This window comes from Nicotiana tomentosiformis, chromosome 11 (assembly GCF_000390325.3).
Source record: "Nicotiana tomentosiformis chromosome 11, ASM39032v3, whole genome shotgun sequence".
NCBI lineage: Eukaryota > Viridiplantae > Streptophyta > Magnoliopsida > Solanales > Solanaceae > Nicotiana > Nicotiana tomentosiformis.
The window spans coordinates 15895573-15967661 of NC_090822.1; the positions used below are offsets into that span (position 1 = coordinate 15895573).

Here is a 72089-nt window from a genome sequence, read left to right on the forward strand (position 1 = left end):
TTGAAGTTAAAACAATGCAGAACAAAGGAGTAGAAACTCAGAAAATCGTATGGAAATGCTGAGAGGAAGGAGTGCAATGTATAGCCAAAGTTGAGCGTTTTCAGTTTGGTGTCTTTTTCTTCAACAGCTGCTGCACATATATGGCCATGGTGGGAAGAGCATTAGGCGGCTGCTATTGCAGCTGGTGGTCAATACACTGATTGGAGCATATCAGTTACAAATGCGAATAATCTTACATTAATATTTACTATTAAATCCGAAGCCGAGCCGAGCGAGCGATGACGACGACGGCGCGAGGCTTGCTTTCTTCTTAACTCTTTAAGAGCTACTAGAAGAGCAATTATATATATACCCACCGAAAATCTTTTCCTCTTCCAATATGGGACAATGTCTCATTGTCAAGAAGGAAAAACTTAAAATTTTACTCAAAAATTTTATTTTTCCCTTTATTTCCCATTCACCCTCATTTTAAGACTATTTCATCTTAAATAACAAAAACCTCAACAGAAGCTTCACATATGACAAAGTTGCTCAATTTTGATTAGTATATCGGCAAATTTGATCCTTTTTTCGTTTTGAATACATAAATTTATTTGTTGATGCTTGCTTTTTATTGAAAAATACAATTTTTCAGAGATGGAGTTTTTCAAAATTTGTGGAGAGTTACCTTAGATGGAATCTTCCATTGAAGAAGTACAATATGGTATCAAAACAAAGCTTTCTTCAGGATATGTCTTCTTGCAAAGCATTCTTATTACCTGAGAATTTCTATGGAAAAGTGGAAGAAGGAAGCATTATTCTTAAGCAAACACAGTGTTTCTCTTTCTACAAACAAGGATTGATTATTGATGGAGAAGTTCATGAGCTTATAAAAGCAGACCTTGTTATATTTGCTACTGGATATAAAGGTCAAGAGAAGCTGAAGAATATGTTTGCCTCAAAAAGTTTTCAAAACTACATAATGGGCTCACCCAAATCAATTGTTCCTCTTTACAGGTACACACTATTACTAATTTATTATACTATCAAATCAACAACAACAACTTTAGTGTAATCTTACTAGTGGGTTTGGGAGGGTAGTATATATCCAGACCTAACCCCTACATTGAAAAGATAAAAATGTTGTTTCCGATAGATCCTCCGCTCAAGAAAAGATACAAAAATGTACTACTATCAAACCACCCACTCAATTCTCGCAAGGAAAAAAGAAGTTGAAATGATCTAAATTTAACCTCTACTACTAGAAATATTGTAAAAATAATCTCATTTATATTTTCGGGTCATTGATATCTTCATCATAGAAAACCGTCTCGTATTTCCCCATAACATGTGAAATTCACTGCATCGAGATTTTAGCGGGGTTCAAAAATCCTTAATATTTGGAGCTCGATTAGGATCAAGGAAAATACGCAATAGTTCTTTAAAGTCAAGGAATCCACTATGTTAAGATTTTAACCGAGTTCCGTGCTGAAACTCCGTTAGGGTCAAGGAAAAGTAGGAGAAATTTGCTAAAGGCAAGAATATTAATGACCCGAAAATATAACGAAGGCTAATATTAAAAATATTTTTAACAGTAGAAGGGCAAATTTGGATATTTTCTCTAGAATAAGTTACATGTTTATGATATAAAAAAGGAGCAGCCCGACACAAAGCACTCCGCATTCATGCAAGGTTCGGGGGAGGGTCGTACCCAAGGGGTGTGATGAGACAGCTGACTGCTTTCACGACTTGAACCCGTGACTTATAGGTCACACGGAAATAACTTTACCGTTACTTAAAGGCTCCCCTTCATGTTTCTGATATGATTTGCCATGTTCTTTCTTTGCAAAATTTTGGGCAGGCACATAATACATCCAAGAATACCACAACTAGCAATAATAGGATACTCAGGAGGCATTACAAATCTTCACACATCTGAGATGAGGTGCCAATGGCTAGCACATTTTCTTGATCAAACTTTCAAGTTGCCAAGCATAAAAGAGATGGAAAAAGAGATTCAAATGTGGGAAATTTACATGAAAAAATATGCAGGGAAAGAGTATAAAAGAGCTTGCATTGCAGCTCTACATATTTGGTACAATGATCAATTGTGCAAAGACATTGGGTGCAACAATAGAAGAAAGAAGAGTTTCTATGATGAGTGGTTTCAACCATATGTGCAATCAGATTATGTTCGATTAAGTCCTACTAATTAATTAGTCCTATTTGGAGAATTTGAGAGTCTTTTATCTGTATAATGCACATTTGCACGTGCCTTCAATTTTATGGGGGTAAACCATATGTAGTTGATAAATATTGTTTGAACGGCGTTATTACCCAGTCTTGGTCTTTGAGATGTGATTTGTTTCAAATGATTCCTGTCCTATATATTATGAAATAGAAAAGTTTACAGCTTATTTCTTTTTACTTTGTGGGCTTACCTCGCCAAGCGAACCAGCTTAACAATTCATAACTCTCTTAAGGGCTGTTTGATTATAATTCCAATATAAAATGTCCCTTCGGGGATGGCTCAGTTGGTTTGGAGGGCGGTCACCCATACAGATGATCTGGGATCGATCCCCCCTCCATGTCTTCTAGGTTGAGTCTGTCGCACAGGCCTTGCCTAGTGCGGTTTACATTTTCTGTGTGGTTTGCAGGCTATTACGCAGTAGAGAGTTTACCCATTGCGCACAGAGTGCTCACCCGAAGGGCAGAGGCTGTGGCAGAAGTTGCAGCGGTTGGTTTTCCTGAGGTTCCAAAAAAGAAATCCAGTATAAAATTAAGGATTATATTTATTTATGTTTGACTATTAATATTTCATCTTTACTTGAGCTGAGGGTCTATCGGAAATAATTTCTTGACCTTCAAGATAGGGGTAAGGTCTGTGTACACACTATCATCTTCAGATCCCACTTGTAAAAGTATACTGGGTTTGTTGTCGTTATTGTTGTTTGAATATTGATATTAGTTAAAGTTGATATAAATTTAATATCAAAATCTTAATATTATATATTTATCTCGTAATTATAATCCTAAGATATTCTTGTTCCGAACCGAACAACCCCTTAGTCATCATCAAGCAACTCACAACTAACTTAAAGAAAGGCAGAATGGCTTAAATGACACATATACTTGTGCCACTTTATCATGGCTGTCCCAAAACTTAACAATTTGCCAATTGAACACTTACATTTCTTCAAACCGTGTATAATAAATGCTTATGACAGAAGGCTGGCAGTGCATGTAATACAATCTCCTCCACGTTGGATGCCACGTCAAAAAATAACAATGTGTAGATGTTATGTCACATAGCAGATTAAAAATAATTAAAATAAAAAAATAAAAAATAAAAATAAAATTCAAACATTAATCCTCTCCCTCATTGATTTCTCTCTCTCCCCTCACGTTCTTCCTCCTGCCCATCTCGCTTCTCTCTCTCTCATGTTCTTCCTCCTCTCCCCTTCCAATTCCTCCCTTTTTATATTATCGAAATAAAATTAAAATGAATAAAGAAAAGAAATCGAGTATTTCTTTTTTCCAGATCGAAAAGTGGGAGAAGAAGTTCGGTGGTCAATTTCTATGTATGAAGGTGTTAGGTGGCGGAGAAGAAGTTCGGTGGTCCATTTTTTGTCTAGCTCGAAAATGGGGGAATAATTCATTATTTTTCTTCTTTTTTATAAACTGATTTAGGAGAAAAGTCTTGCCTTGTTTGATTTTTGAAATTGGGGGTTAAATTTTCTCAAAAAGCTCTAATCCTTTTAAAGTATTAATTGGTGAAAGATGTATAATTTGTGCTTCAAAATCCTTTATGGGTTAATTTTGAGGTGTGATGATTTTTGAGGATTTTTTTGTTGACTTTTTTTTTTTGCTTTGTTGGTATTTTTGATAGTTTGATGGGTTTCACTTCTACAAAAAAGGTATATAATTGAATTTTAAAAGAGAACTAAATTATTGGCCAGAGGATTCTAAATTCATGATAAAGCTTCAGATTTGAGGGAAGAAACAAACAAAGAAGATAGGGGAGGGGAGAAAGAATTGGACAGAAAATATTGAAGAGAGAGAGAAAAAAGAATTGGATAGAAAATGTTGGAGAGAGAGAAAAAAGCAAAGAAGAAAATCACACTTTTGTTCAACAATGGAGGATGAACAAACGGGAAGAAGATGACAGCCAAAAAATGGCCGTTGGTGCCTTTTGAATAAGCCTCACTGTCACGACCCAAAATCTCACCCGTCGTGATGGCGCCTATCTCGATACTAGGCAAGCCGTTAATGTCACTTAACCATATTTTCTTTTAAGTTTGAAAATATAATATTTAAATACAATACAAAATCTTCCAAATACAAATACGAACACTCCCCAAAACCTGGTGTCACTGAGTACATAAGTATCTAATATGAGTACAAGTCCGGAAAATACGGTCTATAATAGTCTGAGATCAAATACAGTAAACAAGGAGATAAAGAAGGAGAGACAAGGTCTGCGGAACACGGCAGCTACCTCAAAATCTCCTGAAAATCAACTACGCAAAATGATCAACACCCGCTATGTTCAGAAATACATGGATCTGCATACGAAGTGCAGGGTGTAGTATGGGTACAACCAACTCAACAAGTAACAATAATAACTAAGGAACTGAAGATAATGACAAGCTACACAGTCATAATTCACTTTCAGTAGTTCCAGCAAAGAATAGACATACTTTCAAATCCGGCAGTTTAAGTCAAATCAATTTTATACAGTTTAATTTCAAGTAATCCGGATATAAATTCTTTCAGAGATTTCACAACAATGACAGATAGCAACCAAGTGCAACAACAAATGCCAAGCAAGTACAGCCTCTCAGGCAACAGTCACTCAGCTCATCATAACAACTCCACCACTCGGCTCTCAGCCCTCAGCACTCAGCACTCATACTCAATGGATACCCACTCTCACTGGGGGTGTGTACAGACTCCGGAGGGGCTCCTACAGCCCAAGCGCCATAATCTGCACGGACAACTCACGTGCTATAATATCCCGCACGGACAACTCATATGTCATAATATCCTTACCTCACCGACAGGCCCTCGGCCTTACTCAGTCCTCAACTTCTCAAGTCTCTCGGGCTCTCAGAAATCACAAAGATTAGCCCAAGTAAAGATAACATAGTATATCAACAAATATCCAGAAAGACTGAGGTATAATATGCAAGAAAAATCATGACTTAGTACAAGACATCAATTAGCAAATAATTCAACAAGTACGCGACCTCTACGGGTCCCAACAGTACTATAACATAGCCTAAGCATGATTTCTAAACATGATTTATAGTCAAATTTTTTCAACACATACAGATCATAAAGCTAACAATAAATTATTCAACTTTACAGTTTTTAGGGACGGACCAAGTCACAATCCCCTCGGTGCACGCTCACACGCCCGTCACCTAGCATGTGCGCCACCTTCAAAATAATCACATGATACCAAAATCCGGAGTTTCATACCCTCAGGACCAGATTTATAATTGTTACTTACCTCAACCCGTGTAATTATTTATTCTGCTATGCCCTTACCGTGAGAATTGATCTCCGAAAGCCTCGCATCTAGCCACAATTAATTCGAATCAGTCAATACAAATTATTATAATTAATTCCATAAGGAAATACTAATTTTTTTTAATAAAATCCGAAATTAACTCAAAAATTACCCGTAGGGCCCATGTATCGGAACCCGATAAAAGTTACAGAATATGAACGCCCATCCAACCACGAGTCTAACCATATAAATTTCACCAAAATACGACACCAACTCGACCCTCAAATCTTCAATTAAAATTTATGAAGATTTCTACCATTTTCAACCCAATCCTTACCCATTTGAACTTAACAATCTTTCCACAACCTTATTGGTATGTATATATGATACTCTACACCCAAGAATTATACTATTAATCACCCATCTTTACTCCAAATTCGAAATTGAAGAATTAGGGAAAGAAATTCTTACCTCTTTGAAGCCCTAGCAAGATCCTTGTGAAATTTTCAAACCTTGAACAAGAATTGATGGATAAATCACTAAGTATTCACTTTCTCTCTCTAAAATGCTCTCACCTCTCTCTAAAATAGCAGATTTTTGGCTAAAAAATGAGCTTCAAGAGCTATAAATCGAAGTTGGGTCGGGTAAAAAATTAGAAAAAATGGAAGCTCCGACGCAGTTGTGCGATCGCATAACAGGTATGCGGTCTGCATACCGGCCGCATAATTTGGCCTCCAAAGCTGGGCGTTACTGATCCGGTCTGCGGTTATTATGCGGCCCACATACTTGTTCTGCGGTCGCATAATGCACCGTAAAACAGATCTGCGGTCGCATAGTGCACCGCAGATTTTCCTCAATCTTGCCCCTCTCCTGATCCACTTTGCGACCATTATGCGGTCCGCAGAGTGATTCTGCGACCGCATAGTGGTCGCAGAAATGACCATTTTCTGACAAAATTTTTCTTTACACATCGGTGCATTGTTCAACCCAAAAAGTCCGAGTCGCGGTTCACAAGTTCGCCGCGAGAAATTTCTATAATCTTTGTACTGATTAATCTACCTCGGCACCACCAAACCTTAATTTCCTTAGCAAAATTTCTCCGGGGTCATTACACATAAGTTAACATCCGGTCAACCTTTCCAACTTAAATTCTAAACCTTGGAACTAAGCGCTCCAAATCATTTCAAAACCTCACCAAACCCAAACCAATTACCCCGGCAAGCCAAATAACAACTGTAATTCACAATTTGAGCAGTAAATGGAGGGGGAGGGAGGGGAGGGACAGGATTGTAATAGTCAAAATAACCGGCCGGGTCGTTACACTCACGCTCCTTAAAACGAGTATAGTACACGCACTTCAGTAAAAAATGCCACATAGAATGAGCAGGGTTTAAAATGCTCAGTTTTTAAGGGTAGAGGGATTTGATTGGCAAACTTGTAAGTACGAACACCGACATGACAAAACTGGACAAGTATAGAGGCCTCCGAAGCTACTGTGCCTAAAGAAAAACATAGAGGCATATCATGTTTTTTCATTTTAAAGTTGTCTCACATCAACAAGAATACATAATACTATAGCATCCGTAGAACAATATGTTGGGTTTGTTCACCAGCTAGTTAATCATAAGTCTTTAGGCTAAGTTCTCAGTCTCGTAGTTAGCCCCCATATATGTACACTACTATGTTTACCCTTAAAATAGTACAATTGAATTTATAACGTAGTTTATAGATACACAAATTAAATTGATCCGCGAATATAAAGTAATGAAGAGAAAAAGTAAAAAAATTGAGAGTAATTGAAGAAAATACGAGCATGAGACTTGAATTGTGATGGAAACAGATATATACAACGGAATCAAATAGCCAGGATCACTTGCATGTAATATAGACAACACATAATCACAGATTCTAATCACACATAAAATTGATACTTATCTCTTGAAGCGTGACCGCGATCGCGATCGCGAAAAGAGCCTTCAAGTAAGAGGAAAAATCTTTCACGAGATCATCCTCCAATTCCACAGTCTTCTGATGTGTGACCCGAACAATGCCTGAAATTAATGAAATTCGTGTGGGCAGCTTTCCTAGGAAAAACGTGTAGTAAAACCATAGCCTCCTTATGGAATAAGACCCCTTTATATAGCCACAAGTTTTAGGGTTTAAAACCTTTTCCTAAACCTAGTCTTCTTTTTTCACCAAGAAATATGATTTTATTTAATTCATAATTATTCGGGCACAACAGGGATCGCAATATTTAATTAACGAGGCTTCCTATTATGGACTTAATTTAAAATATCTGAATTAATACTACCATAATAAATTATGAATTATTTCACTAAAAATTCGTAACTGCACTCCTCAGTTCAATTTTAAAATTCTTCCATTAAACCTTATTTAACTCCCCATGTTAAGATTCAGATACTAATCAAATAAGTTAAATTACTGACAATTTAATTCATTGATTATTTTCTTTAGACTTTCGCTTAACTTATTTCATGTGACGGATACAAAATTTACTTGCAAGGTTTACACATAAAAACTTATAAGCTTTCATAAAGGTGTATCATCAATCTCTAGACCGAGACATGGATTCCATCAACTAACTATTACTTCACCAATGTATATCATCATTGTCCAATTTATCAGGCATATTGACCCACAAAAGAATCTCGACTTTTAATAAATCAAAACAATAAATAATATACATAACTAATAATAATTATATCAAGATTAAGAGTATAAGTACATTTAATGGCTATGAAATTTATTTTATTAAGTCAGTATATAATACTTATCTCTACTTGGTCCGTTCAATACATACAAAATATAATAACACAAGAAGTCGGAATTAAACCATTCCCATAATCAAGATAAATTATATTTACGCTTGTGCTACAATCATTCCTGATGGTTTGTCCAATTCCATCATTAGATTATGAACATGATCTTCATACTTATAAGAAATGATGATTTAATCTTTCATGTATAAGTTAAACTCTATACACTAAATCATTTACTATATAAGTAAATGACGCAGACTAATATACGATCTATTTAAACTTTATTAAAACTGAATAAATAATTATTCCATAATAAATAATATATCCAAACCAAACTCATGGTTAATAGTATATATCTCAACAAATTGAACTTCTCCAAAAGCAAGAACAATATCAAGAACAAGTGCTTAGCAAAATGATGTTAGCACAATAAGGAAGTAATATTAACCTTATTTCGTACAAGTATTTTCTCTCCTTCTGTGAGTACAAATTTCTCTATTTATAGCTAATTTAGGAGAGACAAGATCCCCAAATCAAGCTCCTCTTTAAAGTAAATAAAGACCCCTCCTGAAAGCTGCATAACTGTTGATTGTAATGCTAGGATTCTTCGTAACAGCTGCTCCTTTAATGTTGCCTTCTTCAATCGGAATCTCGCTTTCAAATTCTTCTCTCCAGTTTTGAAGTCTTCAGAACTCATACAATACTGATCACATACTTGGATTCGGTGTCAGCTATTTGCTGACTCAGTTATTACATGTCTTTACTGTCACATATTCACTTGACAAACATCCACCTGTCGGCTGTCATCTATTAATTCTACCTTATACATACTATTCTAGTAAGTAATTTAGAGGAATGAGTTTACTAATTCAGTAAGTGATACTAAATCCATAATCACTAGAACAAGCATAATTTTAAAAATTATGATGATCACAATGCAATACAACTTTCTCGAACTGCAAAAGTAGCTAAAACTCAAAGCTCATAGCACAAATTTATAACCCGATTCCTGACTTAAAAGCTCGTGTACCCAATATTATGAGAGGTCACCTTTGTTATCTCTTTCTGCAGCTTCAATTTCAAATGAAGTAGTCATCCAATTGCCTACTAAACCTTTTCAATCAAATCTCTCTCTATATTTTGGGAGAAATATAATGATAAAATGTATATGCACTTAATATTTATATCAATTCAAAAAATACATAACACATATCTTTACTTACTCTTACTACTAAATGCTAGTTAATTAGTATATATTTTTGCCTTATTTTAAACTTAATCGTAGTAAATTAGTATGATTTTAGAAAAAAATAGTAATATAATTTAATGTAACCATCGAGTATTGATAATTTATTATAGATTGTCAACTTTTACGCTGGATATCAACCTAGTATAATAATTCTCTTTTATTTGAATTTGGGACGACAATATAAATAAGCTCATACAGGCAGAGTTACGATGGCATGAGTTGACCAAATGGAGAAGGTGAGGATCATATAACATCTTAGTGGGCGTTTGGACATAAGAATTGTAAAGTTTCGAAAAAAGTGGAATTTTTTTCCAAGTGAAAATGGTGTTTGAAAATTAGAGTTGTGTTTGGACATGAATATAATTTTGGGTTATTTTTGAAGTTTTGTGACTGATATGAGTGAAAATTTTGAAAAAAAACTTTTTGTAGTTTTTTAAATTTTTGAAAAATTTTAAAATCTATTTTCAAGTGAAAATTTATGGTCAAACACTGATTTTCGAGAAAAATAAAATTTTTTCTAAAAAAAGTAAACTTTTTCTTACGTCCAAACGGGCTCTTAATTGTTTGGGGCGGAGTGGTAGGTATTGTTATATCGACTACACGTAAATTTTTACCAAATAAAATAGGGCATGGGACTGGACATGTGGACAGCGCCAAACATTCTGAATTATATAGAGGTTTATTTATAAGAACAGAAAACTAATTAAATCAAAGTGATGTGGCCAAGATTCATCCTCAAACAAAATACCTACTTCATAAAATATGAATCAAAATCATCAAAAATTTCCTCCCCTTCTTCTCTCCCTTGTGAAAACACCCATTTACATAGGCTTATTTGTATATCTCTGTACCCAAAGAAAGTCAAGTCGTAAGAAAAGACAAGGAAACCCTCACTGAATTTCATTAATGGCCACTGCTGCTGCTGTTTCCCCTTCATTTTCTTTAAATCATCATAGTTCTTTGGTTCCAAAATATCACGGGGTTTCTTTGAATTCAGGAATTCGTGTTCCTACAAGGGTTTCCTCTCGTGGGTTCAATTCAAGAATCAGAGCTAGCTCTGCTGTTGCTGTTGAACCGGTAATTGCAAAAGTCTGTGACTTTTTTTTACCGACATAAATGGTCACTCAACTCTTATTATTTTCATATGCTAAAATTACTTAACTGTTCAATTTTGATTAAGTTGTATGATCATAGACTGATGATGCACCATATGATTGTTGCTGCTCTATGTATGCTAATTGTGACCATATTTTAAATTAGGGAGCTAAGTTTTTATGATGAGTGTGTGAATGCAATTGGATGCTGAGTTTCCTTTTTTTTGGGGTGGTGGTTTCCCATTTGACCCCGACTAATTGGGATTTGCGCAGCGTAAGACCCATTAGAGGGGGAAGCGCTCCCTACCAGAATGTTGAGTTATGATAAATTGACACCTGGATACACAATTAAATTGAAACGTTTATCTTGTTATCTGGCTCAGATGCGAATCTAAGACTTTTAGAACATGGGTGCACCATTAAAGAAAAGAGAAAAAAATGTATTAAGTGAGAATTGATCCTCAAGCTAAATAACTTAGCTTTGAACCAAGTGCACCACTCAACCTTTTTGGAGCATGAGTGCCAATAGATAATAGTACACCAATTCTAGAGAATGTACATAAAATACCTAGTTTGATAAAGAGATCATGGGTTCACGTGCCCATATTTTAGGCCTAAATCCGCCCCTGATCTGGCTGAACTATTATTACATCAAGATAACTGGACATAGCTATATTTCTTAGCTCGTCCTCGCTGGTTGATACATAAACATCTTGATTAAATGGTTACAATCATGAGTTTTTTTTTGGCCGCATGATTTCCTTTTTCATTCTTTTAAAGTTTTAAACTTAATGTGGTTGAGTTATGCATTACCTTTTGTTTTCAGTTAATGTATAATCTATTCTCCCGTCTTGTTCAGGAATTGAGAACTCCAGCTCAAGATGCTACAGAAGCTGAATTGTTCTCTTGCCCAATTTGTTATGAACCACTTATGAGAAAAGGTCCTCCAGGTTTTAACTTGTAAGTTCAGATAGAAAATGCATAATAACATTGCTTCTATATGTGGCCTAGTTGTTGTTTGACTTTGGATTTAAAACTTGCAGACCTGCAATCTACCGATCAGGCTTCAAATGCAGAAAGTGTAACAAGTCATATTCGAGCAAAAATATCTACCTTGATCTCACTATTACTTCTGGAACAAAAGAATACAGTGAATCTAAACCAGCTCGGACTGAGCTATTCAGGTATCTTATCAAGTTTCTTGTCATTGCTTGATTAAATCATTTCCAGTTCTAGTACTGATTGTTACTCTGTTTTTTTGGGGGTTTGAAACTATTTGCCTAAAGATGTTGACTGTACTTTGAAGTCGTTAAGGTTTCATCCCTCCTTCTTGCATTTTCCTGTTCTTTTGGACACGACACAAGATATGCAAAAGTTTTTGTGTTTGAACTGTAGTTTATTTCTTTTACAAAGTTAGCTATCCAAGGCATGGACCTTAGACATTTACATTTAGTAGCTTGGAGTCAAAATCCTGCCATATTTAAACTAATTACAGAAGTGAAAAACAAAACATTGATGTCCAATTAACTGCATGGATGGGGGTGTGAGTATTTATCAGTGGTATCTATTAGGCACCTGTGCTTCCTATTTTAGCAAGTTTAAATGGTTTCAAAAGCTTCTTATCTAGTATTGAGACGTGTGTCCAACCCATTTGGCATGTGCGTGTTGACGAAAATGAAGAGGTCCACGAAACATAGTAGTATGCTGCATAAGATTTAGCCCTCCACCTCATGCACTCAAGTAAATCCCACAAAAATCTAAAAGTTGCATCAAGGAGATAATTTTTCTTTTTCGAAATTCTTCTCCTCTCATTATTTCTACTTACACTGGAAGTGCTACGTAATAACAAATAAGAGACTGCGGAATCAGTTTTGACAAAGTTACAAAGTTACAGGAATCAGCTTTTGACAAACTTGCAGATATTCAACTGTCCTCTCATCCTTAGCCTTTATTCTTGGCTTATTAATATAAAAAATTACTAATTTTGAAACCTATAAACTATGCCTCAATCCTAAACTAGTTGCGGTTGGCTGTATGAATCTTCTAAATCTATTTCGCTTTATTTAAGCTCATTTCGTTCTTATACTAAATCTCTTTTAGCGCAATTTAGGAGGTTCTCTAAAATCTGAGGTTCTCTATCTTTTAATAGGACAAGCCTTGGACTTACAAGTGTTACAACAACTAAACCTTAATTCCAACAAAACTAGTATCACCATTGCTTCAATTATATCTTTTCTTAGCTAAGTCTGCAATGATTTCGAGAGACTTTGTCTTATGGTACAATTTTCCTTTGTTAGACTTTTGTCTACCTTGTCTCTTTTTCAATCGCTATATTGTTGCCTGTAGACAGGTGGATTTGGAGGTCTATATAGGTCTTGACCAAATGATTTAAGGCGACTTCTCTTAATTTATCCTCTGTGTGCTATGCCACCTTTTGTCGGATGTGAGCATTTCAAAGCTTGTCCAATCTCGTATAACCACATAGCCATTTTTACTTCCTCATTTCGGCCACAATTATCTTGTGGATATGTTAGGCCGTAGAGGACCAACATTCATTCCCATATAATATTGTTACTCTATGGAACTTGATTTTCACTGTGTATGTTATCTTCCTATCATATAACTTCCATAGTATTCCTCCATATCACCCATCCTATTTCAATTTTATGTGTTACATATTCATCTATCAAGCTAACCTTTTGGAAGATGGAGATGATATACTGAATTGTCTGTGCTTAGGGCTATAGTTCAGTCTAATCTCTCTTCACAGTTTCCTTCTAAGGGGGTTAAATTTGCAGTATGTATGTATGTATGTGTGTGTATCTTTATATCTTAATGCCCTTAATTTCTAGAGTCTTTCCCACAGGTCCACCTTTTGGCTTATTACTTCACTAGTTTCATCAATTAACATAATATAATATGCAAATAGTGTGCATCATTAATTAGTATGCACCGAAAAACGTCCTCATTCCACTGCTACAGTTTTGTGTTGAGATCATAGCCTTTTGATACCCCCAGAACTTGCTACTTTCTTAATGCAACTTATCATTTCCTTCCAGTTCTGCATCAGTTTCTAAGCCCTATGCTCTCTACTTTAATTGGTTGTTCGCAAATGCTATTTAGTTTGTGGCAAGCAATTTGTTAATGAGAGACCGGAGATATGAAGGCAGGCCCTGGAGTCCAAAGGCTTCAAGTTGAGTAGGACTAAGACGGAATACATGGAGTGTGAGTTCAGCGGCGTGATGGGGAAGCGGACGTGGAAGTGAGGCTCGACTCACAAGTCATCCCCAAGAGAGAGTTTCAAGTACCTAGGGTCAATTATACAGGGAGATGGGGAGATCGACGAAGATGTCACACACCGTATTGGGGTGGGGTGGATGAAATGGAGGTTAGCGTCTAGAGTTCTGTGTGACAAGAATGTGCCAACGAAACTTTAAAGGTAAGTTCTATAGAGCGGTGGTTAGACCGGCCATGTTGTATGGGGCTGAGTGTTGCTAGTCAAGAATGCACATATCCAAAAGATGAAAGTAGCCGAAATGAGAATGTTGAGGTGGATGTGCGGGCACACGAGGATGGATAAGATTAGGAATGAAGATATTGGGGAGAGGGTGGGCGTTGCTCCCATGGACTATAAGATGCGGGAAGCGTGACTTAGATGGTTCGGGTACATAAGGAGGAGAAGCCCAGATGCCCCGGTTAGGAGGTGTGAGCGGTTGGCTTTGGCAGGTATGAGAAGAGGTAGAGGGCGGCCTAAGAAGTATTGGGGTGAGGTAATCAGGCAGGACATGGTGCGGCTTCAGATCTCCGAGGATATGACTCTTGATAGGAAGGTCTGGAGGTCAAGCATTAGGGTTGTAGGTTAGGGGGTAGTCGAGCGTTTTCCCTCGTTGTACCGGTTAGTCAGATAGAGTTTTGTCTAGGACTGCTAGCGATTTTTGTTGTGTGCGCACTATTTCTCTCGTTTTGTATAGTATGGGGTTATTTGCTGTCTCTTTCGATGCTGATTATTATTTTTCTGGTTTCTTTTGTTGTTACAGATTTATTCTTTTGTTCTTTTATGATATTATTGTCTCATCTGTTGAGCCGAGGGTCTTCTGGAAACTGCCACTCTACCCTCTCCAGACCCCACTAATGAGATTCTACTGGATTGTTGTTGTTGTATTTGTTATCGGCCCCTTACCTCCTATGTCTTTCTCTGGGTTAATAGCCTTTTATCTTTTCATTCTCTTTTCTATTTGTTTTTTTGTTTAGTTAGGCTTTTCTTCTCTATTACTGGAGTGCCTTACTGGTCTGGAGTGTTGAAAATATTTACCTTAATTTAGCTTTTACCCCATTGTTCTATTACAACTGTCAGATCCCGAGTACTGCAGTTAAATATGTAGATTTATGAATGGTTTATTTAGTTTGGTATACCTCTTTATTCATGCTTTTAGTTTGTGACCTTTATCTCTTTTGTTAGATTAATTTTTTCTTCTTTATTCATGTAAGTGGCTCTACATATGAATTTCTTTTTAGATGTTCATTTCTAATTACTGGTGCTCTTATTTTTCCCAGGAGTCCAGTTGTTTCATTCTTGTATGAGAGAGGCTGGCGTCAAAACTTTAACCTAAGTGGTTTTCCTGGTCCTGATGAAGAGGTAAAACTTTTTTGATTGCTCAGATTAGATGTATCTAAGTAGCGTTATGGTTGGTTGACTAAATGTTAATCTAGAAATAACCACATATATCACCTTCCTACATGTAAGAAATGTTGTCGTTTATCCATTAACTTTTCCATTGACGGAGTTTTTGGCCAAAATTATCCCTTATCTTTGAGGATAGATTTAACTGTCCTCCAAATATAATACTGAACACCATTTGTCCTTTAAGTTTGCAAAAAATGAGCATTTTTAGTCCGAGTAACAAAAACACCGATATCTGTTAGAAAACTAACAGAGATGTAACACCCAACTGCACTTGAAACTTTTAAAAAATACCGACCTCTCTTAACACCCCAAATCAGTCCATTACCTACTTTTCTATCGGAGAAAACTTTTACTCCCACCGGATTCAAACTGCCTAGATAGGTAGGTGGTGAACTAGTGTGCCACTGTGGCTGATTTAAGCTCGAAAAGTTATCGATAGCTGAGGCGGTGTTTTGTTGGTTGTGTGTACAATATGCAAGCAACAACAACAACAAAGCAGTATATTTTCACACGGGGGGTCTGGGAAGGGTGATGTGTACGCAGACCTTACCCCTACCTTGTGCAGGTAGAGAAGCTGTTTCCAAGAGACCCTCGGCTCGAGCACGTAGTCATAGCAGCACGTAAAATTGAAATATAAGAATAGTAAAGAGTCATTAAAAAAAATGAAGCAATAATGAGATAGTAACTAACCAAGCTGAAGCATCACCAGATAATACTAGAAATCCAAGAAGAGGCCAAAACCGGAGTAATACTACATCTACCGGAATGGAAGGAAAGTACGCTCAACTACTACCAACTTTCTACCCTAATCCTCGACCTCTACATCCTCCTATCAAGGGTATGTCCTTGGTCAGCTGAACATGCGCCATGTCCTGCCTAATCACCTCTTCCCGATTCTTCTTTGGCCTTCCTCTACCTCATCTCAAGCCCACGATGCTCAACCTCTCACTCCTTCTCACCGCGGCGTCTCCTCGTCACATGACCAAACCATATCAACCTCATTTCCCGCATCTTCTTCTCCACCGGGGCTACCCTCACATTGTTTCGAATAACTTCATTCCTAGCCCTATCTCTCCTAGTATGCCCACGCATCCATCTCAGCATCCTCATCTCCGCTATTCTCAACTTCTGGATATGAGAGTTCTTGACTAGCCAACATTTCGTCCCATACAACGTAGTCGGTTTAACCACCACTCTGTAGAACTTACCTTTAAGTCTTGGTGGCACTTTCTTATCACATAAGACATCGGAAGCAAGCTTCCATTTCATCCTCCCTGCCCCAATACGTTGTGTGACATCCTCGTCGATCTCCCCGTTACTCTGAATTACTGATCTTATATACTTGAAACTTTCCCTCTTAGGGATGACACGTGTATCAAGCCTCACTTGCACTCTATCTTCCCACGAAAACTTGTGATCAATTATCAACTAAATCAAGCAAATTCTAATTTATCGAGTCAAGAACAAGTTCAAAGTGATATTTGTTTAATTAATTCTACTAACTCGAGCTGCGATTAAAAAAAGAACTAATTAACTAGCACACTTAGCACGAAGGGTTGAATTCAATGAGAAATAATATTCCAGGGTCAAGGTTATGTAACAATCCTGTTGAATTCTTCAATCAACTCGACTTATTAATTTATCTGGGTTGTTAACCTGCAAGACAATAATACTCGTAGAAATTTGACAACTTCTACTCGCCTATTCATTTTATTCTAAACCCTATATTTCTATGAGATTAGAGATAAAAAGAACGCATTAATAATTTTTGGCACAATTGGCTAAGCACGACAAATAGGTATATTTCTATCTGTATTCGCAAATCAATTCCCCAATGACTAGGTTCAAGACCACGCTCTATTTAATCCTATTGCAGTCAAGAATTACCTTTTTCAAGTTAACTCAAGATTCATATTTAGTATTTCATTGTTAAGCTAGGCAGTAAAATAATTAGGCTCAGGATATGAATAAACAATCCAATATGATAAATTAACTCGTCAAATCAATATTCGAATATCAACATTCATGTAAAACCATAACCCAGAATAAACGAGTTTAGCCTTGCATAGTCATGGTAGCAATCTTAATTAATTTCCAAGACTACATAAAAATAAGTAATAGAAGGGAAAAAGATGAATTCAAGATGAATTCCACGGATTTTCTCTATTTCCAAGTGTGTTAGATGACCTAAAAGCTGCGTTTTTCCTTTATAGTCGTGGGGCAAAGTTCTCCTTTTTCCCAATCCGAGTTGGCTTCAGGGATTGATGATAAGATAGATGCTTCGAGTCTACTTCACCTTGGATTTCCCAACAGCGAATGCTAGGGTCGATGCTTCGCATCCAACCTTGTTCCTTCAATTCTGACGCGGCCAGGTGCCGGAGGCCTTCTAGAAACTTTATTGCTAACTAGTGCTTCAATTGGCATTGCTTGCTAGGTTGCATGCGATGCATCAACCTCTTCTCCTATAGCTGCAACATCTTTTCATGTTTTTGCAATCTAATCGTCCTAAATCACCACACAATTTAAATAGTCGAAAAATCAATAATTAGCATATGTTGGGCATTTTCAACACCAAATAGCATCAAAGAGCGGTTAAAACATGAGTAAAGTAACATTAAAATATATGCAAAATTGCTAATATGCCTAAGATCACGGTGTTTTGTTGGTTGTGTGTACAACATGCAAGCGACAACAACAATAACAACAATAAACCCAGTATATTCCCACACGTGGGGTCTGGGGAGGGTGGTGTGTACACAAACCTTACCCCTACCTTGTGCGGGTAGAGAGGTTGTATCCTAGAGACCCTTAACTCGAGCAAGTAGTCACAACAGAGTCAGCATCACCAGATAATACTAGAAATCCAAGAAGAAGGCCAAAACCAGAGTAATACTACATCTACCGGAATGGAATGAAAGTACGCACAACTACTATTAACCTTCTACCCTAATCCTCGATCTCCAACCCTCTTATCAAGTGTCATGTCCTCAGTCAGCTGAAGATGCGCCTTGTCCTAACTTATTACTTCTTCCTAATTCTTCATTGGCCTTCCTCTACCTCTCCTCAGGCCCACGATGCTCAACCTCACACCTTCTCACCCGGGCGTCTCCTATTCACATGACCGAATCATCTCAGCCTCATTTCCCGCATTTTTTTCTCCACGAGGGTTACTCCCATTTTGTCTCGAATAACTTCATTCCTAATCCTATCCGTCCTAGTATGCCCACACGTCCATCTCAGCAACACTCATCTCCAGTATTCTTAACTTCTGAATATGAGAGTTCTTGACTAGCTCACTAGCCAACATTCCGCCCCATACATCATAGTCGGTTTAACCACCACTCTGTAAAATTACCTTTAAGTTTTGGTGGCACTTTTTTATCACACAAGACACCAGAAGCAATCTTCCATTTCATCCTTCCTGCCCCAATACAGTGTGTGACATTCTTGTCGATCTCCCCGTTACTCTGAATTACTGATTCTAAGATACTTGAAACTCTCTCTTAGGGGTGACTTGTGTATCAAGCATCACTTGCACGACATCTTCATGAGGTGCATCACTGAACTTGCACTACATGTATTCGGTTTAGACCTGCTCAGCTTGAAACCTTTAGATTCTAAAGTCTGTCGCCAAACCTCCAGTATAGCGTTAACTTCGCCTCGCGTCTTATCAATCATCACTATATCATTTGCCACGTCAATACATCCATCGCCAAAGCAAACAAGAACATGCTAAGAGCTGATCCCTTGTGCAACCCCATCATGATTGAGAAGTGTCCCCAATATCCTCCCACTGCCCTGACCCTGTTCTGCTTTGGCCTTCCTCTACCTCTCCTCAGGCCCCACGATGCTCAACCTCTCACTCCTCATCGGGGCATCTGGGCGTCTCCTCTTCACATGACTGAACCATATCAACCTCACTTTCCGCATCTTCTCCTCCACTGGGGTTAGCCCCACCTAATTCAGGAAACTCATATGCTTACACTTAACTTTGTTTTTCAATTTGAACGCTAACACACCCATGGTGGGTGGATATAAAGCCATTTTAAAGTATTGACCTCTGACTTTCTCAACTAGGGGTCAAGCTGGGTGCTAGCACCATTATCCTATCATATTGTTTTCAGTTTGAATATTAAAGCTTTGTTCTGCTGAAGCTATTACTAGTGCTATGTGCCTTCCTGAGATCTTGCCAAATGCCATAGGTATGCAGAATATATGTTCTGCATGCTTTTAAGCGGACATATATTGCTTTTGTGCATATATGGAGTTGTGTCGTTGTAGGTAGTTATCATAATTGTATGAGTGTGTTTGCCCGCGATCTGGATCTTGTTTGAATCTAGCGGAACTGTGGAAGTTGTAATTTTCAGCTGAACAATTTTTGGAAGAAGAGGGCAATGGACTAATTTGGGGGTGAAAAGTTACACATGCATGTCACATGTTAGTATCAGTTTTCTCACGGATGTTGCAACTTTTGCAAATTTAGAGGATACATGGTGCTCATGGTTATATTTGGAGGATAAAGTTAAACCTACCCTCAACGATAAGGGATAATTTTGGCAAAAATTTTGCATCGTTAAACAAAACATGATACAATAAAATGCCATTTCGTTGAGGAAATGTTGGACATAGGAGGTTGAAGGTATTGGCCACTAGATCAAACTCTTTTCTCTCACAATGATTATGTCATGTCCGTAGACAAAACCATTAAAATTATTACCAACTTTTTATTGCAATTTAGTTGTTTGACCAACTCTTTTCTCACACAATGATTGTCATGTTTGTAGACAAAACTGTGAGAAGGCACGGGAGAAAATATGTTATTAATATTGGATGATAAATACAATACAAGAGGTCCCTATTTATAGCTATACACTACAAGGAGATATTACTCTTCTTCCAATGTGGGACAAGACTACACTATACATATCTGTAAACTAACACTCCCCCTCAAGCCGGTGCATACACATCATATGTACCGAGTTTGTTACACATGTAACTAATACGAGAACCAGTAAGAGACTTAGTGAAAATATTTGCTAGTTGATCATTCGACTTTACAAACTTTGTAACAATATCTCCTGAAAGTATTTTTTCTCTGACAAAGTGACAGTCGATCTCAATGTATTTAGTCCTCTCATGGAACACCGGATTTGATGCAATATGAAGAGCAGCTTGGTTATCACACACTAGTTCCATCTTGCTGATTTCTCCGAACTTTAACTCCTTGAGCAACTGCTTGACCTAAACTAACTCACACGTCGCCATAGCCATTGCCCGATATTTGGCTTCGGCGCTAGATCGAGCAACTACATTCTGTTTCTTGCTCTTCCACGAGACCAAATTACCTCCTACTAGAACACAATATCCAGACGTAGAACGTCTATCAAAATGTGATCCTGCCCAATCAGCATCTGTGTACCCAACAATCTACTCGTGGCCTCGATCCTCGAATAGTAATCCTTTGCCTGGAGCTGACTTTATATACCGAAGAATGCGAACAACTGCATCCCAGTGACTATCACAGGGAGAATCCATAAGCTTACTTACAACACTCACCGGAAAAGAAATGTCAGGTCTAGTCACTGTGAGGTAATTCAATTTGCCAACCAACCTCCTATATCTCGTAGGGTCTCTAAGTGGCTCCCCCTGTCCAGGCAGAAGCTTAGCATTCGGATCCATAGGAGAGTCAATAGGTCTGCAACCCATCATTCCAGTCTCCTAAAGAATGTCTAAGGCATACTTCCGCTGTGAAATAACAATACCTGAGCTAGACTGAGCGACCTCAATACCTAGAAAATACTTCACTCTGCCCAGATCCTTAGTCTGGAAGTGCTGAAAGAGATGTTGCTTCAGATTAGTAATACCATCCCGATCATTACCAGTAATAACAATATCATCAACATAAACCACTAGATAAATACACAGATTAGGAGCAGAATGCCGATAAAACACAGAGTGATCAGCCACACTACGAGTCATGCCGAACTCCTGAATAATTGTGTTGAACTTACCAAACCAAGCTCGAGGGGACTGTTTCAAACCATATAGTGACTTGCGCAATCTACACACACAATCATTAAACTCCCCCTGAGCAACAAAACCAGGTGGTTGCTCCATATAAACTTCTTCCTCAAGATCACCGTGGAGAAAAACATTCTTAATGTCTAACTGATAAAGAGGCCAATGACGTACAACAACCATGGACAAAAAGAGACGAACAGATGCTACTTTAGCCACGGGAGAGAAAGTATCACTATAATCAAGCCCAAAAATCTGAGTATATCCTTTTGCAACAAGACGAGCCTTAAGCCGATCAACCTGGCCATCCGGGCCGACTTTGACTGCATAAACCCAACGACAACCAACAGTAGACTTACCTGCAGGAAGAGGAACAAGCTCCCAAGTGTCACTCGCATGTAAAGCAGACATCTCGTCAATCATAGCATGTCGCCATCCTGGATGAGATAGTGCCTCACCTGTAGACTTAGGGATAGAAACAGTGGACAAAGAAGATATAAAAGCATAATGTGGTGACGACAGACGATGATAACTTAAACCGACATAGTGGGGATTAGGATTAAGTGTGGATCGTACACCTTTGCGGAGTGCAATTGGTTGACTAAGAGGAGACAAGTCCGCAGTAGGTGCAGAATCTGATGCGGGGCGTGAATCACCTGGGCCTGATGCTGGATGTGGACGACGATGATAAGTCAAGAGTGGTGGAGCTGCAGAAGGTTGAACTGGATTATGTGGAGGAACTGGAGCTATAGGTGGTGGAGCTACAATCGGAGCTGTAGGTGGTGGAACTGGAGCTATAAGTGATAGATCTACAACTGGAGCTCTAGGTGGTATAGCTAAAACTGGAGCTATAGGTGGTGAAGCTACAACTGGAGCTATAGGTGGTGGAGCTGGAGTGACTGAATCTCCAAAAGATGAAACTGGTAGTACCTCTGAAATATCTAAGTGATGACCTGAACCTGTGAAGTATGATTGGGTTTCAAAGAAGGTAACATCAGCGGACATAAGGTACCGCTGGAGGTCAGGAGAGTAGCATCGATACCCCTTTTGTGTTCTCGAGAAACCCAGAAATACGCACTTAAGAGCACGAGGAGCTAACTTATCTGTTCCTGGAGTAAGGTTATGGACAAAATAAGTGCTTCCAAAGATACGGGGTGGAAGAGAGAACAAAGGTAAGTGGGGAAACATGACAGAGAATGGAACTTGGTTTTGGATAGCTGAAGATGGCATACGATTAATAAGATGGCAAGATGTAAGAACTGCATCCCCCCAAAAACGCAACGGAGCATGAGATTGTATGAGTAGGGTACGAGCAGTTTCAATAAGATGTCTATTCTTTCTTTCAGCTACCCCATTTTGTTGAGATGTGTATAGACAAGATGTTTGATGAATAATCCCATGAGATTTCATAAACTGTTGAAATGGGGAAGACAAATACTCTTGGGCATTATCACTACGAAATGTGCGAATAGAAACCCCAAATTGATTTTGAATTTCAGCGTGGAAGGTATGAAAAATAGAAAACAGCTCAGATCGATTTTTTATCAAAAATATCCAAGTGCACCTGGAATAATCATCAATGAAACTGACAAAGTAGCGGAATCCCAAGGTGGAACTGACCCGACTAGGACCCCAAACATCTGAATGGACTAAAGTAAAAGGTGACTTTGCTCGATTATCAAGACGTCGAGGGAAATGGGAGCGGGTATGCTTACCGAGCTGACATGACTCACCGACAAGTGAGATAAACCAGATACCATTTTCTGAAGTTTTGACAAACTGGGATGTCCCAATCGTTTATGTAATAAATCTGGTGAATCAGTAACAGGACAAGTTGTAGAAGGAAGACAAGATGTGAGTCCATGTGATTTAGCAAGGATAAGGTAATAAAGTCCGTTTGATTCACGCCCGGTACCAATGATCCGCCCCGTAATGCATTCCTGTATAAAAACATGGTCATCAAGAAATAAAACAGCGCATTTAAGTGATTTGGCTAAGCAACTAACAATTATGAGATTAAAAGGACTATTGAGAACATAAAGGACTGAATCTAAAGGTAAGGAAGGAAGTGAGCTTGCTTGACCTATTGCAGTTGCCATGGTTTGAGACCCATTGGCCATTGTGACTTTTGAAAGAGATTAAGAATACGAAATAGTAGTAAAAAGAGATTTGTTACCAGAAATATGATCTGATGCACCTGAATCAATGACCCAAGACTTAGAGGATGAAGATTGGGAGAAACAAGTCACACTATTACCTGTTTGAACAACAGAAGCTATCTCAGAAGATGTCTGCTTACGTGCTTTATACTGAAGGAACTCAATATACTCTGCTAAAGAAACCATCCGACTATTCAAAGCATCGGTTCCCATGTCGCTACAATTTGTAGTAATAGGGTTAACTTGAAATAATGGAAATAAGTAACTACTGTGAGGAAACTGAAGAAATAGCTTGAAAAACACTGATTACAGCAGGAAAACAGAGCACTGTTCTGTGCCGAAAAATTCCAAAGTTGTCGGAATTTGTCGTAACCAGGATGGATAGACTCGGAATTCCTTTGCGAGCAAGCTGTCCTAAAGAAATATTTTCAAAAAATGGCCGAAAAGGTCACTATTCACGCCGGAAAAATATAAAAGTGCCGGAATTTGATTTGAATTAGATGGGTAGGCTCGGAATTTTGAGGAGAACACACTGTCCTGAAGAAGCTTCGCGAAAAAATGTCCGGAAAGTGGTCGGAACCCTCGCCGGAAAAGTTGTTGCCGGCGCGTGGAGGAGCGTGACGACTTTTCTGCCGGATAAAATTTTAGGGGTTGGTAGTCGGAGGGTGATCTACCTCGTGGTGGTGTTGGTTTTAGCACAACACCGACAAAAAGTGACTTTCACTTAGACAAGCCTTAGATCACCGGAAAAATTGCACGATGACTAAGTTCTTTCTTCCCGGTTAACGCTGGAATGACGCACAACGATCTTTTCTCACTAATGCTCTGATACCATGTGAGAAGGCACGGGAGAAAATATGTTATTGATATTGGATGATAAATACAATACAAGAGGTCCCTATTTATAGCTATACACTACAAGGAGATATTACTCCTCTTCTAATGTGGGACAAGACTACAATATACATATCTGTAAACTAACAAAAACCATTGAAGTTATTACTAACTTTTGTCCCAATTTAGTTGTTCGACTAATTTAGAGATAAAGAAGATAGAGTTATAATGCAGCACTCATAGAGAAAAAAGTTTAAGGAATAATTTTAGAGACCTCCGCTCAGGTTTGGCTCTGTAACCTCCTTTGTAATTTATGATATTACTCTTCCTTCCTTCCTTGTAGTTTATGATATCACGCTTACCTCCCTTAATTTGATTTTTCTTGTAACAATTCTTTTAACCTATTTATCATTAATGTAAAATATTAGAAACTAACTGATTTGCCCTTTTCAAACATTAACCTCCTATTAATTTGTTTTAATGAATCTCCTTTAATAAAAAATTTTAAGAGTAAAAACCTAATTTCCTTCCTTTGGAAGTCCTCCCATATATTTGCGGTCGTCATCCATGTTCTTCTTCCTTTTCACATCTACGCAAACCACTTTCAGGGTAATCAAATTGATCAATGACAAAGTCAAAATACTACTCCATGAAGTTCAATTTTAACAGACTAGGACTAATTACGAGAAGAAAGCATATTGATTCGCGTAGAAATTATAAATCTAAAGACCAAAATCTAAGCCTAACCACAACCATAAAGAAAAATGAAACAAAAAGAAGATTTGATACTCCCCCATTAGATTTTGTGTGACATGATCCCCACCAGAGTTAACATAGACTTGATCTTGTTGAGTGATATTCTTAGGTTTGCAATATGTCTATTCAAGCAAAACGGCTTTAACAAAGGCGACTTCTTCAATGAGTTTGTTGCAGTTTAGAATGACATAGTTTTGATTCAAGTATACTCCAAATGCTGTGCCCATGAGTATGAAAGTCTTCCTTATTAAAGTCTTCCTTATTAAAGTCTATCCTCCTCCGCTAGCTATTGGATTGTTCAAGAAGATTGGGAAATAATATAGGGTTTTTTCGTTTTTGATTTTGAGTTGGGATATTTGAACTTTGAAAAACAACTACTTAAAATAGCACTTGTTGAAGTTTAAGAATATTTTAAAAATATGTTTACAAGATTAATTAAATAAAAGTTAGAAGGGTAAATGATTTAGTTTGCAATTTTTTATATTAGTGATAAATAGGTTAAAAGAATTATTACAAGAAAAATCAAAAGTTATTGTTGCGGAGCAAAATCCGAGGGGAGGTCTCTGAAATTATTTCTAAGTTTAATGTTAGTGCAAAATTTTGGAAACGGGATATGTTTGCCTCAATAATTTATTTAATGATAATTCTTTTTAAATTTTTTGTTATACACGGGGGAAGGGGAAGGGGAAGGGGAAGGAGAAGGAGAAGGAGAAGGAGAAATCGGGGAGGGGATTACAATGTGGGAATCAAACCGTGGGAAATTGAACCCCGTCAACAAGGTGGAAGTTCTAAATAGCCAACCAACTAGACTACCGTGATTTTCCTTTTCCTATGTTAATTGCTTAAGAAATTTGGTATGGTTTAAACTAGAGAAATATGTGCCGTATGTAAGGACTGTAAGGTCATTCTAGGAGAAGCACTGCAGGTTGGTGGTCTAGGATATAAAGCGTAAGAGTAAAGTGAGAAAGGAGATGACTTGCAAGCAACCGAGAATTCAGTGGTGGGCATTCAAGAATTTTAATCAGCATTTCAGGAAAAAATTATTGGAGGAAAGAACACATGACTTAGAGGGGCAGACAGATATCCCGTGGAAGGCAGTGGGGGAGCCACATGCACCAAAGCCGGAAAATTACACTGTATAGCTCGATAATGTTTTTTAAAAATATGTATATATATTATATAATGACACCCCTTGACTTCTTGGTAAGTTTATTTCTTTATATTTTGACTCCCCTTAATGAAAATCCTGGCTCCGCCACTAGTGGAAGGTAAAAGTCAGTCGCATATAAGGCTTCTTGTTCATCTACAATAACATATTACCATATTAATAAGTTAAATATTAGCAAATAACTAAATAAAAAATAATATATATAAACCTTGATAGAAAATATTACTAGTAATAGGTTGGGTAAAGCCATGCAACCAATTTTGTGTAATACCAAGAGTTTTAACATTTTCATGATGGATACAACTTCTATACATAGTGAGAACTCGACCACCAGTCTAAATGTCGATTCTAGTGCTACGGTGGTAATTAGAACATTGAATACTTCACACGCCATCATTGAAACGTTAGAATATTTTCTTTCATGTTCCTTTCAATACTTAACAATATTCATATCTAGAAGCTTCTTATAGTTAATCTTTGTTCGGACAAATGAAGGTCCAAGTCGGGCTTTCTAGCGCTTTGAGCAAATTTCTCAAACATTTTAAATTCCTATTAAGTTAAATGCGGATAATAAAAAGAAATAAGAAATATTATTGCTTAATTAAAAAGTACCAATCTACAACAAATTTAACATTAATTTATTTATCTAGAGCAAAGTGAAATTACTTGCATCGTATAATTCTGATCCCTGTCGTTTAGATGTGATTTCTTTCTTCACTTGACGTACACAAAATAGTAGAAGCAGTTATTTCATTTTGATTGTTTACATAATAATCATATAGCTTGTACATGTTATTCTTCATTATTCTTTTTGCTCTTATGCAGAAGTAGGATTCATCTTGGAGTAAGAAAACCTTGGAGAATCAAAGTATACATACTTAAGTATTTATCAAACCTCTTCGACATTCTTGAAGCCATTCCCTTAATAGCTACATCTTCATTAATCGACTTCTCCTTTGGCATGCATTTAATTCTCCTAACTTGCATAAAAAAGAAATTAGAGGTTGGATAACTCAAACCAGAAATTAAGTTAGTTGTCTCATGAAAAGGCCCTAAGAATTCACATATTTTCTCTGACTTATTCCATTGACATTGACATTGGATGTTGGAAATTAAGTATAAATTCTATCAATCAAATGTAGACTAGCAAAAGCTTTTTCATACTGAAGTGCACTATTAAGTATCAGCTATGTTGAGTTCCATCTAGTTGACACATCCAACATTATACCAATATTTTGAATTAATTCCAACTTGCTCAACAAAAGAATGAATAATTATGCTTAAAGATAACTTCAGCAAGCTTTTCACCGGAAGGCAATTGGTCTATTTTTCTAGACTCTGCAATTTATCTTGTTGATATATAAACATTTAAACCAAATCATGATATGAAATTTGTTTACATTTAGGAATATGGCGATGTGAATGTGATGCCCCGTAGTTATTCTGTGGGTCTGTGCTCCGTAGTTGAACCAACCATATATTCTTCATGACAACCGTTACATATTTTGCCCTTTCAACTCCATCTTTACCATTACAAATCTTTGTGAATAAACCCAATCACTCGATGTTAACTGCTTCTGTTTTTTCTGTTCAGATTCTCCAGGCTGATTCATCCCCAGACTAGGTTTATGTTTACTATTTGCATGATCATCCAATCCATTGATCTTCCTGTAATAAAATAAACAAGAAAACTGTAAAATTCATGTTCAAACATAGACGGAAACAAAGTTAAAAAAAAAATAAAAATTGCTCATATCCCATTTAACTAAAATAATCTACTAATTAAACAGAATCGACATCACATTCACATTCACTGGTATGAATACAAATAAATCTGACATCCCAAAGTCAACTATTTGAAATGGAGGAGGAGAACTAACAAAAGAGTTCTAAATCCAACAAGATTTAATAAGTGAACTATTATCTTAGTGGTTAAAGGAGCATCAACAACCGACGAAGAGGTCGTCTGACTACCAAGTCTCGAGGAGAAATGGAGAACAGGGGCAAGGAGCTGCAGTTACCAGCCGCGCAAGAAGAAAACAAATTACGAATATGATTTCTAAAAGACTAAATCATTAATACCCTCGTTTCTTCCTTTTTCTGTTTAATTCACTTTTGGGCTGCCTTTTTGTTTAATCCATTGAATCACTTTTGGGCTTTTTATTTAATTGATTTGGGTTTTTTTTCCTCCGGCCTCACGTGACGGGATCAGTTCAGCGCTTGGGCTTAATAGCCTCACATCTAAAGGGGACTATGAAACCTTAACCCAACCCTAGTTAAATAAAGGTATTGGTTGGGCCGCTTCACGAGCCAAGCCCATTTTGACGACTCTACTTGTGATGAACTTAAATGTAAAAATATGGTTAGTGGGGGTTCATATAGTCGATCCCAACTTGCCTTGGATTGAAGCATAGTTAAACTAGAAAATAGGTGAACAACTTAGATGGAGCAAATCTGTTGCTGGTTTAGAGGCATAAATCCTAATTTCTAAGTTTCATTTATGGGTAGAGCCGTCAAAATGGATTTGGCCCGCGAACGCCCCAACTCAGTCCTTTATTTAATCATGAAAATATTAAACATGAACTTAGTTTAGAGGTGAACACAAACATGCAGAATTTGAACAGAAGAACCCAAGTAGGTAAAATTGTATGTTTGGTTATTTCGAAAAGATTGGCCTAGGTGAAGATAGAGTTGATAGAGCAATATGTAAATGGTGTCATAAAGAATATAAGGCTGGTTCAACTCCATGACCGACAAGTACAAACTATGACGCATCACATATACATCATCATATACCTAACATAAAAAGATTTCATATCATGATTTGGGTCAAACATTTATTGATCAACAAGGTAAAATACAATCAAGAAAATATGCCAATTGGCTTCCTGTGAACAACATCATCATGTAAGGTTTGCCATATTCTTTTGTTGAATATGATGGAAGTCGAGTTTGGACAAATTATATAAGTTCGAATTTAATAATGCCTCCTAGGAACACTTAAATAAGCCTTAGCTAAGATTTAAATAAGCCAATTGCGGGTTGTCAAGAAGTGTCAAGAAGTGTATTTTAGTGAGAAGGAAACAGTTAAATAAGCCTTAGCTAAGATTTCTAATAGAGTTTGTTTGACAACTCATTGCTGGACAACAAAGTAATTCTGAAGGGTATCTTTGTTTAACGGCCTATTATGTGGATGATAAAATTCTGAATTTTTGTCATTTGATTCCTCCTCATACTACAGTGAAATTGGCTGAAGCTATATATGATCGTTTGGAAGAGTTGGGTATATATCGATCACTTTGGATAATTCCATTAATAATTGATAACATGCAAAATATTTCAAAAGGGCATCTTAGTTTGCAAAAGAACTAGTTATTTGATGGTGAGTTCTTTCATTGTTTATTGCTCTCATATTCTAAAGTTTATTGTTCAAAAGGTGTAAAAACAACTAATGATGCCCTATTTAGAATTAAAGAAAGTTATAAGTATGTCAAAGGATGCGATGATAGAATAGAAAATCTGAGCTATGTGTTAAGCAAGTTGGAATTGAAACAAATCTTGGTTTAGGGTTGTATATGTCAACTAGATGGAACTCAACATACTTGATGCTTGAGATTGCATTTTAGTATGAAAGACTTTTGCTAGTATACAATTGATTGATAGAAATTATGTTTATTGCCCAACATCTGGTCAATGGAGAAAAGTAGAGAGTATATGTGAATTCTTGGAGCATTTTCATGATATAACTAACTTGATTTCTCGTTTAAATTTTCGGTTCCAATTTTGTTTTGGTGCGAGTTTGGAGAATTGAATGCATGTTGAAGGAGAAATCGCATAATGAAGATGCAGTTATTAAGGGAATGACTTCAAGAATGTGTGTGAAGTTTGATAAATAACTATAGTATGTATAGTGTAGTACATGCATTTGGAGCAATCTGTGATCCTCGCTTCAAATTGCGATGTTTTAGGTTTTGTTACTCTAAGAGTAGTCCGGTGCACGAAGCATCCCGCATTCACGTAGGGTCCGGGGAAGGGCCGCACCCCAAAGGGATGTGATGTAGGCAGTATACCCTGATGCAATCATCAGTGGCATTCCATTCCATGGCTCGAACGCGTGACCTATAGGTCACATGGCGAAAACTTTACCGTTGCTCCAAGGTTTTGTTACTCTAAGGGGATCCTATTTCTGCATAAGAGAAGAAAGAATAATGAGGAATAAATTGTACAAGCTCTATGATCATTATGTAAATAGTCAAAATGGAGCAACTGTTTTTAGCCTTTTACTATTCTATATACATCAAGTGAAGAAAGAAGTCAATCTAAACGAAAGAAATCCAAAATATTCGATTTAAGTATTTTTACTTTGTTCTTGATAAAAAAGTACTCCTCATTCGTACTTTTTAATTAAGAAATTGTATTTTCTATTTTTTCATATTAGATTACAACCTATTGTAACCTAGAAATTCAAAATGTTTGAGAGTGAATGTGCTTGTAATGCTAGAAATCAAGATTTTTAAATCTGGATGAACTAAAGCTTAATTATGAGAAGTTTCTTGAAATTGATGTTGTTAAGTAATGGAAGAAACGTCAAAGAAACTATCATTACTTTTTAGTGATGGAGTGTGATTTACTCAATGTTTCAAATATCACCGTAGCATCACAAGATATGGTCATATTCTAACTAAGTATAGAAGCTGTATCCATCTTTATATTGTCGAAACTCTTTTTGTAACACGAAATTAGTTTGCGTGGCTTTACCCAACCTATTACTGTAATATCTTCTATCTATGTTTAAATATTATCATTTTTATTTAGTTATTTGTGAATGTTTAACTTACTAATATCTCCATTTCCATTTGTATGTTGTGTAGTTTGACCGGTCCTAGTCACTAACCTTTCCAGCCTCTCGGGCTCTTAGAAATCATACAATTCAGTGCGAAAGAGATAATAACAAGTATCAACAAGGAAACAAGAGGAAACAGAGATATGACATGTAAGTAAAAATGTAACTGAGTTCAAGACAGCAAATAACAGTTAATTCAATAGGTAGACGACTGTTACGGGTCCCAACAATGATATCATATGGCCTAAGTATGGTTTCTAACATGAATAGTAGTCAAATTTCTAGAAGACAGAGGGAACATGTAATTAACAATAAGTTATTCGACTTTACAGTCTTACGGGACAGACCAAGACTCAATCCCCCATGGTACATGCCCGCACGCCCGTCACCTCCCAAACAATCACATCATACCAAAATTTGGGGTTTCATACCCTCAATACCAGATTTAAAACTATTACTTACCTCAAACCCCGAAATAATCCTATTCTGAAATGCCTTTGCCCCTCGAATCAATCTCTAAATGCCCCGAAACTAGCCACAAGAAGTACAATATAATTAATATAGGCTAAAAGAATCAATTCCACAAGGAAAACACGAAATTATAAGCCAAAATCCGAAATAGGCTCAAATCGGCCCCCGGGCCCACTTCTCGAAATCTGACAAAAGTCACAAAATGTGAACACCCATCCACTCACGAGTCCAACCATACAAGAATTACTCGAATCCAACCTCATATCACCTTCCAAAACTCAAAATTTTAGCCTATGAAGTTCTATCATTTTTCCCAAATTTACAACTCAAATCCCTAATTAGATGACGAAAATAGCAATAGGTTCATGAAATATTGTCCAATACGAGTTAGAATCACTTACCGCAACAATCTTCTTGATGAAACCTCAAATAATTGCCTCACACCGAGCTCTTAAAGTCCCAAAATCGAAATGGAAATCAAACCCTCGAAATCCCATTTTTTGTCCAGTTCTTCCGCATCTGGGGACCCATTGTCGCACCTGCAACGCCACACCTACGAAATTTCACTCGCAGGTGCGGAAATGACTTAAGGGACTGGGTCCAGTAATTGGTTGTACCTGCGTGTGCACACCTGCGGACAAAGGTCCGCTTCTACTATCTTCCCCTCCATCTCACTCTCCGCATCTGCGGAGCTTCGAGCGCATCTGCGGAGCTTTCAGCGCATTCGCGGGCTAGCAGATGCGGAAATGCCCTCGCACCTGCGACCCCTTGCCATCTACTCAACTCCCGCTTCTGCGCTCCTTCATCCACACGTGCGAGTATGCACCTGCGGTCTCCCCACCGTAGGTGCGAAACCACCAGATGTCAGAAGGCTTCATCCATTTGCTTAAGTCAGAATTCAAATCGTTAAGCATCCGAAACACACCTGAGGCCCCTGATACCTCAACCAAATATACCAACAAGTCCCAAAATACCATACGAACTTAGTCGATCCCTCAAAACATGTAAAACAACAACAAAACATGAATCACCCTCCAATCCAAATTTAATGAACTTCAAAATTTCCAAATTCTACAAACGATACCGAATCATACCAAACAACGTTCGATTGACCTCAAATTTTGCACACAAGTCATATACAACATTACGGACCAACTCCAACTTCTGGAATCGATATCTGATCCTGATATCAAAAAGTCAAACCCCCGGTCAATCTTTCCAAAAATCCGACTTTCGCCATTTCAAGCCTAAATTAGCTACAGACCTCAAATTTACAGTCCAGACACACTCCTAAGTCCAAAATCACCCAACAGAGCTAACGGAACCGACGAAACTCCATTTCGGAGTCGTCTTCACACATTTCCCACTACGGTCAAAATCCTGACACTTAAACTTCCGTTTTAGGGACTAAGTGTCCCAAAACACTTTGAAACCAAAAACAAGACCTCCCGGCAAGTCACATAAGCATAAAAAGGTACGGGGAAAGTATTAAATTGGGGATCATGGCTAATACACTCAAAACGATCGGTCGGGTCATTACATCAAGGTTTGACAAGATACTTACCTTTTGAAGTTATGTCGATATTCCAAAATTGCCGTCTTGCTTGAATTGACCTCCATACCGCTCAAATCTATCGAAATTAATTGTATAACTTCATTAAAATTCATCGTAAATAATTCCAGATAATAAAACGTCGATTTAAAACTTTATTCTAAAAAGTCAAGAAATCCGAACACCCATTCCGATACGAGTTCAACCATACCAATTTTATCGAATTTCAACAAAATAATCGTCCTCAAAATCTTGAATTCCTGTTTTTTGAAAAGTTTTTACAAAAATCACCATTTCATCCATTAAACTCGAATTAAATGATGAATATAACCATATAGAACACTTACCCCAACCAGGCTTGTAAAAAATCCCTCCAGAATTGCCCAAAACTGAGCTCCAAAACACCCGATCGAAAATGACGAAAGGACCATTTTTGGTCCTTAACATTCTGCCTAGTTTCGCACCTGCGAATGAGTCGCCGTATCTGCTGAGTTGCTTTTGCGAGCCAGAACTCGCTTATGTGGAAGCGCACTACCCAGTCGACCCTCGAATCTGCGGAAGAATTTCCGCTTCTGCGAGAATCATAGGTGAGACGCCATGGCTCGCTTCTGCATAAAGGGTCGCTTCTGCAGCCTTCTTCATCAGATTCTGCTCAAGTCGCTTCTGCATGGCAAATCCTTCAAGTCCATATTGATCTGTTAACCATCCGAAATCCACCCGAGACCCACGGGACTTCAATTATGAGTTTGAAAATCATCCAACATATCAAATCAATCCGGAATGACTTAAAATTTTGCATTCATAAATGATGTAATGGAGCTATTCCAATTTCCGGAATTTAAATTCGACCTGGTTGTCAAAAATTCAACCTTCGGTCGAACTTTCAAAAAATCTTCTATTTTTCCAACTTTCGCCAAAATACGTGAATTGTCTTATGAACTTCCAAATCCAATTCCGGACACACGCCTAAGTCTGAAATCACCATATCAAGCTATTGACATCATCAAAATTTTATTCCGGAGTAGTTTGCTCAAAAGTCAAACTCCGGTCAATTCTTTTCATTTCAAGCTTCAAAATGAGAATGATTCTTTCAATTAAATTCTGAATCTTCCAAAAATCAAACTCGACCACACCCGCGGGTCATAATACATATTACGAAGCTGCTCGAGACCTTTAGTGGCTGAACGGGGTGTAAATTATTAAAACGACAAGTCAGGTCGTTACATTCTCCCCATCTTAAACATATGTTTGTCCTCGAACGTGCAATAATCTTTCTGAGGACTTAATTTACTGAATGTATTTACTGCACACATACTCGCGGGTGATCCTATGCCACCGCAAACTTAACATGGCTCGACAACACCATCTCAGCTGAGATTATTTCTTTTATCCACATTTATGCACTTAAAACCCAAATTCCTTACAATCCAATCATTTTCATAAGGCCTTATTATCACATTAATGCATGGTATTAGTGTCACCCGGCTATAGCAACTCTGTATTCAAAGTTTCATGGATAGGTATAGTCCACTGATGGCTCATTACTGTGGGATTGGCCTTTTGATATTAAATGCAGTTTAAGATGGCTCAGGAATATTTTAAAGTTGCTGAAGGTGGTGTTCTTGTAGACGTTAGCTGCGGGAGTGGGTTATTTTCCAGGAAATTTGCCAAATCTGGGACCTATTCAAGAGTCATCGCACTCGACTTTTCTGAAAACATGCTTCGCCAGTGTTATGATTTCATAAAGAATGATGAGAGTATCTTAAGCTCGTAAGTGATATTCTACCCAATATAGGATATCAAGTTATTGCAAGTCTCATTAGTTGGGAATTGTCTCTTATGACAAGAAATATATTATTGAATTTCTTCTTCTATTAAAATTTGCAGCAATCTGGCTCTTGTAAGAGCAGATGTTTCCAGATTACCGTTCTTCTCCGGATCAATTGATGCTGTACATGCAGGTGCTGCTTTGCATTGCTGGCCATCTCCATCCAATGCAGTAAGTTGTTTAAATTTTAGTTTTTCTTGGGCAAAATTAACCTGTACTTCTCGACTTAATAATGAATTACTTCTCAATCCTAAACTAGTCAGGGTCAGCTATACAAATCCTTTATATCTATTCTGCTCTATCCTGCCATTCCATTCCATTCCAATACAACAACAACAACATACCCAGAATTATCCCACACTGTGGGGTCTGGGGAGAGTAGTGTGTACACAGACCTTACCCCTACCTTGTGAGTGGTTAATAATTTGTCTTTTAAGGTTAATTAGGTGTTTTTAAGACTAGAGGTTATCTGAATCAAGCACTTATCTGTATACTATTAATTTATGTCTCTCACTTATCCCCACACTAACATTAATTTAGGTCTCACTTTTTGGTATAGAGTAAAAAAGAAAGAGTATCACCTAAATTGGGACAAAGGGAGTACTATTTTAGAATACCAACCCCGAACCCTAGGAATCTGATAAAGGAAAGTTTCGCTAGAAATGTGAGCTCATTTTAAGGGCAGAAAATTGAAGTGGATAAATATTTGGTGACAGAGTTAGTTGCAGGAAACTTGAGCACCTGGTGGTGGACGTTTTGATTGCATGCTGCTTTTGGTTCTAACATTGGTATTTGATAGTTATTAGTTCTACACTAATTCGTAAACTTATAATTTGTCTTGTTGTCGCATAGTTTTGGTTGAATTCTTTGTTGCTCACTGAAGTTTTATGATTTATTCAATGAATGAAGTTGAGTTTACAGTTGATTATGCTGTTATTTCTCTGCCAGATTGCTGAAATCAACCGGGTTTTGCGTAGTGGGGGTGTGTTTGTTGGTACTACATTTCTTCGAGTTAATCCTTCAGCTCCGACGATATTCAGGGCTTTGGAGCAGGTGAATTTCGTTTTGTGATTATTCAACTTATACTCTTTATTTTTCTCCCTTTTATACTTCGCGTGATAGTAATTGGTTATCAGCTTTTACAATGGCTTACACTATTCCAAAAAAAAAAAAAAACTACCTGATTGTTGTCATTTGAAGTTAGAACCCTAGTAATTTACAATTTTTGCCCAAGTAAATATCCCAAGTTAAATCAACTCAAAAATGAACACCCCGACCTCTTTGTTTAAATTTGATTTGGGAGGGTATGGTTGGGCTTAACCTGCAAACAGAATATTCAAGACCTGGTAATTGGTCTCATTTTGCTTGCTATGATTTATACTTGAAGAATTACCATCTTACTTTATATTGGTTAAAGAGTACAAATTAGTTGCCAACACATAAAGACAACAAAAAATTGTTCGGCTTTGTTCCCACTAGAATACTTACCTATATTAGAAGTTGCTCGAAACTAACCAAAAAATGCCAATACGATCATCAAGCCCAAAGGTGGACCTACGTTTTGAGTAGAGGGGTCAGTGGACCTCGTTTACCTCAGCAAAAGTTCTAGATATATATATGTGTATATATGTTAAAAATGATCATATATTTTGCTTGGAACCCTTAAGATCAAAAGTCTGATGGGCGTGTTGGTTGAGCAATCGACTCATGTGCCCCCACTACCTTCAAATCTTGAGTTTGCCTCTGAATTCAAGCCAGTCTAACTGTCAACATGACAAGCCGGAAAAATATTGTTCAAGAGGATAGTGGAATGAGGCTCCGTCTCATGCTTCACATTGCTTTGTCAGAGCTGGCTCTACGTGATTATAAAAGTAGAACTATGTGATCGTTATTTCTGTCAGAGATATGAACATAACTTTCCTTTTGATCGCAGAGTGCTGGACGAACCTACAGCTATTTTACTCGAGAGGAGATCGAAGACTTGGTGACAACCTGTGGTCTCATCAACTATACCAGTAAAGTTCAGAATTCTTTCATCATGTTTTCTGCACAAAAACCCTGATCTTTGGCGTGTTAAATCTCATGTTTTCCCTGTTTTGGTATATATTCTTGTACTCGCTGTGCAATGTATCTCAACTCTGTAGATAATAGTAAATAGATAAGTTGATTCAGGCAGTTAAAGCACATTCTTTACTGTGAATACCACTGCTGGTAAAACAATGTAACTAGACATTAAAATAGCATATGAGCACACATGTAATATATATATCTAGTACTTTCCCTTAACTGGTTTATTGGAATCACTTGTATATGTTTATTAATTCTGAATTGAGCTTCGTAACTCGACAGTATCTATACATTTGACACTAAATCATTATCCTTCAACAAGAACCACAAAATATAACTTAAATTAAACATCTTTGGTTTGTGGATAATAAGTGAATGATTAGTATATGATTGGATGCTAAAAAATCTGTATGTCATTGGTTAGTGACAAGTTGGTTTTTGGGAATAAGCATACTATAAAATTATAGTACCATATATAGATAAGTCTGCCTATTGGCTGAATGATGAGTGAGCATAATTATAGTGGGCGTTTGGACATAAAGAATTGTAAAATTCCAAAATAGGGGGTAAATATTTTTCTAAGTGAAAATGGTATTTGAAATTTAGAGTTGTGTTTGGACATGAATATAATTTTGGGTTGTTTTTGAAGTTTTGTGAGTGATTTGAGTGAAAATTTCGAAAACACCTTCTTGGAGTTTTTCAAATTTTCGAAAATTTCCAAAATGAATCTTCAAGTGAAAATTAAAAATTTTATGAACAAAGACTGATTTTGGAAAAAAAGCAAAAAAAGTTTTGAAAAAAAAGGAAAAATTTCTTATGTCCAAACGGGCTCACAGTACCTTAACGCAGCAATACATTACAGCGCATCAACCTGCGGAGCGTTTGTTGTGCCAGCAGACTACTCCGATTGTGCAATTTTTTTTAAGTTAAGCATTATGTAAGATGTGACTTAGATCCCCCAATTTATTAATGCGAAAAAATAATAATTTCTTCCAATAATTACCATAAGTATCACTTTATGAACTATAAACGTAAGGTGGTATTAGAGTCCATAATTTTCATCTCGTAAAATAAGGTTAAAAAAAACACATGATATAATGCTCATATTGCACATATTGGAACTGCTCTGAGGTATATCAATTGTTAAATTTGCTATTACAACACGGACCTTGTCCACAATTCGGATTCGTGCGAAGATGCAAAACTCTTTATTAAAGGCGATTCTATTTTTAACTAGGGACGGTAATGGGGCGGTATGGGTGCGGGGCGGTGCGGGTTTTAGCATATGCGGGTGGTGCTGGTTTAGACATATGCGGGTGCGGTGCGGGTCAAAATTATTTTTTTTAAAAATCCTTTGTGGGTGCGGTGCGGGTACGGGTTTTAACTTTTTGCAAAATTATAACGTTCAACTATTGCTAATATTATTACAACCCGCAAATATTTACTTTTTCAGTTTTGAACTTGTGGTTCCTTTCTCCTATGCATTGATTATTTTAGTATCAAACTAATTTGGTTTTTACGAGGCATGTATTTCATATTGGACATTTGTTTAGTTGATTGTAAATACACATTTTTCTGTTATTTGCATCTTTGGGAAGAAAATATTATTTTATATTTTTTAGTGTTTTAAAGTCGATCCCACTTTAACTATATAGTTACTTTATCTGAGTCGAGTAGATAATTAGTTGACTCAATTTTCATGTATCTCATCTCATTGCCTTGTACGATACATCTGAATTATTAGAAATGACATACTAATATATCAAACTGAATTCCAATACTGATGCATGTAAAATCAGAAATAAGTGATAGGTTACATATGTATCCCTATTATGTTTTGATGATATAACAAACTTAATAATAAGAACTAGATAAGGAACCTGTTACACATCCTCAAGTATTTAAAGAATAACAAGTCTCAGTTCGGGAACGTGGTTCAACTCTTCAGAGTCAAAGGAATAGCAGAGGGAATATATGGCCACCAATTCTTGTGGTGACTGTACAAGTCAACTCCCCACAGCTGTAAAGTTGCTGCCGGCACACGCAATAGTGCAAAAACAGTGCAATAGTCAACTTTATAGGGAATGCCCTTTATCTAACTTGCTTACATCATTCAAGTGATGTCACAAATGAGTTATTAACATCAAGCAAAGGTAAAACAAAATATTTGCACATTCAAGAATCGATCAAGCATTCTCTCAAGTCTGTATCAATCTTGCAAGTGATTCTCAAGGGCATCAAGAATAAAGAACCACAGAACGAAGGACCAGTTTCATGTATTGAGTTATTACATGTCCTTAGTTATGTTGCACCTTTGTTAAACTTCTTTACTTGTAATACCTACTTAGCTTAGTTAGAAGCATTGTGTAGGAAACCTTGTAAATCATAAACCCTTGTGTTTGTGTCTTGGCTAGTTTAGTCGAGTTATAAGTCTTTGTAATAGAATTATTACAAAGTGGCTTGTAATAGAGTTGTTACAAGTTAGTGAGGGATTAAGAGGTTAATTCCTAGATTACAATAGGTTGTAATCTAAAGTTTGCTCAGTAATGAAGTTGAAATCCTACAAGGGTAGGTCGTGGTTTTTAATCCCGTGAGCTAGGAGTTTTTCACGTAAAACTTTCTTGTGTCATTTACTTACTGCAGTGTGCGTGTGTTCTGTGGGAACTAATAAAGAACTTGGTTCTCTATATAGTTGGTGGACCCTTACATTCTATCAATTGGTATCAGAGCATGTTCTTTCTATCAGGCTAACACCTAGAAAGGATCCTCATGGCTGCTCCACCAAACTTTGAAGAAGATCAATCTACCTACAGGACACCAAGATTCAATGGCCAATACTATGGATGGTGGAAGACAAGGATGCACGACTTCATCATGGTTGAAGACTCAGAGCTCTTGGACGTCATCTGCGATGGACCCTTCGTCTCTACAAAAACCAGTGATGACCCAGCAGTAAAAGTTCCCACAACAAGAAAAGAATTCAATGATGCTGATCACAAGGCCATAGAGAAGAACTTTCAAGCAAAGAAAATTCTTGTCTGTGGTATTGGTCCTAATGAATATAACAGGATTTCAGCATGCCAATCTGCTAAAGAGATCTGGGAACCTCTCCAAACAGCTCATGAAGGGACAACCCAAGTTAAGCAATCAAAGATTGACATGCTTACTGCAGAATACGAGCTTTTCAGGATGAAAGACGATGAGTCCATCCAGGACATACATACTTGGTTTACCTCCACTATCAATGAGCTTCATTCTATGGGAGAAATCATTTCAAGGAACAAACTTGTCAAGAAAATACTCAGTGTTTTACCTAGTTCCTAGGAAAACAAAGTGAATGTTATCACAGAGGTAAAGGATTTGCAGAAGCTAACCACTGATGAACTTGTTGGTAATCTGAAAACTTATGAAATGAAGAAGAAGAAGGATAATGAGATAAGAGAGCCCAAAAGGGAGAAGAGCCTTGTCCTCAAGACGGACAACAATGATTTAGGTGGTGAGGATACTGATATGACTTACCTGACAAAAAGATTCCAGAAAATGGTTCGCAGAAATGAAGGCATTACAAAATGGGGCAGCTCTAGCAAGCCAAAAGGTTATGACCTATGTCATAAGTGTGGTAAGCTAGAACATTTCATCAAGGATTGTCCTCTCCTCAAGCAAGACCAATACAAACACAACACACACAAAGCATCTAAGAGTAACCCGGTTCCTGACAAACGTTTCAAGAGGAAAAATGTCGCTGACAATGTTGTGAAACAAGCTCTTGCTGCATGGGGAGACTCTTCCAGCGAATATGAAGAAGATGATGATCAAGGTGACAACTCCATGATGGCAGTGAAAAGTGAAGCAGCTGAGTATGACTCTATATTTGCCTTAATGGCACACTCTGATAATGATGAAAATGACGACGACGATGATGAGGTAAACTTTCTAGATGTTCAAAGAAATCTGAAGTCTTATTCTCCTAAAAAACTTACGTCCTTGGTAAATATTTTAATTGATGCTTATCACAGTCGAGAAGTAAATATTTTAATTGATGCTTATAAATGATAAAAATGCATTAACTGTGGAACTAGGAGAAGCAGAACAATCGAGAGATGACCTAGTAGTCGTTGTGGTAGATTTAAAGGAAACCATTGAGAGCCTGGAGAAATAAAAAGATGCTTTAACTGAAAAAATTACAAACATAGAGCATGAGAGAGATGACCCATTAGTAGTTGTTATAGATCTGAAGGATACAATTGAGGAACTAAAAGGAAAAGGTAGGCATGAGATTCTTCAAAAGGGAAAGGAAGTTGCGGATGAAACACATCTTAGGCTTGAAGATGAGATAAAATCAGTGAAATCTAGTCTATGTGTTGAACTCGAGAAAAATAAACAACTTTAGTAAGAACTAGGTAGAGTCAATAGTGATATTGAAAAATACTCAAGGGGACTTGGTCCTCTAAAGCTATCACTGCCATGTACACGGACAATGGGGGAAACGGGCAGGGAATCGGGTTTCAAAGGGAAAAAGCTCCATACAACCCTCATAGCAAATACGTTACTGTACCTGACAACTGGCTCTGCACTCATTGTGGTAACACCGGGCACTTTAAGGAAACTTGTAAGGCCAAGTTTCAGTCTCAATAGAAAAATAAAGTTTTTGCTAAAAGGTAATTACTGCTAGAGAACCCGGTCTCTCATATAAAAGACGCATGATGCATGCTTGGACCAAAAGAATCCTCATTCATCCCTTTCCTCATTACAAGGTACCCAAGCTTGTTTGGGTTCCTAAGTCTAACCCTTAATTTCCTTGTGCATGGAACAGTGAAGGGGAGAAACCAACAATGGTGCATGGATAATGGTTTCTCAAAGCACATGACTGGAAGTACAAACGATTTCCTTTCACTGAAGGCACTACAAAGAGGGAGTATATCCTTTGGAAATGGCAAGAAGGGATACATTCTGGGAGTTGGAAGGATTGGGAAGTCTCTCTCTCACTCTATTGAAAATGTGTACTATGTGAACGGATTGAAGTACATCTTGCTGAGTGTTTCCCAAATCTGTGATAAGGGAAACAAAATGGAATTTGTGTCAAAGATATGCGCAGTCACTAATCTTTTGTGACTAGTGAAATGGTGTTAGTGGCGAAAAGATATAAAAATGTCTATGTTGCTGATTTTGAGTCCCTACAGAGTGGTGATCTCAACTGTCTAAGTATTGTTGATGATGATGTTGAACTCTGTCACAGAAGTCTGGGTCATGCAAGTTTCATGTTACTGAACAAATTGGTCAAGAAGGACCTGGTTCGTGGTCTGCCCAAGTCAGACTTCAAGGACCACAAGTTGTGTGATGTGTGTGTAAAAGGAAAGCATATCAGATCCTCTTTCAAACCCAAAAAGGAAGTTAGTACTTCAAGACCACTTGATCTTATCCACATGGATCTATGTGGACCTATGAGGGTGACAAGTAGAGGAGGAAAGAGGTACATCTTCGTTATAGTGGACGACTATTCCAGATTCTCCTGGACTCTGTTTCTCAGAACCAAGGATGAAACCTTCCAAGTGTTTGTTGCATTTGTCAAGAAGATCCAAGTGAAGATGAGTAATAATGTAGTATGTATCAGGTCTGACCATGGGACAGAATTTGATAATGCCAAATTCGATGAATTCTGTGTTGCAAATGGCATCACTCACAATTTTTCAGCTCCAAGAACACCACATCAAAATGGTGTTGTGGAGAGGAAAAATAGGACTCTTGAAGACATGGCAAGAACAATGTTGATTGACGGTGGTATTGCAAAAAGTTTCTGGGCAGAAGCAGACAATACTGCATGCTACTTGATAAACAGGTGCATGATCACATCCCTTCTGAACAAAACACCATATGAACTATTGAACGGAAGGAGGCCCAAGCTGACACATTTAAGGACCTTTGGCTGTAAATGTTTTGTTCTCAACAACGACAAGGAAGCACTTGGGAAATTTGATGCCAAAAGCGATGAAGGAATCTTTCTGGGATATTCATCACAAAGCAAAGCCGACAAAGTATACAACAAAAGAATTCAATGTGTTGAGGAAGGCATACATGTGATCTTTGATGAATCTCACCACTCTTGTGAAAAGGACTTACATGATAAGAGTGATCAAGACGGAGAACATTCAATTGTCCCTGGTAAAGTCATTGACATGGAAAATGGAAAGGCTGACATGATGAGTCAGGTAAAGGAGTCAAATGAGGATGGTGCAACTATATCTCCAACTGATGGAGAAAAACTTGGTCCCGCAATCACAATAACTGAAGCTGAGAACAGAGTTGTCGATGTTGTTCAAGGCACCCCGCATGCTGGGATGAGAAGCAACCAATGACCACCGTCGGATCATCTATCAATGAGATTCAGGTGTCTAGTTGGAAGCACAAAGGTTCACACCCTCTTGAAAATATAATCACTCCTCTTGATTCAGGAATTCAAACCAGATCAAATGCTAGAAACTTAGTTGCCTTCTCAGCCTTTCTCTCTCAAATAGAGCCCAAAAATATCAAAGAAGCATTAAAAGATGCAGACTGTATTACAGCTATGCAAGAAGAGCTTCATCAATTTGAGAGGAACAAGGTATGGCACATAGTTCCACGACTTGCGGATCGAATTGTTATAGGAACCAGGTGGGTATTCAGGAACAAACTTGATGAGTTTGGAAACACAACAAGGAACAAGGCAAGGCTAGTAGTTCAAGGCTACAATCAGGAAGAAGGGATTGACTATAATGAAACTTTTGCTCCAGTTGCTCAAATGGAGGCAATCAGAATTCTTATTTCCTTTGTATCGCATATGGAATTCAAATTGTTCCAAATAGATGTCAAAAGTGCATTTCTGAATGGTTTTCTAAAAGAAGAAGTCTTTGTCAAGCAACTACCTGGATTTGAGAATCATGAGCATCCTGAACATGTCTTTAAACTTGACAAGGCTTTGTATGGGCTAAAGCAGGGTCCTCGCGCTTGGTATGAAAGGTTGTCAAAATTTCTTCTAGAAAATGGCTTTACGAGAGGAAAAATTGACAACAAAATTTTTCTGAAGAAACGAGGGAGGAACCTGCTCATTGTGCAAGTCTATGTTGATGACATCATTTTTGGAGCAACAATCGACTCTCTGTGTGAGGAATTTGCAAAACTCATAGGAAGTGAGTTTGAAATGAGCATGAAGGGGGAATTGGATTTCTTCTTGGGTTTACAAGTGAAGAAAACTCACAAAGGGACAATGATAAGCTAGTAGAAGTACATTAAGGAGCTGCTGAAGAGATTTGACATGGAAGCATAAAAAATCATTGATACTCCCATTGCCACAGCCACTCGTCTGGACATGGATGAACCTGATTCCTCTCTGATTGAGACCATGTATAGAGGTATCATAGGGTCACTTATGTATCTGACATCAAGCAGACCGGATATTGTCTTCAGTGTGTGCAATGACCCAACCGGTTATTTTAACTTTTAGAACCCTGTTCCCTAAAATAAAACTTCCTGTAGGTTCTTGTAATGATTTATGACTTGCGGGGATGGTTGGTTCGGGATTTGGAAGTGTTTGGGGTGAAACCAGAACACTTGGTTCCTTAAGTTGGCCTTAAAGTGCTAAGTTTGACTTCGGTCAACATTTTGTGAAAACGACCCCGGAATAGAATTTTAATGATTCCAACAGCTCCGTATGGTGATTTTGGACTTAGGAGCGTGTTCAGAATTTTATTTGGAGGTCCGTAGTTAAATTAGGCATGAAATGGCTAAAAACAAGAATTTAAGTTTGGAAGTTTGACCGATGAGTTGACTTTTTGATACCGGAGTCGGAATCCAGTTCCAAAAATTTTCATAGCTCCGTTATGTAATTTATGACTTGTGTGTAAAATTTGAGGTCAATCGGAGTTGATTTGATAGGTTCCGACATCGAATGTAGAAGTTGAAAATTCTTAGTTTCATTAAGCTTGAATTGGGGTATGATTCATGGTTTTAGCATTTTTTGATGTGATTTAGAGGTTCGACTAAGTTCGTATGATATTTTAGGACTTGTTGGTATATTTGGTTGAGGTCCCGAGGGCCTCGGGTGAGTTTCGAATGGTTAACGGATCAAAAAGTTGGACTTAAAAAGCTGCTGCAATTTTCCCTTCTGCTGTATATTCTGGGCTGTGATCGAGCCCCAGATAGAACCCAGATATCGAGCCCACGATCGAGGCCTAAGTCGAAGCCAGGGACGAGGCTCAGTATCGAAGTCACGATCGAAGGTCCAGCTCGAGGACATGATCGAAGGTAAGGCTCAAGGGCTAGGATCGAGACCCATGCTCGATGCCCTGATCGAAAGCCCATGCTCGATGCCCTGATCGAAGGCTCAACCTCGATGTCCTGATCGAAGGCCCAACCTCGATGTCCTGATCGAGGCCATAACCGAGGTCCAGGATCGAGCCTGTGATCGAAGCCGCGATCGAGGCCCAGTTCCGAAGGCTGCTGGACAGTTTTATAAAAAGAGGGCATTCGTCCCATTTGCCATTTTTGACGAACTTGAGCTTGAGCAGAGACGAATTTTGGCAGATTTTCAAGGGAAAAACATTGGGGTAAGTGATTCTAACTCGGATTTGGTCTACATATACAAGTATATCATTGTTTTCACAATTTAATTAGTGTTTTGAGATTGAAATTTGGAAAAGTTTAGAAATCTCATAGAAACGAAATTTTGAGATTTCGGTATCGATTCGGAGTCGGATTTGAGTGAAACTGGTATGGTTGGATTCGTAATTGAATGGGTTGTCGGATTTCATAACTTTCGCCGGATTCTGAGATGTGGGCCCCGCGAGCGAACTTTTAATTAATTTCGGGATCTTTTCTTAAAAATATAGTATTTTCTTATAGAATTGATTCCTATAGTATTTAATGATTGTATCGAATTATTTTGGCTAGATTCGAGCCAGACGGAGTTGGATAATCGTGGAAAAGGCCTTATAGTGGATTAAATTGGAGCAAGACGAGGTAAGTCTCTTGTCTAATCTTGTGAGGGAGAAATTACCTCATAGGTGATTAAAAATTAAATAATTGTTGCTAATTGTGGGGGGCTACGTACGTATGAGGTGACGAGAGTCCGTGCGTAGCTACTATTAATGCTAAAGTCCGGGTAGTTTAGGACTCAAAGCATGCCCTACTTGTGTAAATTGTATTCTTTGATTAATTAATATTAATTGATATATATGAATATATTGTGAATTGTTAGATAAAGATATTAAAGGATGAAAATTTCATATGCTTAATTTTTGTTTAAATCAATTAATTGTTAAAAGAAATTATTCTCCTCCCAAATTTATCTTATAATAAACATACTCTCCTTCCGGAGGCACATAAGAAAATGTCCTCCTTTCTTGTGGAGTGGGCCGAACGCCTCGGCAGGATAGATGCATCTATGGATCACGCCGCACGTCCCTCGGCAGTGTACACGACACTCTGGATCGGGTCGTACGTCCTCGGCAGAAATCGTGCTTAATAATAATAATTATACGATACTTTAATAATTTATTTCAGCTTGTGAAACTAATTAATAAATTGAAAAGTCCTTGGGATTTAATGAATTATTATTCTTTCTTGTTAAGGAATTAATTGTGACTCCTGTAAATGAGGTTTAATTGATAAATTGGAAACTATTTGAATTGAAGGAATTTAATTAATATATTGAGAATTGTTACATTTGAAGGAATTTGATTATTTTTGCTGATTAAATAAATTATTGTGAATTATGTAAATCATGCTGATTTAAATATCTTAGTTTTATTTCAGTTATTATTGACCCATAGTGAGTGTCAAAGTCGGTCATCTCGTCTCTACCACTTCGAGATTAGGCTTGATACTTATTGGATACACGTTGTTTACGTACTCATACTACACTTGCTGTAGTTTTTTGTGCAGGACCTGAGACAGGTACTAGTGGAGGACCTATCATCACATACCCACGTCATCCCGAGGCATAGTGGTGAGCTGCCTTTCTGAGCCGTTCTACAGTTACCAGTGTCTCTTCTTATATTTATATTCTGTCTATTTTATTTCAGACAGTATTTGGAGTTTTGTATAATCTATTAGATGCTCATGCACTTGTGACACCGGGTCTTGGCACATACACATTGGTAGAAATTAGTATTTTATTATTTTCTTGGAATAAAAGTTTAACCAATGTACGTTTGACTTATTAGTTGGCTTGCCTAGCTGTAGTGTTGGGCGCCATCACGACCTATAGGTGAAATTGGGTCGTGACAGTGTGGGTCTTTATGCCAGGTTTCAATCTAATCCAAAGGAATCTCATCTGAAGGCAGCCAAGAGAATCCTGAAATATCTCAAAGGAACACAGGACCTAGTTCTCTACTATCCCTCAGGAGATAATTTTGATTTAGTTAGGTATGCTGATGTTGATTATGCAGGGTATCTGATGGATAGGAAAAGAACTTTTGGCATGGCACATTTTCTGGGTTCATGTCTAATTTCATGGGGTACATGCTGATTATGCAGGGTATCCTTCTCTTATTCTCTCACAGATGGTAAGAACACGCTCTAATGAGATTCTAGACTAGGGAAGAGCTACTCCCCCAGTTGCTAGAGGTCTAGGCAGAGGCCGAGGGAGGGCTCCAGGCCGTGGTAGAGGGCGAGGACGTCCCAGGACTGTTCCAGTTATGCCGCCAGTGGATCCAGCAGAGAATCCCATTATTGAGGAGCAGGGTGAGGTGTCTGTGGCAGAGCCAGCTCCGGTGGACTTCACATCTGCACCGGGATTTCAGGATGTCATGGGTCGTATGCTGTGATTCATGGACAATATGACTCAGGCCAGTTTATTTCTGGCAGACCCAGCCATATCTCAGGCGGGCGGGGGAGCACAGACCCCTACCGCACAGGCTCATGGACAGGCAGCTGCTGTATATCAAACCCAGGGTGCACTACCCGTGGGTGGAGTCCAGCCAATGGCAGCAGCTACACCTGAGCCCAGGCCAGCTGTAGCCGTCGATACTCAGAAACTATTGGACAGATGGACTAGACTACATCCTCCTATCTTCAGGGGTGAGCGACATGAGGATCCACAGGATTTCATTGATCGTTGCAAGGATAGACTGTACAACATGAGGATATTGGAATCCCATGGGGTTGATTTCTCTACTTTTCAGCTAGAGGGTAGAGCCCGTAGATGGTGGCAGTCTTATGCTCTTGGTAGACCAGTGGATTCTCCTCCCATGACTTGGGACGGGTTCACCCGTATCTTCTTGGACATGTATATTCCACCCTCCCAGAGGGAAGAGTTGCGGTTTCAGTTTGAGCAGCTCCAGCAGGGTCAGATGTCAGTGACTGATTATGAGGCGAGGTTTTCTGAAATTATCTCGCCATGCACTAATGATACTCCCTACTGAGGCAGAGAGAGTGCGAAGGTTTGTATCCGATTTACATACTGCTATTCAGGCCACTATGGCTCGAGAGGTTGAGATGGGTACTTCTTATGAGCGAGTTGTGGAGATAGCCCGGAGGATTAAGGGTATACTTCAGCGGAGCCGAGAGCAGATTATGAGAGATAAATGGTTCAGGTACTCTGGAGAGTTTAGAGGTGCTCCGTCCGGGGGTAGGGGTCAGTTCGTGAAGGGACAATCCAGCAGACCCCCATATCCAGCACCACTACCTCTCGAGGTGCTCCAGTGCGACCTTATCTCAGTGTTATCCCAGAGAGTTCTTACCGCCCACCAGCTATTCAGGGTCCTCCCAGTGGGTATTCTGGTCCCCAGGGCCAGACACTTAGTCAACAGCCCATCGCACCGAAGAGTTGTTACGAGTGCGGGGATCCCAGTCACATGCGGAGGTTTTGCCCCAAGCTTCGAGGTAGACCAGTACAGCACGGTCAGTAGCCTATGCTTACTGGACCAGTTGCTCCACCAGTGGTCCGACCACCCAGAGGTGGAGGACAGGTGGGTAGGGGCCGTCCTAGAGGTGGAGGTCAGCCAGGCGGAGGCCAGACAGTTGGCGCTCCAGCTCGGTTCTATGCTTTTCCGGCTAGACCAGATGTAGAGGCCTCAGATGCTGTGATTACAGGTATTATTTCTGTTTGTGGCAAAGATTCCTCAGTATTATTTGATCCAGGATCTACGTATTCATATGTGTCATCTCTATTTGCTCCATTCCTGGGTGTTTCTCGTGAGTCCTTGAGTACTCCTGTTTATGTGTCCACTCTTGTGGGCGATTCTGTTGTTGTGAACCGGATCTACCGGTCCTGTATTATTACATTCTGCAGTTACAAAACTAGAGCAGATCTTCTATTGCTTGAGATGACCGATTTTGAAATTATTCAGGGCATGGACTGGTAATCTCCATATCATGCTATTCTTGATTGTCATGCCAAGACTGTTACCTTGTCTATTCCAGCATTGCCTAAGCTGGAGTGGAAGGGTTCGCCTGTTAGTTCATTTAATCGAGTTATTTCTTTTATAAAGGCTCAACACATGGTTGAGAAGGGTTGTTTAGCTTATCTAGCCTATGTTCGGGATACTACTGCAGAGACTCCGGCTATTGATTCAGTGCCTGTAGTTCGGGAGTTCCCTAATGTATTTCCGTCAGATCTTCCAGGTATGCCACCTGATCGTGATATTGATTTCTGTATTGACTTGGCTTCAGATACCCAGCCTATATCTATCCCACCGTATCGCATGGCTCCGAAAGAATTGAAAGAACAGCTTAAAGAGTTACTAGCCAAAGGGTTTGTCAGACCGAGTGTATCGCCTTGGGGTGCACCAGTATTATTTGTGAAAAAGAAGGATGGAACAATGCGGATGTGTATTGATTATCGCCAATTGAACAAAGTCACTATTAAGAACAAGTACCCGTTGCCGCGTATTGATGATCTATTTGACCAGTTGCAGGGTGCTAGGGTATTCTCTAAGATCGACTTGAGGTCGGGGTACCATCAGTTGAAGATTCGGGATTCGGATGTTCCGAAAACTACTTTTCGTACTAGATATGGTCATTATGAGTTTCTGGTAATGTCTTTTGGTTTAACTAATGCCCCGGCATCGTTTATGGATCTGATGAACAGGGTATTCAGGCCATATATTGACTCATTTGTCATTGTCTTCATTGATGACATTTTGATCTACTCACGTAGTAAGGAGGAGCATGAGCAACATATGAGAGTAGTGCTTCAGACATTGCGGGAACAAAAGCTATATGCTAAGTTCTCTAAATGTGAGTTTTGGCTAGAGTCTGTAGCATTTTTGGGACATATTGTATCAGGCGAAGGTATTAAAGTTGATCCCAAAAAGATTGAGGCAGTTAGAATTGGCATCGTCCCACTTCGGCGACGGAGATCAGGAGTTTTCTAGGTTTGGCAGGTTATTATCGTCGGTTCATGGAAGGTTTTTCATCTATTGCAGCACCTTTGACCAAATTAACCCAGAAGGGTGCTCCATTCAGATGGTCCGATGATTGTGAGGTGAGCTTTCAGAACCTCAAGACATCATTGACTACAGCACCAGTGTTAGTGTTGCCTTCCGGTTCGGGGATGTATACAGTGTATTGCGACGCTTCGCGCGTTGGCTTGGGTTATGTATTGATGCAGGAAAGGCGAGTTATTACATATGCTTCATGTCAGCTGAAGCCCCACGAGAAGAATTATCCAGTACTTGATTTGGAGTTAGCTGCGATTGTTCACGCTCTAAAGATTTGGAGGCATTATCTTTATGGGGTGTCTTGTGAAGTTTACACTGATCATCACAGTTTGCAGCATTTGTTCAAGCAGAGGGATCTAAATTTGAGGCAGCACAGATGGCTGGAGTTACTAAATGATTATGATATTACTATCTTGTATCATTCGGGCAAAGCAAATGTGGTTGCATATGCCTTGAGCAGGAAGGCGGAGAGTATGGGCAGTTTGGCTTTCATTTCAGCAGAGGAAAGGCCATTAGCCTCGGATATTCAGTCCATGGCTAACAAACTTGTGAGGCTGGATATTTCAGAGCCCAGTCGAGTTCTTGCATGTGTTGTGGCCCGGTCTTCACTATTTGAGCAGATCAAGGCTCTCTAGTATGATGACCCACACCTGATGGTTCTTCGTGAAACGGTACTACAAGGTGGTGCCAAGGAAGTCACTATTGGCGCAGATGGTGTTTTGCGACTCCAGGATCGTCTGTGCGTTCCTAATATGGATGAACTGAGGAAAAAGATCTTGGAAGAGGCACACAGTTCTAGATATTCTATTCATCCAGGTGCTACGAAGATGTATCATGACTTGAGGCAGTATTATTGGTGGCGACGAATGAAAAAGGACATAGTTGAGTATGTAGCTCGGTGTCTAAATTGCCAGTAAGTTAAATATGAGCACCAGAGGCCAGGTGGCCTACTTCAGCAGATGACCATACCAGAGTGGAAATGGGAACGAATTACTATGGATTTTGTAGTTGGGTTGCCGCGGACCTTGAGGAAGTTTGATGCAGTTTGGGTGATTGTTGACAGGTTGACTAAGTCGGCACATTTTATTCCTGTTGTGACTACGTATACTTCAGAGAGGTTGGCCCAGATTTATATTCAGGAGATAGTTCGGTTGCACGGTGTGCCAATTTCCATCATATCAGATAGAGGCCATCAGTTTACTTCACATTTTTGGAGAGCAGTACAGAGTGAGTTGGGGACCCGTGTAGAGCTCAGCATAGCCTTTCATCCATAGACCGGTGGACAGTCAGAGAGGACAATTTAGATTTTGGAGGATATGCTCAAGGCATGTGTGATTGACTTTGGAGGTCAGTGGGATCGGTTCCTGCCTTTGGCCGAGTTTGCTTATAATAACAGTTACCAATCCAGCATCGAGATGGCTCCATTTGAGGCTTTATATGGTCGGTGATGTCGTTCACCTATCGGATGGTTTGAGCCAGGTGAGGCTAAGTTATATGGTACTGATTTGGTAAGTGATGCCTTGGAAAAGGTAAAGTTGATTCAAAAGCGACTTCATATAGCACAGTCCAGACAAAAGAGTTACGCGGATCAAAAAACGCGTGATATATCATTTATGGTAGGTGAAAAAGTTCTCTTGAAAGTTTCGCCGATGAAGAGAATTATGAGATTCGGGAAGAAGGGCAAGTTGAGCCCAAGGTTTATAGGCCCATTCGAGGAGTTGAAACGAGTTGGGGAGGTTGCTTATGAGCTTGCATTGCCTCCCAGCCTATCGGGAGTTCATCCGGTTTTCCACGTATTTATGCTCCGAAAGTATCATGCCGACCTATCACATGTGTTAGACTTCATCACAGTTCAACTAGATAATAGCTTGGGTTATGAAGAGGAGCCAATTGCCATTGTTGATCAACAGGTTGGCCAGTTGAGGTCCAAGAGGATTTCTGCAGTAAAAGTCCAGTGGAGGGGCCAACCAGTCGAGGAAGAGACTTGGGAGGCCGAGGAAGACATGCGGAGCAGATATCCACACTTATTCAGCACTCCAGGTACAATTTTAAACCCGTTCGAGGACGAACGTTTATTTAAGAGGTGGAGAATGTAATGACCCAACCGGTCATTTTAACTTTAAGAACCTCGTTCCCTAAAATAAAACTTCCTGTAGGTACTTATAATGATTTATGACTTGCGGGGATAGTTGGTTCGGAATTTGGAAGTGTTTGGGGGTGAAACCAGAACACTTGGTTCCTTAAGTTGGCCTTAAAGTGCTAAATTTGACTTCGGTCAATATTTTGTGAAAACGACCCCGGAATAGAATTTTGATGATTTAAACAGCTCCGTATGGTGATTTTGGACTTAGGAGCGTGTTCGGAATTTTATTTGGAATTCCGTAGTTAAATTAGGCATGAAATGGCTAAAAACAAGAATTTAAGTTTGGAAGTTTGACCGATGAGTTGACTTTTTGATACCGGAGTCGGAATCCAGTTCCAAAAATTTTCATAGCTCCGTTATGTAATTTATGACTTGTGTGTAAAATTTGAGGTCAATCGGAATTGATTTGATAGGTTCCGACATCGAATGTAGAAGTTAAAAATTCTTAGTTTCATTAAGCTTGAATTGGGGTATGATTCATGGTTTTAGTATTGTTTTATATGATTTAGAGGTTCGACTAAGTTTGTATGATATTTTAGGACTTGTTGGTAAATTTGGTTGAGGTCCCGAGGGCCTCGGGTGAGTTTCGGATGGTTAACGGATCAAAAAGTTGGACTTAAAAAAAAGCTGCTGCAATTTTCCCTTCTGCTGTATATTCTGGGCTGTGATCGAGCCCCAGATCGAACCCAGATATCGAGCTCACGATCGAGGCCTGAGTCGAAGCCAGGGACGGGGCTCAGTATCGAAGCCACGATCGAAGGTCCAGCTCGAGGACATGATCGAAGGTAAGGCTCGAGGGCTAGGATCGAGACCTATGCTTGATGCCCTGATCGAAGGCCCAACCTCGATGTCCTGATCGAAGGCCCAACCTCGATGTCCTGATCGAAGGCCCAACCTCGATGCCCTGATCGAGGCCATGACCGAGGTCCAGGATCGAGCCTGTGATCGAAGCCGCGATCGAGGCCTAGTTCCGAAGGCTGCTGGGCAGTTTTATAAAAAGAGGGCATTCGTCCCATTTGCCATTTTTGACGAACTTGAGCTTGAGCAGAGACGACTTTTGGCAGATTTTCAAGGGAAAAATATTGGGGTAAGTGATTCTAACTCGGATTTGGTCTACATATACAAGTATATCATTGTTTTCACAATTTAATTAGTGTTTTGAGATTGAAATTTGGAAAAGTTTAGAAATCTCATAGAAACAAAATTTTGAGATTTCGGTATCGATTCGGAGTCGGATTTGAGTGAAACTGGTATGGTTGGATTCGTAATTGAATGGGTTGTCGGATTTCATAACTTTCGTCGGATTCCGAGATGTGGGCCCCGCAAGCGAATTTTTAATTAATTTCGGGATCTTTTCTTAAAAATATAGTATTTTCTTATAGAATTGATTCCTATAGTATTTAATGATTGTATCGAATTATTTTGGCTAGATTCGAGCCAGACGGAGTTGGATAATCGCGGAAAAGGCCTTATAGTGGATTAAATTGGAGCAAGACGAGGTAAGTCTCTTGTCTAATCTTGTGAGGGGGAAATTACCTCATAGGTGATTAAAAATTAAATAATTATTGCTAATTGTGGGGGGCTACGTACGCATGAGGTGACGAGAGTCCGTGCGTAGCTACTATTAATGCTAAAGTCCGGGTAGTTTAGGACTCAAAGCATGCCCTACTTGTATAAATTGTATTCTTTGATTAATTAATATTAATTGATATATATGAATATATTGTGAATTGTTAGATAAAGATATTAAAGGATGAAAATTTCATATGCTTAATTTTTGTTTAAATCAATTAATTATTAAAAGAAATTATTCTCCTCCCAAATTTATCTTATAATAAACATACTCTCCTTCCGGAGGCACATAAGAAAATGTCCTCCTTTCTTGTGGAGTGGGCCGAACGCCTCGGCAGGATAGATGCATCTATGGATCACGCCGCACGTCCCTCGGCAGTGTACACGACACTCTGGATCGGGTCGTACGTCCTCGGCAGAAATCATGCTTAATAATAATAATTACACGATACTTTAATAATTTATTTCAGCTTGTGAAGCTAATTAATAAATTAAAAAATTCTTGGGATTTAATGAATTATTATTCTTTCTTGTTAAGGAATTAATTGTGACTCCTGTAAATGAGGTTTAATTGATAAATTGGAAACTATTTGAATTGAAGGAATTTAATTAATATATTGAGAATTGTTACATTTGAAGGAATTTGATTATTTTTGCTGATTAAATAAATTATTGTGAATTATGTAAATCATGCTGATTTAAATATCTTAGTTTTATTTCAGTTATTATTGACCCATAGTGAGTGTCAAAGTCGGTCATCTCGTCTCTACCACTTCGAGATTAGGCTTGATACTTATTGGGTACACGTTGTTTACGTACTCATACTACACTTGCTGCACTTTTTTGTGCAGGACCTGAGACAGGTACTAGTGGAGGACCTATCATCACATACCCACGTCATCCCGAGGCATAGTGGAGAGCTGCCTTTCTGAGCCGTTCTACAGTTACCAGTGTCTCTTCTTATATTTATATTCTGTCTATTTCATTTCAGACAGTATTTGGAGTTTTGTATAATCTATTAGATGCTCATGCACTTGTGACACCGGGTCTTGGCACACACATATTGGTAGAAATTGGTATTTTATTATTTTCTTGGAATAAAAGTTTAACCAATGTACGTTTGACTTATTAGTTGGCTTGCCTAGCTGTAGTGTTGGGCGCCATCACGACCTATAGGTGAAATTGGGTCGTGACAGTGTGGGTCTTTGTGCCAGGTTTCAATCTAATCCAAAGGAATCTCATCTGAAGGCAGCCAAGAGAATCCTGAAATATCTCAAAGGAACACATGACCTAGTTCTCTACTATCCCTCAGGAGATAATTTTGATTTAGTTGGGTATGCTGATGTTGATTATGCAGGGTATCTAATGGATAGGAAAAGAACTTTTGGCATGGCACATTTTCTAGGTTCATGTCTAATTTCATGGGGTACAAGAAAACAAAACTCAGTGGCCCTCTCAACTGCAGAAGCTGAATACGTGGCGGCTGCCTCTTGTTGTGCTCAACTGTTGTAGATTAAGCAGCAGCTCGAAGACTTTGGAGTGTTCTCTGATTGCGTGCCCTTACTGTATGACAATACCAGTGCACTCAACATGGCCAAAAATCTAGTTCAACATAAGAGAACAAAGCACATCGATGTACGACACCATTTTCTCAGAGACAATGTTGAAAAAGGGCTCATCTATATGAAATTTTGCAGCACAGAAGATCAAATTGCAGACATATTTACCAAAGCACTAAGCAGAGCACACTTTGAAAGGAATCTCTTGGTGCTAGGGTTGATAAAACCAAGCCGAGGACTTAGTCCCTCGATGATTGGTTATGAAAGAAATGTATAGGTAAATTAGCTAAAAAGTGTTTTCTAGCAAAGTTTAACTCATTTCTATACCGTTACTGGTAGACACACATGATGATTACAGAGCAAACAAGCAGCTAATGCATTGCACGTTGGTCAAAGGATGAGGCTTATATTTTCAAAATCTGTCAGGGAACCTGGTTCCCCTGACATAGGTTAGTAATTTCTCTGTACTCTCATGTATAATTTCTTAAACGGTTGAAATAGTGCCACATCATTACACTGTCAGTTTCTTTTCTTTCCCGATTTGTGAACCCAAAAGTCTCTCCCGTTATGAAGCGACCCGACTACCCAAATTGCCATATATTCCTAACCGGTCCCTCACCCCTCTTAAATACATCCATTTACAATCACTTTCACCATTGTTCACATCAAAAATCCAAAATTCATCTTTTTTTCCCTTCAAACCAAACTCCCTCTTCTTCAATTAACTACACTCTACCATGTCTGAACACCAGGAAACATAACATGTTCCAAGTGTCGTCCCCACTGTGTCCTCACCTGTTGAAACGTCAGTGATAGAACCAACACTCTCCACTCCGACCAGTCCAAACCCTAAGACAGAGTCACAACCACCCTATGCTTCCTCTCCAGCCCAATCGAGTACTGGTTCTCATTGGAGTCGCAAAACTTTGACTCCCAATAAGTTTGTGGTTGTGACCTCTCCTTCTTACTCGCCGGAAAAAATGGTTGAATAAGATCCAGTAGAAGAAGAAGAGAATCAAGAAATTTCCAATCTACCAATGGAAGAAAGCTCTGGCAAAGACCAAGATGTTGGTCATATCCATGATGAATTGACAATGATATCCCCTGGCCTTGAGTCTACAGGTAATACTCCTCATACTTCTGGGTTTACCATGGGGTTACAATAAGAAGATGCCATAGAAAATATATTGTCAATAGTTGCTGAGGGATATGTTATTAAGGATGGTGAATGTGTGTCTGAGTCTTAGGGGGAAGAAAATAGTACACTAGTGGAGAATAAGGAACCGATGCCTGTTGAAACATCAGCACCGACTAGTATTACTGGGGCACCAACTGAAAGACCTGATCCCTCCCCCCAAGAGGAGCCAACCCTTGGTTCCTCTTAAGCACCCCAGCTCAGTACTGATCCTGCTCTCTCTCCTCACTTCTACGCTGAGCCTTTGTCCATGATTGTTCCTGAAATAAGATCTTTATCTAAAGAGGAGAATGAGGACAGTGAAGATGATTATGATAATGTAGCTATTGCTAGTTTTATCAGGGCTAAGAGTAGACCTGCCACTATTCAAGCACCAACTCCTAAGAGACCTACCACTAGGTTACAAAAGAAGGAGTCTCTTGAGTCTGTTATTAGGAAAAGACAAGAACAACAAAAGAGGAGAAGATTGGTAAAGAATGGGAAGATTGTGAATGAGAAAGTAGTGCATGTTGTCAATGTTGATAATGAAGTGGATGAGGAACCTGGTTCCTTAACTCGCAAGTTCTCACAGAAGCACATTATCCCCAAGTCAAAAAGGGAGTTCTCTGTGAGTACGGAGAGTTTAAACAAAGTTGAAGGTGACAACTCTGGTGAAAAGGTAATTGAGGAATCTGCAGAAAAAGTGACAAAAGAATCAGTTGAAAAAGTATCTGAGAAGAGGATGTTTGAGAAATCTGTTGAGATAGGAAAGAGTGCTCGCAAATCAGTAAAAAGGAATGGTGATGCTAGTAAGGAACCTGGTTCCTCCAAAAAGGCCAAGGTTGATGATACCCAGGATGCTGGCAAGGAAAAATTATAAAATCAAAAGGTGATGTGGGGCCGTACATTTTCCCCTGATATTCTGGATATGGCCGGCATGCGCCAATTGGTGGAGATCCGTGAATTCCAACAGTGGACACACCTATTCACAAGTGACAGTCCCAAAGTTTATGAGGAAGAAGTGCAAAGTTTTTATGCCGACTTCTTTACAGTTGAGGATGATCATATTTGTATGATGGTGAATGGTGTTGATTTTGTGATGGACTCTGTTGTGCTGGGGAACTATTTTGGGAGTGCATGCTGAGGGTTTGTCTTCTGTTCAGGGAACCTATTCTTCGAACTTTAGAAATGCTATCTTGAAGGATAAGGCAATTCAGCAAGGGGAAGGGGTACACAAGAAGGCTCTCCTTCCAGTGTACCAACTGCTGTTTGAGTTGGTGAACAAAGTTTTGCTCTCTTGTGTAGAAAGAAGGTCCATTACATCTCGAGCAGACCTGGTTCTCATAGAAGCACTAGATGGCTACACAACTATCTACCTGCCTGACATCATGATATAACACATGCAGAAGGTGGCAATGCTCAAGGATGGTAATCATGGGCTGCCTTATGGGTTCCTCCTCACTAAGGTTTTTGAGTTCTTCAAAGTTCCTTTGGAAAAAGCTAAAGTGGGTACTCGTAAGCAAACCTTCTCCAAGACCACCCTCGAGGAATGTGAGTGCATTGATAAGGTTGGAGGGGCTGGCAGCACTTCTACTATCTCCCAGTTGGTCAACGCCCAAAACAATGCCACTGATGAGATAAGGAAGCTGAAGGCAAGGAATGCCATTCTAGAGGGTCAGCTAAGTCAGCTTCATGAGGCACCTGGTTCCAGCAGCTCTCACAGCACAGAGGTTTCCCGTCTGACCAAAGAAAATGCCGACCTAGGAAACAGGTTGAGGACTTGAAGGAGAAACTGCTCAATGAGCAAATGTCAGCTAATGCTCGAATGGACATCCTTCTTAAAACCCTTGCCTCGTCATCTGAGCCTTCCTCTTCTAGTGCTCCCTAGAAAGTGTTCCCTTTCTAGTGTCAAGTCTTAGTGTCTGTCCATTGTTTTAGTTCTGATGATATTTATGGCTGCTACTTATGTTTCTGTTGTTTTTATTTTGTGGATGTGTTAGTAACAATAGAACTGCTCCCTGCTTAATATCCAAATATTAATGAAAGCTTCCCCTTTTTGCTGTGTATGCTTTGCTCTTATGTTTTGACTTTACTTGTAATTCCTACTTAGCTTAGTTAGAAGAATTGTATAAGAAACCTTTGTAAATCATAAACCTTTGTGTTTATTTCTTAGCTAGTTTAGTCGAGTTGTAAGTCTTTGTAATAGAGTTATTACAAAGTGGCTTGTAATAGAGTTGTTACAAGTTAGTGAGAGATTAAGAGGTTAATTCCTAGGTTACAATAGGTTGTAATCTAAAGTTTGCTCAGTAGTGAAATTGAAATCCTACAAGGGTAGGTCGTGGTTGTTAATCCTGTGAGCTGAGAGTTTTTCACGTAAAATTTCCTTGTGTCATTTAGTTATTGCAGTGTGCGTGTGTTCTGTGGGAACTAATAGAGAACCTGGTTCTCTATATAGTTTGGTGGACCTTTACATTCTATCAATAAGTATATTAAAAACTTTAAAATCGAACACTGTTAAAAGTTAAAACTGACAGCATTCGATAGGATTTATAGCTATGAATATTCAAAATTGGACTTCTTTGGTTTGCAATTTGGATTCCAACAAGAACTTTTAAATTGGCAGTGCATATATGAATATAATTGAAAATAAAATTAAATAAGATAAAAATATTACAAATTAAAAGAAATAATAAAGGAAAAATTTTGTAGAGTGGGGCGGTGCGGTGCGGGTGAACGCGTGTGTTGATGTGGGGCAGGTGGATGCGGATGAAAATGCTATGTGGAGCGGGTTGAAATTTTATGGGTTAAGGCAAAACCCGCCCCGCCCCGCCCCGCCCCATTGCCATCTCTATTTTTAACGCTCGAACATAAAACGGACGGAGTGGTGCTTACTACCGTACCATTATCTTTGGTTGTGTTCAGTGTTCATGATTCATATTTCATTATTACGAGTCTTTTTTGTTTTTCTTTTCTTTTACTTGGCTTTCTTACTTATGCTACACCGCCTATAGTAATTAGTAAGATTATATATATGAGGAAGGAAGCAGTTAAAAAAGAGGAAAACAATATCGTAGAATAAAGAGCCCCATGTGGAAGAAGGCAATACAATAAGAATAAGGTTTTTTGAACAGAACAAAGTGAGCTTTATCTAGAAAAAAACTTACCACAGATCTCCCCTCGTGCGGCTCAAACGCTGATTCATCCTGTTTGTTCCTTTACCTTCCCTCGTGCACTTCTGGATCTTTGACCTTTGACCAACATTAAAAAAAAAAATTAAAAAGTTTATATTTTGGGCACCGATTGTAAAGAAAGAATTTTTATACCATTAGAATTCAGATATAAAATAATATATAACTTTTTTTATATCAAATTTAATATAATTTATTATAATCGATTAAATTGCACCGATAATTTAGAAATTTATTTATACTGCTTATATATATAACTTAAAATTAATAATTTATTATTCAAAAGATATATATTAAAGCACTATGATTACTACAATTTCTTCTTGTTTGTTTGTGGTTTAGTTGGATGTTGCGGTATTAATGAGTAATGACTAATCTTATCTATTTAAAGATTTTTCATCCAAACTTGTAATAACTACTTGTAATTGCTTTTTAGATAATTTGATAATGAAATTTGGTGATTTACATAACGGAAGTGACTCGATGACGGTGGGGCAACGAGGATTGATCGGCTTCTAGGTTGGAAAGCTTTCGAAGAAAAAAATATATATAACACCATAGTCAAATCTTACACGTCAAAATGAAGAAAATTAAACTACTTTATTAGAGATATCATAAATACACATGGTACGCTCGATTAATTCTGGCTCGATATGGCATTACCCCAAGAGACAAATGAGCTTTTATCATTGTTGGCCGCTCGGGCCAAACTTTTAACAGCCACTAGCCAGAAATAAATTTAACAGCCACTAATCACTAGCCGACGCCTGAATTTACATGTTTTATACACTGAAAACTAACTATTACTCAAGTAGTAGGCCCGTCTACACCTGCTATAATCTTCTATATATATCAATTGGTTTCTTCAAGAAAATATTTTATTATAATTTTCTTGCCCTTTACTTTTATGCCGAAGGAATGGTGATTATAGTACCACCTTATGTAGGTATTATATTTTAAATTGGGAAATTGTGAGTTGAGTGTATAAAATTGATAGAATGGGAGGGTGCCCAATATCTAGAAAGATATGTTCTAGATTTATTTATTTATTTAATACACAATGATATGTTCTTCACTCTTTAAATCAAATACCCATTTACCTACAAAGAACGTAAATGTACATTCAAATAAATAGTATATAATATATAAAAATTGTCAATAACTATCATCATTGTTATTTTTAACACAATATTAAATTCTAGAAAATCTTTCATATATATATTTTACTACACCACTACGTAGTAAAATGCACGATACACTTTATATATACTAAATTTATACATTGTAGAACAGCCTATCTACTTTGGATACACAAAAGCGCTCGGGATACATTAATGATATATTATGGATACATTGCAAGATGCACGATACACTCTATATACAAATTTTATGCAATGCATATACTAAATACACTGTTACTATACAAAAAATATATTAAAATAAACTGTCACTATATAATTTATATACAATAGACTGTCACTATACAAAATAGACTGTCAATATATAAAAATATATTAAATAGACTGCCACTATACAATTTATATACACTAGATTCTCATTATACAAAATATATACAAAATAGACTGTCATTATACTAAATATATACTAAATAGAATGTCATTATATAAAACAGAATGTCACTATACAAAAAATATACAAAATAGACTGTCACTATACAAAGAATATACAAAATGGATATTTCGGGCTATTAGATGTAATATGTTTGGGCCGAACGGCCATTTCGTGTAAGTGGGAAAAACATGAGCTATTAAAATTTTGAGGGGTTATAGAAAGTAGTTTTCTCGAGACAAATCAATATGGTATGTTGGGCCAACGGGACAATAAGTTAGTTTCTTGGCTTAATCTACCAAATTAGATATCATAGCCGAATTCCCATCATGCGAAGAATAGAACAAGCCTGAGGGAGTACACTGAGTCCCTAAGAGAGGTGCATGAGATGCCATGACCGAGGGCAGGAGCCATGAGAGTAAGGGCGAGTATGGGAGAAGGATTGTTGGGCTTCTAGATTGATGATGGGTTTTTGAAGAAGTGAAGCATACGACACTTTAGGCAAATTTTATATCGAAAATTAGAGGAAAGTGAACTGTTATATAAAACAAAGCATATGTTCACATTGTAGCATGCTTTTGTGCTTGAAGTGCCATAACATAAAGGACAAATTTGGTGATTTCTGTTCGGTTAAGGGACAATTCGTGCCATGAGCTTGAATTGCGATACACACATTTGTTTTTGTGTGCCGCTAGGGTATAAAATATACTCAACAATTAAAAATCTAGTAGTAACATGTTTGTATGTCAGCAACAAAGAGTTTGAGAGGGTTAGAGGAATATTTGAAAAGTACGAGGCGAGATGGACAAATGGAACAATTATGGATTACATATGTGAAAGTCAGTTCATTGGATCCTTTGCATGTGAGATTTTGTGACTACCAAGTATTTTAAAAGACTTTACTTATCAGAAACCCTTTGTCATGTGTAATTTACCCATTCTTCACTTTTGTTTCTTGTCATACATGCCATGTTTCAGACATTTACTACTGTTTAATTTTGCTAAAACAAAAAGAGAATAAATTACTAGTGAAACTTCTTTCTCTAATTTGTCAAAAATCAGAACAAGTCTCTCTTTGGAGTTTAGCTTATTACTATTTTATTCGTGACTTGAAATTTCAATTGCCGAAAGGCTAAAGGGTATAATATCACACAATTGTTATCTTATATCTTTAAAGGCCTTCTGGTTTTCTAGGTACTCCCTCAGTTTTCACTCTATGTGAGACGATTAGGAGTACCACGATCAAACTATCTAATTTTTTGTATGAATTGGGATACATATTCTTTAGAAAAATTTTAAAATAAAATTTACATATTTAAAAACTAAATAAAAATATTACAAGTCACAATAATTAACAATTCAAAATTATATATGAATAAAGCACAACAAAAATATTTTTTTTTGACTCTCTAAATAATAAATGTATCACATAAACCATCAACCTTTGTGATTTAGTACGTGGTAACTTTGGTAGCTTCCTATGTGTAAATTCAGAAACCGTACATTCTTCTTTTAAGAAAGAGTAGAAAGCAAATGGCTTGTCAAAGCTAGAAACGAGAAAAAAGCTGTGAGGGAACTCAATGTTTTCATTGTCAAAAAAAGAAAAAGTTGTTGCTAATAACTCTTTGATAATGAAGCATGTAAAAGAAGTTTTCGTTAATGGTGTTCAAGAATATTTATAATTTAATATATTTGTGTAAAAAAATATTTGGCCTAGAAATTATAATATTTTATCGCAGGGTGTTCAACCGACTACTTCCGGGCCTAAATGGCTCCGTCCAATGGTAAAGTCAAAAATTTATTCAAAGGTGTTCAAACTTGAAATAAATAAATAAAATTCAAATCTAATATTTTACTTATATACGCAATGTAATTTTTCAATCAAGGGTGACCACCCTTTAAAATATGTAGCTTCGCCTCTCGCTCTGCCGCTGTGCGAATCACTTCACAAGCTTGTAAATTAGGTTAGCAAGAAAAACTTTTTTTTTTGTGGTAAGACTTAGGGTGTGTTTGGAACGAAGGAAAATATTTTCGAAAAATATTTTTTAATTTTCTCATGTTTGGTTGGCTTAAATGTTTTGGAAAATATTTTTCTTATGAACTCATTTCCCTCCAATTGGAGGAAAATGTTTTCCTTATCAAAAGAAGGGAAAATATTTCTCAAAACTCCTTCTCAACCTTCCCCACCCACCACCCACCCCATACCCATCCACCTAACCCCAACCCATGCCTACCCACCCCACCCCTCTCTCCAAAAAGACTTTTTTTTCAAATTTCAGTATTTTTTTTCCGTTACCACCTACCCTTGTAATTTTAAATTTCTGTTCCCCCCAAAAAATTGTAATTTCAAATTTCTATTTTTTTATTTTTCTGCACCACCCACCCCTCACCCTGGCATTTTTTTTTTTTTTTTTGTAATTTCAAATTTTAGTTTTAGTTTTTTCATCATTCGGTTTACAGGTTAGAAAAATTTCAAGTTCCAAAGTTATGAGTTCAGAGGTTTATATATTTGAAAGTCTACGGGTTTAGAAATTATAAAGTTTATGGGTTCGAAATTTTGCGATTTCGAAAGTTTAGCGGTTCGAAAGTTTATGAAATTTGTGGGTTCGAAAGGTTGTTGGTTCGAAAGTTTATACTTCATGTTTATTGTATCTAAATTATTTATGAATACTCTTGAAAAGTTATTTTTCTTAATTTGCGTACCAAACACCAAAAAATGAATAAGATTACTACTTGTTTTTCAAGAAAACATTTTCTTGTAAAATATTTTCCATTATACCAAACACACCCTTAAGAGCAATAATTTTTTCTTTAGAATTCGACATATTTATATGTTTTCAAACCAAAAAGGAAAGCAAATGCCTAAACCTTTTCTTCAGGCGAGTTTGAAGTCAACATACAAATATATATTATCGAAAAAGTTGCTTAAAAGTGTTTTATTTTTCAGATTTAATTATCACTTGTTCTTATGTCAACAAAAATGGTACGAAAAAGGTCCAAAAAAAGTCCAAATATACTCATGAACTATGTAAAATGGTTCATATTTGCCCTTCATTAGTAGTTGGGGGCAAATATGCCCTTGTCGTTACTAAAATGGGTCAGATATACCCTTATTTCAAATAAAAAATTATTTAGGATCGACTGACATGGATAAAACTTAGCCCAAATCCTTCGTCTCCCCAATACTCTCTTCCCCATTTGAAAAGAACCAAAAAGATAAAGAGAAAATAATTTCTGGTCAATAACAATGAGGTAAAAGTTTTCAAGCTTTCATTCCCGTTCAAATCCAAACTTCTTCCTTCGTAACCTTAAATTCTTACCACTCCCTTTAACACCTTTTTTACTGCTAAATTTCTCCTTTCCCGGTCAAAAAAGAATCGACTGAATCTAAAAAATAATTTCTTCTATTTGCATGAATCTGAAAAATAATCATGCCATCGTGTTATCGAAAATTGCCCCTAGAGACAGATTTGGACGGTCAAAAGAATCGCACCTGGGTAAGTACCTCCCCTCCTAAAATTAGATTTTTTTATTGAACTGAAACTTTGGTTATGAAAATTATGAATTTTGAGATATGAAAAAGGAAACATAATGATGGGTTTGGTGAGTTGTAGAGTGTTTAAATTGGATGACCAAATTCCACCATTTTCATAACCAAAAAGTTACAATTTTTGATAAACACTAGTTGAATGAGTGCTAAATTGCAATCTATCATTATTAGCGGTTTGTATTTTCTTTGGTTGGAATATATATTTGGTTATGAAAATAGTGGACTTTGAGATATTAAATGAAGAGAAAGAAAACAGATTGGTGAGTTTTGATGAAAATTATTTTACATAGTGAAATAAATTATATGACCAGGAGTGTGTGAGGAGTAGTTTTAATTTTGAAAAATGGTGATTGAGCTTGGGAAGTGGTTTTTCCAAGAGAGTTTTCCATGGCAAAAAAAATGATGTATTATTAAAGAATACTTTAAAATAAAATAAAAGTGGATGTGGCAAAACTTGGTGATAATTAGTACTTAATAATTTTTTCATTTGAAATAAGGGTAAATATGACCCATTTTAGTAACAACAAGGGTATATTTGCCCCCAATCATTAACAGAGAGCAAATATAAATCATTTTACATTTGTGGTTGAAAAAGTATTGTTTTCCTTAATATAAAATTATTTTTGTAATACTAAAATAGAAAGATACTTTTCTACTATATTTCTGAACTTAAATTATTTTTCGATCATAGCAAGTTACCATATCAGATTTGCAATGAAAATTTATCTATCATTATAAGTCAACTTATAGCTTAACAATTTTAATAATAAGTGCATAAAAATAACAACAACAATAATTACGTTCAATTCTCAAATAATTGGGATTGGCGATTTGAATCTCATTCCTCTCTGTAAGTTCAATTCAAATATACATCATTACCAAAATAATCATTCAATGTAAATTAATATAAAAATAGATAGACACAAAGAATAATTTTTCAATATATGCTCTGTCTTTCCACCCAATTCTGGTACGTGTATGCCCTACTCCTTCACAAATTCATTAAAAAAAATTACTCTTTATATAAAATGATGGAAAATGATATCTTTAGACTGTTACCTTTTGAGACGCTATTGTTATGTTTGTAAGAGGCAAATTCAAAAAAAAAAGATAAAGAACATTAAATTTTAATCGTAAAAAATCCTTTAAATTGAAGGTAAAAATCATGGGATCACAAAAAACCAAAAAACTCCATTATAACAATAAGAGGATTACAAAAGTTCTCCAAATTGGCTACACAACAAGTGTCAAATACGGAGCAACACAACAAATCAATTGAAGAAGGAGAAGAACTCACAAAATGGAGCTGATGTTCGGGGTCAAAATCAGATGCTAAGAACCTCCAAATCAGATCTCCACCATTCAAATAAAATAGCAAAACGTTGGGAAAACTCAATCAAAGTTCAGCCCGATCCAGCGGTTAACAAATCGGAAAACGTGATTTGAAGTTGGTTGGTTGAAACACAATTTGTAGCAAAACAAACACTTTTTCTTCTCTTCTCTCTTGATGAAAGCTCTCTCAAAGACTACTCTTATGTGCTTAAGTCTTTTAAAGACTTGTACCAATGAGCATAGAATAATTTTTCAAGGTTGTTATATTTATAGATAAATAGTGGTGCTTTCTCTTAAAGCTAAAACCAACTCTAAATACAAATAAAAATCGAATCCAATTCCGAATAGGAATAAAAACCAAAAGAGATTAGGATTAGGCCATTGGGCCTTTGCCTAGACAACATGAGCATGAGCCTAGCAAACTCCCCCTCCAGCCAAGGGGCCAAATATGTATTCAAGTAGAGAAATTATTGACATGCTTCATGCCTGCCAATTTTCTGCAAAACACATGCTCATTTGTATGCTTAACTACGAAGTCCTCAGGCTGCTCCATATAAATCTCCTCATCTAAATCACCATGAAAAAAAATACTCTTTACATCCATCCACTCAACCTCTAAATCTAAACTCGCTCCTAGAACCATACGAATAGAAGACATCTTTATAACATAAGAGAAAATTTTATCAAAGTCAACTCCTTTCTTTTGGCCAAAACCTTTAACAACTAACCTCGACTGGATCATAAAAACGATACCCAAACTTATCTTGACCATAATCGATAAAGATGCACATTTTAGTTTTGACATCCAGTTTCGATCTCTCATCTTTAGGAATATGCACACAAACTTTACACCCAAAAACTCTTAGGTGATCATTAGAAACGTCTTTGGAAAACCAAACTCTGTCTGGGACATTACCATCCAAATCAACAATACTAGACAAATTACTAACATAAGTAACAGTTTTAAGTGATTCTGCCCAAAATGTATTTGGAAGTTTTGCCTCTGAAAGCAAGCATAACTCTCTCAACTAGATTTCTATTCATCCTCCCTGCCAAACCATTCAACTGAGGCGTTTTGGGCGGAGTTTTCTGATGACAAATTTCTTATTCTTTGAAATAGTTATTAAAGGGTCCACAATATTCACCATCATTGTCTGTGCGAATGCATTTTAATTTCTTCCCCGTCTGTCTCTCACCTAAGGTCTAGAATTCCTTAAACACGCCAAGTGCTTGATCTTTAAATTTCAAAGGATACACCTAGAGCTTACGAGAATGATCATCAATGAAGGTCACAAATTAAAGTGCGCCACCTTTTGACTTTACTTTAAAGGACCACACAAATCATAGTGTACTAGCTCCAATAATTCGGACTTTCTTGAAGGAGGATGGCTATGAAAGTAAACCCCTTTTTGATTGCCAGCTAAACAATGGATACACTTTTTCAGCTTTACTTATTTCACTCCAGAAAGCAAACTTTTCTTAGCCAAACATGTGATCCCCTCTCGCTCATATGACTCAATCTTCTGTGCCACAATTAAGATAGAGTGTCACTTTCCACCATATTTATGGAGTCATTAAGAATAGAGTCATGTGTCACATATAAATGAGAAGACTTAACTCCTCGAGCCACTACTAATGAGCCCTTGGTGAGCATCAATTGGCCATTAAAGAGGGTATTATGGTAACCTTCATCGTCTAATTCTTCTATGGAGATCAAATTGAAAGAAAAGTCTGGAGCATGATTGACATTTTGAAGAGCTAATGTTAAACCATTATTAGTTTTCAAACAAACAGTGCCAACACCAAACACCTTAACTTCACTAGCATTGCTGTCACGACCCAAAATCTAACCATGGTCGTGATGACGCCTATCGTGTTCCAAGACAAGCCTATTTCCCAAAATATTACTACTAAATCGATTATAAGAATTTAATAAAATATTTTCAACATTTGAATTTTTCATAAACTAAATCAACCCTGAATATAATTATAGAAAATACGGAAATGAGCCCCAAATATTGGGGTGTCACTAAGTCATGAGCGTCTAAATCTATGAACTAAGAAATAAAACTGTCTAACTGTCAATACAGTCCAAAAGGAGAAATGATAAAAGGAGTAACAAGGTCCTGCGGACGCTAGCAACCACCTTGCAGTCTCCAACGATTGTCGGCCTGAACTCAACGACCGTCGCGCTCTAACTCACCTGAATCTGCACATAAAGTGTAGAGTGTAGTATGAGTACAACTGATTCAGTAGTAACAGAAATAACTAGGGAACTGAATAGTAGTGATGAGCTAAGAAAAATAGTCCAATTATTTATTTTCACAATTTACAATAAACACGAACAAACAGGTAAATTCCATAAACCAACAAATGCCACAAAGAAATTAACAAGTAAATGCAGCAACATCAAAAGTAAATGCAACCTCACAGCAATGCCACTTCATCACTCAGCACTCGGCACTCAGCACTCGCACTCAGCACTCAATAAGTACCTGCGCTCACTGGGGTATGTACAGACTCCAGAGGGGCTCCCAAAGCCCAAGCGCTAAGCACGGATAACTCACGTGCCATAATATCAATCCCTGGATCCGTACGGTCAACTCACGTGCTACGCGGACAACTCATGCGCTATGGTATCAATACCTGGATCCGCACGAATAACTCACGTGCTGCACGAACAACTCACGTGCCTCAATCAAATACCTCACAACAGGCCCTCGGCCTCACTCAGTCATGTACCTCTCTAGCCTCACCATCATCAACAAATAAGGGAAACATAGTCAGCGTCAAGTATCACAGCATATCAGCAAATTAATAGGGACTGAGGTAAACATGTACAATAATATCTATGACTGAGTGCAAATAATGTGAGCATGAATAAAGCCTAAGGATGATCTCTAACATGAAGGCAAACAAGTTTGACAACAGATAAACACATAACCATAGATAATAGCCATTAGGCCTCACAGTCTCACGGGACGGACCAAGTCTCAATCCTTCGTGTGCACACACACACGCCCGTCACCTAGCGTGGGTATCACTTCCAAATAATCACGTGATGTCAAATCTCCGAATTTATACCCTCAAAGACAGAGTTAAAACTGTTACTTATCTTAACAACGTAAAATGCTACTCCGGGATGTCCTCGTCTCTAGACTTGGTCTCCAAAAGCTCCGAATCTAACCAAAATCAAAATATTACTATCAACATAGTCTAAAGAATCGAATTCCACAATAAAAAGTACAAAAATATGTCATAAATCTGAAATCGGCCAAAACCCGGGGTCCGGGCCCACGTCTCGAAACCAGTCAAAAATGACAGAATAACAAATCTCGTCTTCACCCGAGTCTAACCATATAAAATTCCTCAAACTCGGACTCTGTTTGGTCTCTCAAATCCTCACTTAAAGCTCTCCAAAACTCAAGCCCCAACTCCCTCAATTTCACCCTAAACCCCTACTAATTTCATGGTTAATCAGTGGGAAAACATCATAAATGCGTGTAAATAAACCCAAGAGACTTACCTTATTGATGCCTCTTGATTCCTCCTTGAAATTCACTTCCCAAAGCTCAACAACAGTTCAACAATGGTGAAGAAAGGGCTAAAATTCGCGAAGTGTGGCTTAAATAGGTTTTGCACCAGGGGTTCCGCACCTGCGGACCCTTTCTCGCACCTGCGGACTCGCATATGCGGTCCGAGGTGCGCATTTGCGAAAGGCACTTAAACGCTAAGCTTCGCACCTATGACTGCCCCTTCGCACCTGCGGGCTCGCATGTGCGATCCACTCTTCTGCACCTGCGCTTAATGCCAGGCCTCCATTTTTCGCATCTGCTGCATGCCATTCGCACCTGTGAGCTCGCAGGTGCGATCTTCTCTTCGCATCTGCGACCAAGCCCCAGCCCTCCAGCTCTGCATTTGTGAACCTCCCACACACCTGCGATCATCGCACCTGCGGCTCCCCATCCGCAGGTGCGGCCACACCAGTAGTCTTACGCTAGAAGCTTCCAGTTGCATTTCCCAACCTCCAAACTTTTCGTTAACCATCCGAAATCATCCCGAGCCCCTCGGGACCTCAACCAATAATTTCCAAAAATTATATATCACTACCCGAATTTAGTCTAATCTCCAGAACACCCAAAACAACACCAAAATACCAAATCAACCCCGGATTCAAGCCTAAGAACTTCTAAACTTTCAAAAATTGCCAACGACGCCGAAACCTATCAAACCACGTCCGAATGACCTCAAATTTTGCACACACGTCACAAATGGCACTATGAACCTACTCCAACTTCCAAAATTCCATTCCGACCTCGATACCCAATTTTCCACTGCCGGCCAAAATCGTCAAATTTTTAACTTTCGTCAATTCAAGCCTAATTCTATCACGGACCTCCAAATCATATTTTGGATACACTCCTAAATCTAAAATCACTCAACGAAGCTAACCAAATCATAAAAATCCAAGTTTGAACTCGTTTACTCATAAGTCAACTTTCGGTTGACTTATCTAACTTAGCTTTCTAACTTTGAGACTAAGTGTTTCATTTCACTCCAAAACTACTCCGAACCCAAACCTACCAACTCGATACAACTCAACACAGCTGAACAACACATAAATAAGCAGAAATGGGGAAAATGGGGCTATGACTCTCGAAACGACCGACCGGATTATTTCAATTGCCCATCTTTAACACTCTAGAATCAGTAGGAGTATAAGATGTGAAAAAATTATTTCTTGGTGTGACATGTGAGGTAGCTACAGAATTTACTATCCATCTCATCTCATGGGATACCAAATTATTGACGTTTTCATCATAACAAAAAAGAAGGTCATCTCGAACAATAGCAACAATATTATTCTCGTTATTTTTCACTTTCTTTCCTTTTCTAATGTCTTGCTTCAACTTGTGGCAAAATATTTTGATATGTCCTTTCTTGCCACAGTGGTTGCATGTAATATAATGGTATTTGGACCTTGACTCACTTATGCTTTTACTTCTGCTCCTCGAACCTCTTGTTCTATCTCTCCCCCGGTCTTCTGTAAACAAAACATCTGCTTGTGAGGAAGAACCCTGAGACTTTCTCCTTATTTCCTCATTCAACACACCACTCTTGGCATATTCCATGGTCACCTTACCACTAGGAGTTGAAATTGTCAAAGAAACACAAAGCATTTTGCAAGAAACTGGCAGAGTATTAAGAAGTCAAAGTCCTTATATTTCATCATCAAAAGTAACTCTCATTCTAGACAATTGATCAAGGACACCCTGAAAATCATTTATGTGATCAAGGATAGGGTTGCCCTCCTTGTATTTAAAGGTCATCAATTATTTTAGTAGGAATAACTTGTTGTTCCCAATTTTTAAAGCATAAAAAGTCTCTAGCTTTTCCCACAATGATCTCGCATGTGTCTCATTCACATTATGGATGCGAACATTTGTGATGACCCAAAATATCATCTTTAAATTTAATAATTAATTTTGTATTTTAAGACCTCAAAAAATACTATTTATCATTCCTCGACTTGTGTGCGCAGTCTGTAAAATTTTCTGAAAAGTTTTTATGTGAAAAATAGATTAAAATA

The 72089-nt window shown here is 37.9% G+C and overlaps 3 protein-coding genes and 1 long non-coding RNA gene across 6 annotated transcripts in view; 3 read left to right on the forward strand and 1 right to left on the reverse strand.

Moving 5' to 3' along the window:
* LOC104115695 (probable flavin-containing monooxygenase 1) overlaps nt 1-2406 on the forward strand; it is a 15118-nt gene extending 12712 nt beyond the window's left edge. For both annotated transcript variants that reach the window (XM_070188127.1, XM_070188126.1), the window contains 2 exons: nt 635-996; nt 1841-2406. In XM_070188127.1, the coding sequence (XP_070044228.1) occupies nt 635-996; nt 1841-2195 (717 nt within the window). In that variant the 3' untranslated portion in view covers nt 2196-2406. The remainder of the gene's footprint in view (nt 1-634; nt 997-1840) is intronic.
* Nucleotides 2407-10243: 7837 nt separating this feature from the next.
* LOC104097653 (uncharacterized methyltransferase At2g41040, chloroplastic) lies at nt 10244-37216 on the forward strand. Of its 2 annotated transcripts, none has more exons than XM_070188097.1 (8): nt 10244-10600; nt 11477-11577; nt 11661-11801; nt 15172-15253; nt 34679-34872; nt 34990-35101; nt 35879-35983; nt 36864-37216. In XM_070188097.1, exons 1-8 carry the CDS (start codon nt 10430-10432, stop codon nt 36990-36992), a joined length of 1035 nt encoding a protein of 344 aa, XP_070044198.1. In that variant the 5' UTR covers nt 10244-10429; the 3' UTR covers nt 36993-37216. The 2 variants fall into 2 exon arrangements, with proteins under 2 accessions (XP_070044198.1, XP_070044197.1); XM_070188096.1 differs by having other exon boundaries at nt 10248-10612.
* LOC138900706 (uncharacterized) lies at nt 28122-28507 on the reverse strand. The gene is made up of 2 exons (XR_011411895.1): nt 28386-28507; nt 28122-28348 (listed from the first exon to the last, which is right to left on the reverse strand). It is a non-coding gene; the product is annotated as an uncharacterized lncRNA (long non-coding RNA).
* Nucleotides 37217-39766: 2550 nt separating the features above from the next.
* Nucleotides 39767-40321, forward strand: LOC117277078 (uncharacterized). The gene has a single exon (XM_033656497.2). It carries the CDS (start codon nt 39767-39769, stop codon nt 40319-40321), a length of 555 nt encoding a protein of 184 aa, XP_033512388.2.
* Nucleotides 40322-72089: the final 31768 nt, after the last annotated feature.

Bases quoted from the DNA above. Each gene is read 5' to 3' on its own strand.
- LOC104097653 (XM_070188096.1), top strand. From the start codon at position 10,430: ATGGCCACTGCTGCTGCTGTTTCCCCTTCATTTTCTTTAAATCATCAT. The intron at 10,613-11,476 runs GTCTGTGACTTT...CGTCTTGTTCAG, and splicing joins TTGAACCGGTAATTGCAAAA to GAATTGAGAACTCCAGCTCA. The intron at 35,984-36,863 runs GTGAATTTCGTT...TTTTGATCGCAG, and splicing joins TATTCAGGGCTTTGGAGCAG to AGTGCTGGACGAACCTACAG.
- LOC117277078 (XM_033656497.2), top strand. From the start codon at position 39,767: ATGGCTGCTCCACCAAACTTTGAAGAAGATCAATCTACCTACAGGACA.